We start from the raw sequence: 60,948 nt of genomic DNA, 5'->3' as shown, positions 1-60,948 counted from the left end.
ATTTGCCTAGTGGTTTACAGAATATTTTGAACTTTAGGGGACAATTGGGGAGAAAGGGGAGCAGTAGCAGCCAAAATCAGAGCAAGGAATGGTCATAGTTGAAACCATCTATTCCCCATTTCTAAGCCCCATCACTAGTGATACTACAGAAGATGTTGCCAAGGTCTGGATGCTGGTGATAGGGAAACTGGCAGTGTATGATGGGTAGGGAACCATAGTTTGTCCAAGGTTGATTTCTGACGCCTTCCACCTAGATTCCTCCTGCTAGAGGTGCTTAGTACCATGCAAGCAGAGACTGCAACATGTTCTTAATCTCATAAATGTAGACCAAAAAAGCCAAGTCACTATTTCATTAAGACTGTTTCAAACTGTATCCTCATGATTCATTTCAGTAGTGTTTGGAAGACTTTCAGGGCACAAAACATCTGTTCTGAATTAAATAGGACTTTTTGCTGATTGTTATTTCAAATGCTGGTACATGAAGTGCCTTTAAGAAGTACAGCTTTTAAAAAAGACCAGAATGAATGAAACAAGTTGTGAAATAGTCAAGTATCTTTATTCAGTTTATTTGTATGCAATAGCATCTTAGTCCCAATAAGATGACATTTTGGCTATGAATTCCCAGGTGTCACTGCTGTGATGCTTAGTAAGGCAAATGAAAATTATGCTGGCAGAATTCTGAAGACCTCTACATAATGTTTCATTCTATCCCATGCATCACCCCCCCCCTTTTTTTTTTTTTTTTTTTTTTACTAATGAGGAACAGGTTGCGAGAGGTTCTGAGGCCTGCTCTAAGGCAAGGTGATTCAGTCATCAGGTTTCCTCAATTTCAGCTGAGTCAAATTTTACCCGTGACTCAAACTGACTGTAAACCAAAATGATTTCAAATCTAATGTATATCTAGTTGATCAAATGGACTTCTTATCAAAATATATTTTAAAAAATAGCAACTAGCATATGGCAAAAATAGACTTAGAAAATCACACATTGCTTTAAAATACATTTGATTTTTAAAAAGAGAAGCTTGTTGTCCAAAGAATAAAAATTACCTGAGAATGAAATGGCCACCATAGCATTGGGTGGTTTTTCATGTAAAAAACATGATGCTTTTATTACCTCTTGACTCACTTGAATGTGTGTGTCAAAATCCCTGGGAGCAGTTTGCTGCTATTTAGTGTCCTTGTTTTACTGAGTGCTTTAATCAGCAAGGTAAGAAAAAGGATGAACCACCCCCCTGCCTCCCCCCCCCAGGCTGCATGGCTAAATGGATGTCACAAGAGGACAGAAACCATTGGAAAACTTTCTATTCCATAAAGCTGACTTCCCTAAGGACTTTTTTCTCAAGTGAGGTGGAAGGTCAAGAAATTTCACAGTGACTAACTAACTTTGGGTCCTCATGGCCAACTTAAAACTCAGGATTCATTCACTTAGGTTTTATGATATGTTGTAGTTCAGCACACGATGTCTTCTTTTTTTTCTTCATCTTTGCTCATCCCTATGTATTTCCAGGTTACATTAGTGGGATGGGATAAGATGCACAGTCAGCAAGACCACACATGTTCTTTCCTCGCTCAATAAGGAAGTACCTGGAGCAATCAAAAGAGAAATGAGGATTAGAGAAGAAGCCTCATATTACTGAGAGATCAAAAGACTAAGCAGCACTAAAAGCAATCATCTGATGTTCAAAAGGGAATGTATCCTAAAAAGCAGAACTCCATGGAAGAAGAGATAACGAAGAGCATAAAGCACATGTCTGGGACAAGCAATGATTCCTGTAGGTGTTAGGGGTAACTAATGAAAGGCAGAGAGGACGGTGGAGACTTGTACTGGGTCCCTGGGAGGTAGTCCTAGGTTAATGATTCTCAGTCTTGGTGGAAATGCCTACTTTTCTTAAAAGGTATCACAGAATTCTCAGAACAAAATATATTTTAATACACCTTCCTTCTGCCCACTACACCTAGTAAATCATATAATAGTTAAGAAGAAAAATGGGAGATGTACCAAAATTGAAGTATATAATGTCACAAGTCTATATATTTTCAGCCGCTATAATTTGTGTGTATGAAATTTGTTTTTAGTTTCCTATGTGTCTAAACTGTTGATCCCTAAGTCCTATTGTGGCCTGTCTACCAGGGGGCCTAGTTCAACTCCTGCTTTTTTAAATCAGGAACTCAGTGACTGCAGGTCACAGATCTTTTGTTTTAGGAAAATTCTTTAAAGAAATAACCTTCAACTAAAGTCACTTTTGTGGATGAATAACAGTCTCTGTAAGAGTCAGAACATTTACAGATAGGCTGAATACTCTTGCAGACAGGGGATGCAATTTGTAAGAGTTCATAAACACACAGAATTAACTTATATGCTACACGAGGGTAGGCTGTAGGGAGATGTGAAAACAGGGAAACTGTCCCCTTTTCTCTCTTCCTCTTACAAATTTCTCTTCACAGTTGTGAAACTTGTGACTTTCTACCAGTATCTATGGGTATTTAGTTGGATGGGAAGAGAAAGTAACATTTTGGTGTATTATTGACCTCCCAAGTTAAGTGCCACATTTTGCTATATTCCAAAAATCAGATATTTGCATCTTCCTTAAGGACTTTTGCCCTTCAATTTTATTAATTGAAAGTAGCTTTGAGTATTATAGTATCTAGTAGGAAATAGCCTGTGTAATTTACAGATGAGTCACTTAATATGTTCAAGTTCTTTTCCTTAACAAGGAAAGTGACTTTTCCTTCTGATGAATCTATTCATAATCCCTTTCCTTAAATGATACTTCTCCCAATAAGGAATTAGGAAGTTACTAAATCATTAAATAATCTGTTAATTTTTTTGGTATCATTTGTTCTGTGATTAAAACTAACTGACCAAAGATTGTAAAGAATAAAGGTGCCATTATCAGTATAAATAGCTTAATAAATTGGGTATGAGCTTCAAGCTATAATGGGACACTTTTACTCAGATGCAAAATCAGGTTTGCAATCCTTTATTAAACCAAGACCTTTTATACCAAACTGGCTTCTAAACACTAAATACAAACAATGTTGAAAATACTTAAATCTATTACTTAATTCAATAATAACTTTATTCGAAGTACAAGTCCTCTATGATTTTCTTCTTTAGAAGGATGGAACTATCTTTGGTGAGCAGTTATCTGAAAAGGGCTTTGAGTTCTTTGTAAAAATAAATTTAAAAGCAGTTCTGAAATGGAAAATTAATCAAGAGTCCTTCAGAAAGTTACACCTGACATTCAACATGATGCTTGACTAGGAAATGAAGTCACATACTTCCCCATGTATAATTGGGTTAATACCTCTAGAAATGATAGTAGTTTAATAAAAAGGAAAAAATGCTTTCTATTATGATCCTAATACACAATTTGCTACACTAGCAGTATTAAAGGAGACAAGTCCCAGTGAGAAAGGAATGTTTCCGAACTTCTTTTCCACATCTATAAAACAGCCACAATACTGTACGCCCTGTCTACCTCCCAAATGTTATTATAAGGAGATGACAGATGGGAAACCTCTGTGAAAAATTAAAGGCATTATATGCATATAACCTATCATTAATAAGCCCAATCTTTTTGTATGCTTGAGAAATGTAACTGAGAATCTTTATAATACACCTTTTTCCTTTTTTTTAAAATAGTATTTTATTTTTTTCCCAATATAATGCACTTTTAAAAACTGATACTTTCTTTCCTTGTTGATACAAAGATGATGGCATTTACTGGCCAATGGCAGGCTATATACTTGTCACTCACATTGAGGTAATGGATTTGCAACTCCCACCCCTACAGCCCCATGGCAAGTATTTGAGACTTTGGGTTCAAAATTATTTGTAGTGTTTGACAGCATAACAGGTAAAAGATAAATGGTTTATTTGGGGATCAAATTGGTGGTTAGCCCTTCTTGCCTTAAGTACTGAGCTAACTGTATGAAGGCACCAGGAACTGGCAGGAGCCTGAAGACTTTTAATCAGCTATAGATAATTTAGTTAAATGATAATCCAGAGTCCCTTACCCATTGTCTCCCCAGTGTGTACCCCAAGAGTTTTTCACAATCCAGTAAGGTACTCCATTTTCTTCTCCATACCCAACTGCAAGCACTGCATGATTCACTTTGTCTGGACTTTTAGAACACTTGGGGCTGAAAAATAAATCAAAGGCAAAAGCTTATAAAGTTTAGAGCTACATCATTGTTACTATTACTACCATAGTAAAAGTCTTCAAATATCTGGGACCTTGCTATTCAAAAGGATCCCTGGGTCAACATCCTTTGTTGAAGTGAGTTCAATGCAATAAACTTTCATTTGGTGCCTTCTATATATTATGCACTGTTCTAAGCATTGGGGACACGAAGGAAAAAAAAACCAGTGTCTGCCCTCAAGGTACATATATTCTGCCATCAAGAATCCTTTGGCTTGTGAAGGGATTCACACTTCCTTAATTACCCACTTTATAAATTCATATTTATTCTTAAAGACAGGTACAAGTATAGTGGAATTCCTAGAATTTAGAACTGTGTCACTGAACATATAACTAACTGGTAATGTGGTCACAGAATTCTCCTTGCTATTTTGTATTTTTGGAGTTCTAAGTTTCATTTTTGCACCAGATCCCACAATCTAAGTGGTATTTTTGGCCACAGAATTGGCTACTCTTAGGTATTCATAACAAAACTTAACAAGACTTAAATGATTACTGAAAACTACTATTCGGTAATGTTTTTCTTGTTCTTTTATGTAATGAAAAACTCACTTGGTATATATGCCTTTACGGTAGCTCATAAAGTCAGAAGTCACTTCAAAAGCAAAACTGACAGGGTTATGGTGGGCCACGGCTTCAGTCATAGCTTCTTCATCATACTGAGGAGGAAAAAAATAATACCTTGAATTATACATTTTATTTTGGCTTTCTCATTTCTTTTCCCTTTTATTATTAGATTTACATACCTGGCAAAAATATAACTCAAACTGAAAACTTACAAAGGAAAAGACTAGTCTTTCCCTCATTTTAAAAAAAGAGAAAATAAACACACCAGACACTAGAGGGCACGCTTATTTATTTGTTTGTATGTTTGTTTGTTTATTTGTTTATTTTTTGCTTTGGTCCCAAGGACTAGTACTTTAGTTATATCAGCTAAATATGTAGCTGATTTGTTAAATAAACCTATTTTTCCTATGATGAAAAAATGTTATGCAATGGAAGTGTGACTCTTATGCAAAATCTGTCTTTAAGAGATTAGTGGATGTCATAGCTTAATCCAAAGTGACAGAGTGACCATAAAAGATATGTTATTATACTAGACAGAGGTTGGAACAACAAGGAGATATGGAATTATACCCATGTTACAAACATGCTAATTGATATGTCATTATAAGAAGTATCACTATCAGAAAACTTTATTATAACAAAAATATGTGATGACTACTACATCTTCAATACAGCAAATTAATAATAATAACAATAGCTAGCGTTTATACAGCACTTTAAGATTCATAACATAGAAATATTTAAAATATAAATATTAGTGTGATATACAATATAAATCTAATTTGATTCTCATGACAACACTGGAAGGTAATTGTTATTACTCTCTCCATTGTACAGATGAGGAAACCAAGGCAGAGGTTAAGTGATTTGCCTGGGCTCACACAGGAAGTGTCTGAGGCTGTACCTGAACTCAGGTCTTCCTGACTCTAAGTTCAGTGCTATATCATTGCACCACCTACCTGCCTCCACTGTGAATTCCTATACAATAAAAGAATTGGCACAGCTGGTTTGTTGAAAGGGGATTTGGTCATAGAAATCTCTTTGTACATCACTCCCACAATACTGTTACCCAGGGACTTTTTGTACTTACAAGTGTTATGTTGACCACATCTTTGACAAAAGCAATGGCTTTGTTTGGTTGGAATTTGCAAGTGCCATCCTGTTCAAAACAGCAACGACATTGAGAATCAATTATATATAGTACAGCTATTCCAACAATATTGTTTTAGATTAGATATCAAGAATACCTTTCCTTCATAAGGATATGTGTCTTCTCCCATAATTCCTTTATTATACATTATATATTCAAAAGCTTGACTTGGGAGACCCCTGTAAAACAATTCAATGACAAGCTTATTATGACCACAAAACAATTCTTTGGATAATTGGTAATCACATATATAGGAATTCATACTACAATTGATTTTTCCCTGAACTACGTGAAAGTTACAGTATATTTATCTAACTTTTCCCATTTGCAGTACATCCAATAACAACATTTATTGATTATCTCAGAATGGAAAGTGTCAGGAAGCAGTCCCTTCCTTCCTAATTTTTAAGTTGAATGCTATGCTGCTGTATATTAATATAAACATGGGAATATTTGCCTTGATTTTCATGAAAGCTCAGTAAACTGAATGGAACCTACTTGAACTCAAAATTCAACCAAATTTGCTTTTGAGAAAACTAACATTCAAGCTCTAATTGAGAACTTTGTTCTAGATCTCCATTGTAATCACCTATTGACGGAGTTAAAGCTAGTTTTGTCTAAATTATGATGTAGGATTGTTATTGTTTTAAATCCGCAATTGATAATGAGATCTAGTTGTTAGGATTTGATCATTAATTCAACAAGTGGTGCTGGTCCATATCCAAGAACTTTATTATCTAATAAGACAAGATTATCAGTAACCATACTGCAAAGCAGAAAATACAAATGCTGTAAGAGAACTACAAGAGAAGTTCCATTTGGAGCAGAGAGAGAAGATAAGCTGATGGGAAATTGAGGGAAAACTTCATGAATGGGGCAGTATACGATAAGGTCTTGACCTTTCCAATCAAAATGGCCAAGTGAGTTCTCAAAGGGAGCCAGACTCCTTAAATAACCCTTAAAAAAAGAAACAAACCCAACAACATACCAAAGAAAAAAAGAATTAACCAGTATTTTAAAATGAACAAAACAGAATACTACACACACACACACACAAACCAAAAGAAACTAATAGGCCAACTGGACCAGCTAAGGGTACTAGAAGCAATGCAGTAGGAATAGGAAGCCCTGCAAAGAAGGAACACAAAGATATGAAGATGAGTATTTCTTGTATGATAGGCAAAGATGGATGTTGCATTAAGGGCAGAGACAGGAAAGACAGACAAAGAATGGAAGCTATTTCAGACAAGAAAACAGCAGGAACAAAAGCTGGAGGAAGAAAATTTAGGTATGTGGTAGTAGTTAAAGCTGGAACATTAGGTTGAGGCTAGAGCACGAAGGGACTTGAATACTTGGCTGAGGATTCTGTATCTGACTTGGTAATCAATGAGGACCCGATGAGAAATTTGAATAGCAGAGTGACCAAAGCTGTGCTTTATGAAGATTAACCTGGCAATGATTTGTAGAATAGATTGAAGGAAGAGACCAGGTAGAAGACAAATCCATGTGACAAGTAATAAAGTGTTGAAATGGAGTAGTGGTAGTGGGAATTGAAAAGAGGGGAGAGGTACAAGAGATATTTGAGATAGAATTAATTGGACTTTTCAATGGACTACATATGGAAGACGAAATAGAAGTGAAAAATTACTAGAGTTTTGAGTCTGGATGGGGTGGCACCATTAGCAGAAACAGGAAATTTAGAAGGAAAAAACTATTTCATGGAGGGACAGTAAGTTTGGTTTTAGATAATTGGAAAACCAACAATTGGTCTAGTTCCTTCAGATAGCAACTGAAATGAACCAATTCAACTGGCAGCTGGTGCTTGATTAATTGAGCTGATTTATAACAATCAAGATATACAGCCCAAATCCAAAACGAACAGTATCTTCAAAGAGAACCAGTAAATTCCTAGACTCTTCTTCAGTAACCAAATATTTGGCTGTTCTACAAAATAGTCTTTGCTTAGTTCAATTTAATTAATTTCAGCAAATATTTACATAGTGTTGTATGAATACTATGATGGATAATTATATCTACATCTATAACTATATATTTATATATCACCATGAAGGGATTATAATTTCCTTGGAACATAAATAAGTAAATCAGATAAATAACAAGGCTGAATTAAGTGCCCAAGTGATTGTTATAAATAATTTTCATGTAATGGCTGGAGTTCTGGATTTGGATATAAGATGCTATGATTTCAAATCCTGACTTGCTCATATACTAGCTATGTGACTCTGGGCAGGCAAGTCATTTAACTTCCTCAGCCTCAGTTTCTTCATCTGCAAAGTGGGGATAATAAAGTACATAAGTTACATGTTGGTTATGAGGTTCCAATGAAATAACATGTAAAGTACCTTGCAAACCTTAAAGCACTATATAAATACTACCTATATAAAGAGAGGAAGGAGATAGAATTGAATTTTGACTGCTGGCCAAGGAGTTTAGACAAAAATTCTGTAGGCAGCCAAGAGACACTGCTAATTTTTAAACTGAGGAGGGACAAGACAAAAGCAGTGTGTTTTTTAGGATTAAACCTCCGATGACATTGAAGATGCGATGTGAAGAAACAGGAAGCAGAAGTGAACAGACCAGTTACAAAGCTCTTGTTATTCAGTATTTCAACAAGTCAACAAACTAAATCGAACACCATGCAGAAACATCATGCAGAAAATGTGCAATTATGTAGGCTAGAGCCCGGACTCTGATGGCTGAGGGAATGGAAAGAAAGCAAGAGGTGAATTTTAAAAACTAACATTTTCCCCCAATTACATGTAAAAACAATTTTTAACGTTTCTAAAAAGTTTTGAGTTCCAAATTCTGTCCCTTTCCCCCTCCTCCTCTCTGATACGGTAAGCAATCTGATATAGGTTATACATGTGCAGTCGTGTAAAACATTTCCATATTAGTAATTTTGTGCAAGAAGACTAAAACAAGAAAAAAAGGAAAGGAAAGAAAGAAAGGAAGGAAGGAAGGAAGGAAGAAAAAGATTGTGCTTCAGTCTATATTAAGATGTCATTTCTTTCTCTGGAGGCATACAGTATTTTTTGTCATAAGTCCTTTGGGATTGTCTTGGATCGTTATATTGCTGAGAATAACTAAGTCATTCACAGTTATTGTATAATACTCCTGTTATTGTGTACAATGTCCTCCTGGTTCTGCTCGTTTCAATGTGTATCAGTTCGTGTAAGTGTATCCTGCTTGTCATTTCAATAAAATTCCAACTTGTTAAGCCATTCCTCAATTGACGGGCATCCCCTCAATTTCTAATTCTTAGCCACCACAAAAAAAGCTGCTATAAATATTTTTGTACAAATAGGTCTTTTTGCTGTTTAAAAAAATCTCTTTGGGATGCAAAACTATCAGTGGTATTGCTGGATCTATCTGGCCCCGGGGATTTTTTCTTAGAGAGTTCATTGATGGCTTATTCAATTTCTTTTTTCTAAGATTGGGTTATTTAAGTATTCTGTTTCCTCTTCTGTTGATCTGGGCAATTTATAGTTTTGTAAATACTCATTCATTTTATTTGGGTTGTCAGATTCATTGGCATATAATTGGGAAAAATAACTCCTAATAATTGTTTTAATTTCCTCTTCATTGGTGGTCAATACACCCTTTTTATTTTTGATACTGGTAATTTGGTTTTCTTCATTTTTTAAAAAATCAAATTAACCAGTGGTTTATGTATTTTCTTGTTTTTTTTTTTCATAAAACCAGCTTCTAGTTTTCTTTATTAGTTCAATGGTTTTCACACCTTCAGTTTTATTACTCTTTTAACTTCTCCTTTAAAAATTTAGATATTATACCATTTGGCACATATATGTTTAGTATTGATAATATTTCACTGTCTATGGTATCTTTTAGGAAGATACAGTTTCCTTTCTTATCTCTTTAAATTAGATCCATTTTTGCTTTTACTTTGTCTGAGATCATGATTGCTACCCTTTTTTTTTTTAGTTCAGCTGAAACATAATAGATTCTGCTCCAGCCCCTTACTTTTATTCTGTGTGTGTCTCTGTGTTTCAGATGTGTTTCTTGTGAACACCACATCATAGGATTCTGGTGTTTAATCTACTCTTCTATCCATTTCCATTTTATGGGTGAGTTCATCCCATTCTCATTTACAGTTATGATAACTAATTGTGTATTTCCCTTCATCCTATTTTCCCCTTCTTTATCTTTTTCTCTCTCTTACCTTTTACCCTGTCCCTCCCCACAAGTGTTTTACTTCTGATCACTACCTCCCCCAATCTGCTTGTCTGTTTATCAGTCTCCCCTGCTTTTTAATCTTTGTCCCTTTTTACTTCCCTATAGGGTAAGATAGACATCCATATCCAACTGAGTATATATATTATTACCTCTTTGAGTCAATTCTGATGAGATTAAGGTTCATGTTGCCTGCCACCCCTCCCCATCTTACCCTAAACTGTAATAGCTCTTTCACATACCTCTTTTATGTGAAATAATTTACCCCATTTTATCTCCCTCTTCCATCATCTTCCAGTGCAACCTTCTCTCTCGCTCTGTAATTTTGTTGGTTTTTTTTTTTTTTGGATACCATCCCATCATGGTTATCTCACATCTGTACCTTCTGTCTATGTATAATTCTTCTAATTGTCATTGTAGTAATAAAGTTATTAAGAGTTACAAATATCATTTTGCCATGTAGGAATATATGGAGAGATATTTTGAAAGAAGGATTGTGAGAACCTGGTAACTGATTGGATATGTATAGAAGTAAATTCCTCTTAAGAGAGGAATAAGTTAAAAAAAAATGACTACAAATTTTGGTGACTAGGAGAATGATGTTGCTACTGACAAAAATAGGCATCTTACAGAGGACAGACAGGTATATGTTTTTTTAGGGGAACTGGCTAAGTATTCTAGAAAGCAGTAGAACAATCAAAGTGGAAATTTCCTCCTATAGGCAGCTACAAATAATCTGGTGATCAGAGCTCAAGAGAGCTAGGGTTCTGATCAGAGCCAGCAACACACTGTGGAAACCTCTGTAAATTTTTTTTTGCATGTTTATTTAAAAAAATATCTAGGAGTTATGGATAGAGCATCATCTTTAGAATCAGGAAGACATATGTTCAGGTCCTGTTTCTTATACTTAATTGCTTATAAGCAAATCATTCAACCTCCTAAGTATCACTTAAGATTATAAATATCAGATGAGATGCCAAACTGCAACCCATAGGAGGAGTTTCTATACCAAGAGTTCTTATACCTTGTTCCTCCCTAAGCTGTACCTACTTCTTCTTTTTTTTATTAGTTAGTTTATTTATTTTTAGTTTTCAACATTTACTTCCATAAGTTTTAAATTTTCTCCCCCCCTTTCTTCCTCCTCCCTCCCCAAGACAGCCTGCAATCCAATATAGACTCTACATATACATTTCTATTAAACATATTTTCACATTAGTCACGTCATATAGAAGAATTATAATGAATGGCAGAAACCATGAGAAAAAAACCCCAAAACAAAAAAAAAGTTCATATAAATCTTTCCGGGTTTTTCTGAAATCTGCCTGTTCATCATTTCTTAAGGAACAATAGTATTCCATTACATTCATATACCACAACTTATTCAGCCATTCCCCAATTGATGGGCATCCCCTCAATTTCCAATTCTTGGCCACCACAAAGAGAACTGCTATAAGAGCTATTTTTGTACATGTGGGTCCTTTTCCCATTTTTATGATCTCTTTGGGATACAGCCCTAGAAGTGGTATTTCTGGGTCAAAGGGTATGCACATTTTTATAGCCCTTTAGGCATAGTTCCAAATTGCTCTCCAGAATAGTTGGATCAGCTCCATCAACAATGAATTAGTGTTCCATCTTTCCCAACATTAATCATTTTCCTATTTTGTCATGTTAGCCAATCTGGTAGGTGTGATGTAGTACCTCAGAGTTGTTTTAATTTGCATCTCTTTAATCTATAATGATTCAGAGCATTTTTTCATATGACTATAGATAGCTTTGATTTCTTCCTCTGAAAACTGCCTGTTTATATCCTTTGACATTTATCAACTGGGGAATGACTTGTATTCTTGTAAATTCGACTTAGTTCTCTATGTATTTTAGAAATGAGGCCTTTATTAGAGATACTAGTTGTAAAATTCTTTCCCAGTTTTCTGCTTCCATCTTAATCTTGGTTGCATTGGCTTTGTTTGTGCAAAACCTTTTCAATTTAATGTAATCAAAAATATCCATTTTGCATTTCATAATGTTCTCTATCTCTTGTTTGGTCATCAATTCCTCCATTCTACATAAATCTGACAGTTAAACTATTACTTGCTCCCCTGCTTTGTTTATAGTATCAGCCTTTATATCTGAATTGGGTACCCATTTGGAGTTTATTTTGGTATGTGGTGTCAGATGTTGGTCTGTGCCCAGTTTCTGCCATACTATTTTCCAGTTTTCCCAGAAGTTTTTGTCAAATAGTGAGTTCTTATCCCAGAAGCTGGGGTCTTTGGGTTTATCAAAACAGTAGATTGCTATAGTCATTGACTGCTGTGTCTTGTGTACCTAACCTAGCCTACTGATCTATCCCTCTATTTCTTAGCCAGTACCAAGTAGTTTTGATGATTGCTGCTTTATAATACAATTTAAGATCTGGTATGGCTAGGCCATCTTCCCTAGTATTTCTTTTCATTAATTCCCTTGATATTCTGGACCTTTTGTTCTTCCAGATGAATTTTGATATTTTTTTTATTATTTTATTATTTTTTCTAGCTCTATAAAATAATTTTTGGTAGTTTGGTATGGCACTGAATAAGTAAATTAATTTAGGTAGAATTGTGTCATTTTTATTATATTAGCTTGGCATTGGGCAGCTAGGTGGCGCAGTGAGTAGAGCATTGGCTCTGGAGTCAGGAGGACCTGGGTTCAAATCCAGCCTCAGACACTTGACATACTTACTAGCTGTGTGACCTTGGGCAAGTCACTTAACCCCAATTGCCCTGCCTTCCCCCTTCAAAAACAAAACAAAACAAAACAAAACAAAAATATTAGCTTGGCATACCCGTGAGCAACTAATGTTTTCCCAATTATTTAGATCTAACTTTATTTGTGTGAAAAGTGTTTCGTAATTGTGTTCATATGGTTCCTGGGTTTGTTTTGGCAGGTAGACTCCCAAATATTTTATAATATCTACAGTAATCTTAAATGGAATTTCTCTATCTTGTGCTGTTGGGCTTTGTTAGTAATATATAAGTGCAGATTATTTATGTGGGTTTATTTTCTGTTCTGCAACTTTGCTAAAGTTGTTTATTATTTCAAGGAGTTATTTTACTTGATTCTCTAGGATTTCCTAAGTATATCATCATATCATCTGCAAAGAGTGATAACTTAATTTCTTCTTTGCCTATTCTATTCGTACCTACTTCTTAAAGAGCTCAGGTGCTGGAATTCACAGGTTGGAAGCACCTCTGCCTCTGGGCCACTTCCTCTGAGTGAATGACTCCTCCCAGAAACTCTAAGAAGGGCGCCCAGGCCAGCCAGGTCTCATTCCTTTCTAGCACACCAGACTTCTCTACCATCCCTCTCCTTCTTCAACTTTCTTTTAGGCCTTATCTTGCCCTGTTAGAAAGACCCTCTAGGGTAGAGAGTCTGACTTTTTTCTACTTAAGTTGTATTCTCAGAATTCAGCATATTGCCTGGCACATTTGTTGTTGTTGTTCAGTTGTGTCCCACTCTCAGTGACTCCATGGACAACAGCACCCCAGGCCTTTCTATCCTCCACTAGCACCCCAGGCTTTTCTATCCTCCACTATCTTTCGAAGTCTGTCCAAGTTCATGTTTGTTGTTTCCATGACACTATATCTTCATCTTATCCTTTGCTGTCCCCTTTTCCTTTTGCCTTCAATTTTTCCCAACATCAGATTTTTTATTTTTTTCCCCCATTCTAGTTGACTGATCAATGAAATTACAAGTCAGTAACAAAAACAAAGAAACAAAACCCCAAACAAAACCCAAATCTCTTATCTTTGTATGCTCTGTAAAATGATTTTACATAACTTAATCTTATCAAATAGTCATATAACAACTCTGGGAGTTTGGTTACATATGAGTGTTATTGTCATTTTACTGAGGAGGCAACTAATATTCTACAATGTTAAGTGTTTTTCCCCAAGTCATGCACATGACCTTGACAGAGATGAGACTAGAAACAAGGCTTTCTCAGTTTTCAGTACAGTGCTTTTCCTTTTTCAAAATTAATAAGAGTCTATTTACTTTCCTTCCTTCCTCCCCAACTTAGAAAAAAGAAAAAGACTCTTGTAACAAATGTGCATTATCAAGCAAACAAATCCCCATATAGGCCATGCAAAAATGTATTTTCTATTCCTCCTAACCTGGGGGTAGCATATAAAGGAAGGCTCCCTTTTGTAATTTAATACGGGTTTGGATGAATGCTTTTAGGTTTATAAAAAAAATATTAGAAGACTTTAACTTGGTGCTGATAAAGTTAATGCTAGTATTTATCCTTGTAACAGAAAAAGGAAATTAACATACACTTGGAAGATAATTTATTATGGATTTCTTGGGCTTGGTGATGTTCCAGCTGCTGCTACAGATTGTTCTCCAGCAAAACAGCCATAACTTGGAGTTATGGAGGATAAGAGCAACTAAATCCAAAATGAGAAATGCTGAATTCAAAAATAGTTAAGATTAATGTGTAGCCCAGGCTTTTGAGCATACTCAGTTTGTCTAAGATAGAGCCCACTGCATTCCCTACCATATGGGTGGGAGCAGCAGAAGGCTTGAGGGAATTAGGACAGCAAGTGGTTAATTGTGGGAACTGAGTGAACTACATTGACTCATCTTGTGACTTGATTCTGGAGCTAACCCAGTTTCCTTTCTGTTCAATTATGGGTCTAGTCCAATTTCTGTCTTGTGAGAATACTTTATTCTGTGTTGGGAATTGGGAGAAAATCTTACTATATTGTTTTAACCTAGTCCTTCATGGCTGGGAAGCTGGACCACCTTTACCTGCTGTTTAGAGACCTTTAACTAAGAACCTAGGTTATGCTGATCAAAAATCTGGTTAGATCCTAAGATTGATGCAAGGAGTTTTCTCATAATTATATGTCTCAAGCAGCCCATGTATCTTATCTGAAAACTGGTCTAGTACTCATCAATCAGTTGTTGTTTCCCTGTTCCTTTGATTGTTTATAGACACTTGCAGGGAGTGGGGTACCTCTTTTTCTAAATTCAGGGAATTGCTCCTGTTTGCTCTTCCCCTCCCAACTTGGAAAGTCCCTAATCTTTCCCCTAATTAGAAATCAGATTATCTAATGCTGTATTGTTTCCTTTTAATTAATTGGTCTCATTTGATGAATTTTTAAAAAATGTATAAAAGTCTGTCTCCCATTGTATTTGGGGTCCAGGCCTAAGCTGAAGAGGTCTGGTCCTGGCTTGTTGGGCAATTCCTTAATCACTTAAACACTGCTTAATAAATTGATATGTGTAGAAGCTTGAACCTTTGTTTCCTCAGTCATTTCATGTTTCACCTGCCACAGGCTCCATGTTAGAAAAACCGGGCATGTTCATAAGCTTGGGCTACACTAGACTGAAAGTAATTTATAAAGTCTTGTCTATCTATTCAGGGGTGACTTACCCATTGCATCCATGATTGTTAAAATCTTGAGCACAGTCCACTAGTTGTTGTTCTGCCTAATGAAATATAAATGAATTCCAGTGAATTTGATTCAGAATCAAAATAATTTAGAATCAAATATATATATATATTACATATATATTACATATATTAGGTATGCTGATCAGATCTATGAAAATAATAATAATAAAAACACTTGTAGCTAGCATTTATAGAGCACTTTAAGGTTTGCAAAGTACCTTATATGTCATATCATTTAATCCTTACAATAGCTCTGGGAAGTAGATGCTATTTTCATCCCCATTTTAAAGATACATCTGAGAGGGGTTTATGTGAATTACCCAGGGTCTCACAGATAGTTAAATGTCTAGGGCATGATTTGAATTCAGATTTTTCTAATTCCACATCCAAAGTTCTATCTAGTATCCATAGGTATCAGACTCCTGGCAGGCAAAATAGGTGGGCCCAAGCCAGATTAATATGTAATTGTGAAATGTTTAACAAAATAAATAAAAATACAATATGACATAGATAATGTTAATTTGTGGTTTCCTAAGTCAACATGCAGCCACAGGAATCCAGTTCTATATGAATCCGACATTGCCATTAATTGTCTAATTGTCTACCTGTCAACTACATACCAGGATGAATATTAGGTAAACTGATGGAAATGTCTCAAATATTTACATTGCCTTAAGCATATAATTAAGTATGTTTCCTTCTTAGTACTTGTATGCCTTATACATTTGTAAACATGCTATATCTTACACATGGGTTTAGATAAGGGCAAAATAAGTTAGTAAATCCCTGGCTTCTATACATAAATGATGAAATACCTGACTCTTATTAAATGTAGGGTCTTTGAAATTGCAATCTTTAAAAAGGTAAATCATATCATGTTTAATTTCAATTAATCTTTTTATATCTTTTTTTTGAGATGAAATCTATTTATAACTTCCCACCATCTTGGTGTTAAATACAGAGTTTTTCTTTCTTTCTCTCTTCCTTTTTTTTTCTTTTGGCAGGCCCTTTCCAACCTAAATATAGGTTCAGTGGCCTCAAGCCTTAAGCATATGACTTACTATCCCTTTCTAAGTTGGGTTGAGTTTACTTCAGTTCTAGGTCAATATGACATTGTGTTTTTTTTTTTAAGCAAATTAAACCATCAGGAAGCAAAAATATAAAAATGCTCAGATAGCAATAAAATGATTGTACACAGAAATTTAAGCTTAACTTAAATTCCTTGCTTCCTTTAAAGCTCCACACAAACACCAATTCCCACAAGAGGCCTTTCCTAAGCCCCCACCTACCAATGCCTCTTCTTCCTCACCACAACATTATTTACTTTATATATTTTGAACTTATTTATATGTGTAAGTGATGTTTCCCCTGACAGAATGTTAGGTTCTTAAAGGGCCAGGACAGCTTGGTTGTTTTTGTTGTTGCATTGCCCAATGCCTAGCATTGTTCCTGGTACTAAGAGGTGCTTAACTGATCGATTGCTAGAGCTACTTATGTCAATTACTGATCTGTTTAAAGTATTAAGGTGGTGGTGATTGTTGTGGTCAAGATCTATAAGGTCTATAATTTCTTTGGTATGGGGAACTCCTAAGGTATAGAGAACTTCCTAATTTTGGAAACTCTTTTGGCCAATATTATTTACTAAGCACAGGGGGTACAAATACAAAAAAACAACAACAAAGAAAGTGCTTCTCAAGAAGCTTACATTTTATGGGTTTTTTTGGGAAGGGGGAGAAGGCAAGGCAATCGGGGTTAAGTGACTTGCTCATCACACAGCTAGTGAGTGTGCCAAGTGTCTGAGGCCAGATTTGAACTCAGGTCCTCCTGACTCCAGAGCTGGTGCTCTACTCACTGCACCACCTAGCTGCCCCAAGGAGCTTATATTTTAAAGAGAGAAACAATACTCGTGGGGGAGTGGTAGCCAGGCAGAGGCACTTTTGCCCAGAAGTTACAGGGCTGAGGACTGGGGCCAGAGTGAGCGTAGGTTGAGACACTTTATTTAGGAACACCAGCAGCAAGGCAAGCAAAGTTGATATGATCATGATTCATTATTCTAGAACTGCAGGGGAGGGAAGGGTTGAAGGGCATATCTATTGATTAGGTGGGGCTAGGCGGAGGATGAAGAGGGTCAGGGGTGGAGGGGAGATATGTAAGGAAGGAAGGAGTGAAACAAGCCTAGTGGGGACTGCCTGGAGAAGCAGTCATTAATCTGAAGAGTGAGGCCCCAGGGCAGATGGATAGCTATTGTGAAACTTCTAGTCTTAGAGAATTGTCTGGAATACCAAGCAGTTAAATGTCTTGCTCGGGATCAAAAAGACAGCATAATAATAATAATTAGCTAGCATTTATATAATACTTTAAGATTTGCAAAGTGTTTTTAAATATCTCATTTTATCCTCACAACAACCTTGGGAAACAGATGCTATCATTATCCTCATTTTATAGATGAGCAAATTGAGACAGACAGAGGAGAGGGTAAATGACTTTGCCTGGGGTCATATAGTTGCTGTCTAAGACCATACTTAAATTCAGATCTTGACTCCAGGTCTAGCACTTCATAATAAATGAATGAATGAATGGATAGATGAATAATAGTGACACCTAATATTTATATAGTACTTACTGTGTGCCAGGCATTATGTTAAGAAGATTATAATCATTATCTTCTTTGATCCTAACAACTCTGGGAGTAGGGTGCTATTATTATCCCCATTTTACAGATGAGGAAACTGAGGCAAACAGATTGTGAGAGATTAACAAAAGTTAGGTTTCCACAGAAAAACCGTCAAGTTACTCAGAAAACTTGAACAAACAAGGGAGTGAAAAATTAACCGGGGCAGGTGGGCCCAGCCAAGCAGAAAATAACTAATGGTTCTGAGAAAACCTCAGGTCCAGGATGTTAGCTGATCTGGCTCAAACCCGCCAGGGTTAACTCTGGGTCAATGACTGTTTAGCAACTGCGCATGCTTAATGAACTTCATGCATATAACCCAACCCACCCCGCATAAAATTAGAGCCTCATTAACTGAACATGGGATGTGTGATGAGGGAGGGGGGTCATGCGTGTACATATTTAGGAGGAAAATACAATGGGCATATCAGGAAGAGTGTAACCTGGAAGGCAGCAGACCACTGTTCTCTGAAGGGAGGGATTGCATTGGACTAACTGTATAAAGCTTTTTTCACTTCTGTACTCCTTGCTCTCCCTCTTCCCACTTCCTAAAGAGGGGTGGAGTCTGCTTCTGGCCAGAAATGTAAGCCCATCTTCTTTGGATTCCTCAATAGTAAATTATCCTTGATACCTAAATCTCAGTGCCAAGCGTATTTCTAACAAGATGTTAAGTAACTTGCCCAGGGTTACATAGCTAGTACATTTCTGAGGGTGGATGTGAACTCAGGACTTCCTGACTTGAGGCTCAACACTCTATCTGCTGTACCACCTAGCTGCCTAGATAGTATGTCTTGAAAGTAGGGCTTGAGCCCAGATTTTGACTATGAGTCTCCACTATGGCTTGTTTCTTCTTCCATATTTCCTGCACAGGGATACATTGTTATTTTTGTTTTGCTTTCTTGATTATGCATCATTTCATATATACCTCCCCACAGTTCATCATATTCTTCATGTTTGTTACTTCTTATGGTATGATATATTCATATACTATAATTTTGTATAGCTATTCCCCATTTTGCTGCAGTGATGGGTTGTTTCCAGTTTTTTTTTTGTTGTTGGTACAAATAATTTTGCTGGGAATACTTTACGGATGGTTTTTCCCTCCTTATCAATAACATTCTTTAATTATCCAGTTTGGAAAAGACATCAACCTTGGGACAAATTTTGAATGTTCACAGAGCTGGAAGATCATTTGTTTCTTCTTGTCTAAGAATGTAATAGGGCCAAGAAGATGAACAAGCTCTTTCTGCTGAAAGGGCATTTAGCAGCTGATTCACAATACAAATTTCAGGGAAGGATGATCATGATGTTTATACTTAAAGGCTTCCTTTAACTCTCAACTAAAATCCTACCTTCTAGGGGAAGCCTTCCTTAACCCCTCTTAACTTCAGTGCTTTCCCTTTTTAAATTATTTCCTATTTATTTTGTATAAGACTTGCTTTGTACATGTGTTTCCATGTTGTCTCCCCCATTTGCCTGTAAGCTCCTTGACAGCAGGGACTGTCTTTTGTTTCTTTTTGCATCCCCAGCACTTAGCAGAGTGTTTGGTACACAGTAGGCACTTAATAAATGTTTATTGAATTAGATTAATGACCTGAAAAAGTCATAGAGTTGGTATTTCCACCCAGTCATACAGTTTCATATAAATAAAATAGAAACAGACCAATTCAATTAACACTAAGTGCTTGCTATATTCTGGGTATTTCTGGGAAAAAACCAAACCACAAATCAGTCACTACCCACAACACCCTTACGTTCTATCTAAGGGATATAACAGTGCACTGTAATTTGAGAAAGGAGAAACCACTACTGATTTCATGAAGCCTTGGAGGATGATAAGGATTCTGAGAGGGGAAGATGAGGAGGGAGATCACTGAGGGGCCAGGCATGAGGGGTGGAGGATGATCATAGATTTAAAGCTGAGTGAACTTGTGGAGAGAGGAATTCAGGGAATAGCTAGTAGTTCACTTGGCTCGAATGCAGGGTGTGTAGAAGGGAATATGAAATAAACAAACTACATTGTATATTCCGGGAAATAAAAATGAGGTTAGCATATGGATGATTTCTCTTCCAGCATTCCTAAAGTCATATTTCTTACCAGAGAGGGTAGTTTTCCAGTTGCTATGGCAACAGCAGATTCCAGTCCCCCGGTAGTAGAAAAGGTCCAGCAACTTCCACATATACCCTAGAGAAGAAAAGAGAATAAAGTCTGTCAGCTTTTCTAAACCAACTTTTAGATAGAAATAAATACTCTCTCCCTCTCCCTCTCCCGCTTCTCTCTCCCTCTCTTTCTTCCCCCTAAACCCCCTCCAGTCTGGCTCCCAAACCTAACATACTGTTGACAGTAATAATAAGTTGTTTAAAAAAACACAAACCCCCCCAAAACCCATTTCTTAAGAGCTGACAATTTGCCAGGCACTGTGCTAAGCACTGAGGATACAAAAAGAAGCAAAAACAGTCCCTGCCTTTTTCATGGAGCTCACAGTCTAATGAAGAAGACAGTTAATGTAAATAACTAGGTACATATAAGATACAAACAGAGTAGCTGAAAAGTAGTCTCAGAGGGGAAGGCACTAGTAGCTGAGAGGACCAGGAAAAGCCTCTTGTAAAATGTGGGAGTTGAACTGTCTTGAAGGAAGCCAAGGAAACTAGGAGGCAGCAAATTCCAGGCATGGAAGACAAGACAGGCATAAAGATGAGAGGTAGAGAGGCATGTGATGGGAAAAGCCAAGCAGGCCAGTGAAGTTGGATCTTGCAGTGTGTGGAGGAGAGAGGTCAAGTATAAGAAAAGCCTAGAAAATAGGAGGGGCCAGGTTTTGAAGGGCTTTAAATACCAAGTTTTAAATACCAATATTTAATCATGGAGGTAACAAGGAACCCCTGGTTTACTGACAAGGTCAGACCTGTGCTTTAGGAAAATCACTTTGGAAGCTAGATAGAGGACACAATGGAATGGGGAAGATGAGGGTTGATCAGAAAGAAACTGAACTGGTTTGCTCACAATGGTATATTCAAAAGTCACTGGGGCCTTCTTACTCTCTTAATACAACTGTTAAAGGCTCCAGCTGCCTTTGCTAGGGCAGCAGTTATTACTAACTTTGTTAACTCTGTATGTATGATAAGAGTAATACTAACTGCAAATATTAAAGCACTATGTAAATAAAAGTCAAAGTGATTTATGTAAATTATTCCATTTGTTTGTCATGATATCCCTATGAGTTAGGTGCCACAGGCATTGTTATCCTTATTTTATAGCTGAGGAAATTTAAGTTCAAAGCAGTTACATTATTTGTTCATACGAACATAACTATAGTAAGTTTTAGAGGTGGGTCTGTTAGGCCAAAGTGACTCCTTTGTAACCAGCCCTCCATTTTGTAACTATGAGTTTCATTGATCTTTGAGTTTTGTGTCCTTTAAATGTTTTCTGTCAAACCCCCCACTCATGAGGCATCAGCTCATGCCCTGATCCAGTCACAACTTGGCTGATAATCCTATTCCCCTCTAGCACTATGTAAAAATCATATAAAAGCCAAAGAGCCAAGAGCTTTGGGGTCCTTGCACTGGGTGAGAACCTTGGACCCAATTTGTTTCAGCAACTACATGCCTTGCTCAATAAATTGTTGTCTGTATATAACCCAGTGTCTTTATCCTCTGGACCCCCCACTTCAGAACTCTTTCCAATATAAGCAAGCTGCTTCTCAAAGATAGTCATGTATTCATCCCTCAAGTTTTCCTTTTCTACCTAAGTCCTGTTTCCCATGGTAATGGGTATTTCTCAGCTCCTGAAGCCCTCTCCTAGAGAGAAGATGGGGCAGTCCCCTATATCTTAAGTTTCCCCCTGTCTTGGTCTCCCCTCCTTGAAGTTCTTTGCATTTTATCCTGTGCCAGATACAAGACAGGAAGGCACTATATTGCCAGTCTTCATCCAGTCCTATGATATGTAAAAATATCTTCCCTTAGGGGGACACTTGTGAGCTGTTTTAGCACTGGGTCAATGTTATGCACTTTTGATGAACAGGCCCTTAGCACAGTTCAGAGTACAGGAAGCTAGGACTAGGGACCACTTCAGAGATATTAGGAATGAATTTTGGGGCTGCTCATTTCCATCTGATCCTCTGTGTTCCTCAGTAAACTTCTCTAGTCTTGAAACTCACTCCTTCACCTAGTAATTTAAGCCCAAGCACTGTTAAGGCTAATATACTACACTATGGTGGCTCTCCTCCGGCAACTCTGGTTGCTACTTCTGTTTTTTCTGCTTCTACTTCCTCTTCCTACCCTTGAAAAGTGGAAATTCTTCAATGTCAGACCACATACTATCTCTGCTTCTCTCTTTAGCCACTCACCATCTCACCTATGATTGCTAGTGTTGGTGATTTCCAAATCTAACATTTTCAGCACTTTCTATGCTCCAGTCTTACACCTCTAGTGCCTGGCTAGAATTTTCTACTTGGAAGGCCCATCATCATTTTAAAAAAAAATGTCTAAAATGGAACTTCCTCATGAATTGATCCACTCCTCGCCCTCCACTCTTTTCTCTTCAGTTCAAAAATTTCTATCAATGTGTATCATTATCCTAGCTGCCCAATTCAATCATCAAGTCCTCAAGTCCAGTTGATTCCCTTCCTTCTTCTCTCCCTCCTCCACTTGGTACTTGTTATTGGTAGTAATATTTTCATATGCATATGTCTTATCTCCCTCACTAGACTCCACCTCCAATACTTAGCACCTACCACCCTCTTTGGCCCATAAAAGTTGCTCAATAAATACTTTTTGTTTGACTCACCCATATATCCCTATGTAAATGGCTTTATGTGTTCATGTTCCAGTATTTTCTTGCTGTTTCCTAAGGGGGAGTCAGTGTTTTTCTATACTGAGTAGGCAGACTGGAACAAATACCCAGAACAAGTACCTCCTTTGATTGGAATGCTCCCTTAATTTTAAGTTATGAGTAGGTGACCATGCTATATGAGCAAGAAATGACTCAACATGATGACTAAAAAATCTCTAAACAGAGTTTAGGCTCAAGGCTCAGGAGAAATCAACCATACTGACAGCCCAGTTCTTATCCTAGGAAGCTTTCAAGGAGGCAAAACTTGTGGGATTAGATTTATCTGAAAAGCCAACAGGTGACTCACTGAGCAATCCAGCAGAATAAAGAAGTAGTGGGGGAAGAGATAGAAAGGGAACTATTATAGTTGAGATTAGGAGAATACTTTGGGGTCAGTTTTGGGGAGGACAGGGGGAGTGGGTGGGGCTAAAAACCTTGAGATTCCTTTAGGCTAATCAGTTCCAGATGAAAATACCCTTAGGATTAAGCATGTATGGGTTGGATTTTAATCATTTACACTTCAGGGTGAAAAACTTCACAACCTCTTTCCTCCCAACTTTCCAAAGATATGGAAGGAGGAAAAGACAATCAGTCATGGGAGTTTTGATGTAGGTGGGGACCAGGGAAGTGAGCAACAGTTTTGGACATGAGTCAAGGATCAGATTCCAGTTGGCCACTATAGTGGGGGCATTGGGAAGTCAGCGAGTATCTGTGAGTAGAGAGAAAAGGGAGTGCTAAGAGGTAGAAGAGGCCATGGGGAGGAGGTATAGGGAAACTGTAGAAGGATGGACAGCTATCTTAGATGGCCTGTTTTTTTAATTGTCTGTGATTGGCTTCGTACCCAGAGTCGAAACCATATTAGGCCTAAGAAGGAATCAAAAGCATAGAATAAGACTCAGGAAATCTACCATTCATTAGCTATAATTTCTTAGACAAAACTTTTCTGAGCCTTAGTTTTGCTTTTAAAGTAGGGATAAAGAATATTCTGGCTTGCAGATAATAAGCATATTAAAAAATGTTGAATTTTTATATCACAGAAGTTCAGTCTATGAAATAGTGACTTCCCTTCAAATTAGCTTCTATATCTTTTATGTGTGTGTGTATTCACATACATATACATATACATATAAATGAACACATATATTTCTTTCCCAGCTAGATCGTAAGTTTCTTGAGGAGAGAGACTGTTTCATTTCTGTCTTTGAAAGCACTTAATAAATGCTTGTTGATTGACTGAAGAGATCAAGTGAAATAATGTATAGGAGAGAACTTTATAAATTGCAAAGTTATACAGACCTAAGGAATTATTAGCTTTCAAATTTACTAGACTCTAACCTATAAGTGGACAAGGCTGCACCAAACCTTGGATTTTATTAATGTTATATTATTCTCATAGTCATTGTTCAAAAAATGTTTTTTGAAATTATTTGGAAAGAGTTACTTAAAAGGAAAATTGGGTAGAGTGGGTGAGCACAAGGACTGGATAAGGACATGGAGGGCAGACCTCCCTTCTACTTGGTATTCTCCCTTACCGTGTCTCTACCTAACCTGAGAAGCTACCCTTCTCCCTATTTTTTCCATTTCTAATCTATTAAAAAACATGAGCCAGCCACCCAGTTTCCAGGAGCTTGCAGAGGTTTTCTACAGATAGGCCCAGAATGAACTATGTGCATGAGAGATATTTTTGGTCGTCTGAAGCCATGGATACCCAAGGCCTACAGGGAACATTGGTGGCAGACATTCATCTTATAAGTAGAATTGCCATCTAGCACCTTTGACTAGGTGACTTGGACACTGAATCATGGAATAGTAATGAAAAGTACATTAGGGACTATCTGATCCAGCTCTCATTTTACAGATGAGGAAAGTAAGGTCCAAGGAGAGGAAGTGATTTGTTGAAGGTCAGGTAGCTAGTTAGAGGCAGGACTAGAAACTTGAACTCAGGTCTCCTAACTTTTAGATGAGTGAGCTTGCCAGTCCTACTGATGTCTACTAATGGGTCCAAAAGGGCATAGCTAAAGCCTCATGGTAAGCAAGAGATGTCCAGATGCAGGAGAGGAAGAAGAGATTAAGATTCAGGGATTAGAAGGTGAGATCTTTGGCAAGGCAGATTTATAAAGAAATACAGACTTGCAGAGCATACCCCTAGAGGGTCAGATGTTTAGAGTTGGAAGGGGCCTTAGAGATGACATAGACCAACATTTTACAAGAGGAAACTGAGGCCCATAAAGTTTGAGCTATTAACTCAAGGTTACATAGGTAGGTAAAGTTTGGTAGCAGAGTTAGGGTTTGAAAAATCCAGGTTTTTCAGGAAAATGACAAATGCTGAAGAGGATGTCGGAAAATTGGAACACTGTTACACTGTTGGTGGAGTTGTGAACAGATCCAGTTATTCTGAAGAGCAATCTGGAACTGTGCCCAAAGGGCTATAAAAATGTGCATACCCTTTGACTCAGCAATACCATTTCTAGGTCTGTCTTCCAAAGAGATCACACAAGCGGGAAAGGGATCCGTATGTACAAAAATGTTTATGGCAGCTCTTTTTGTGGTAGCAAAGAATTGGAAATCAAGGGGATACCCATCAATTGGGGAATGGCTAAACAAGTTGTGGTATATGAATGTAATGGAATACTATTGTGATATAAGAAATGGGGAAGATATGGACTTCATAATAACCTGGAAAGAACTTCGTGATCTGATGCTGAGTGAGGGGAGCAGAACCAGGAGCACATTGTACACAACCACAGACATATTGCTTCTGTGATGACTAACTTTGATAGACTTGGCTGTTCTCAGCAATACAAGTTCAAAGACAGCTCCAAAGGAAAGAGCTATCTACATCCAGCTGACTATAGATTGAGGCAAACTATTTGCTCTCTTTTTTTTTCTCTCTTCTTTTTTTGTTTTGTTTCTTCTTTCTCATGATTCATTCCACTCGTCATAATTCTTCTTTACAACTTGACTACGTGTAAATAAGTTTAATGCGAAGGTATATGTAGAACATATATTGGATTCCGTATCATCTTGGAGGGGGAGGGGGAGGGGGGAAAGAGAGGGAGGGGAAGAAAATTTGGAACTGAAAAACTTGTGGAACTGAGTGTTGTAAACTAAAAATCTAATAAAAAAAAAAAAAAGAAAAATCCAGGTTTTCCAGACTCTGCCTCCTTCGTTTCAAATATGTTGTTTGAGCCATTAGGCTCCTATTTTTGATGTTATAAGAAATATTGAAAACAACTGATGCAAGACAATTAGAAACTATCTTATATTTGGTAAATACAGTTGCAATGCAGTTATGCCTAAGTTATTGGACAAACTTTGGATCATCAGGTCAATTTAGGTTAAGGCAGGTTTCCCTTCTTTGTCTAAAGCTTAAACTACCATTCATATGTTGATAACTTGGCCAGAACCTTGAAGTAGCTCCATCTCTGCCCATACATTATTTTATTAGATATGGGAATCTTGTACCAAAAGGTTAGGGAAGAGGGTATTTTTAATAAGTCATCCATGATATCCTTCAATAATCATAAATTTAGCATTGGTGAGACCTTAGAGGCTATGGAATCCACCCCTCTCATGATGAGGACCAGAAAGGTTAAGTGACAATACCATGCTGCTCCTTTTATCCTTATGGACAGGATGGAGAGATGTGGTTACACAGGCTTTCAGTAAGGAGGATTCAGAACTTGTTGATTGACTGAAACCAAAGAGCTCTATTATTTATGTTTTATTTTAACTTGGAGGGAAGTCTCTCACAGAGTAACCAGGAATCTAGGCTTGTTCTTATGATATTTAATATTTTTAACAATGACCTAGATAAAGAAATGGATGGAATGCTTTATCAAATTTGCAGATGATATGAAGAGGGACAGTTAATAGCTTGAATGAGAAGCAGGATCCAAAAAGACTTGATAGACTTGATTTGTAGGCCAATTCTAATAAGATGAAATTTAATTGGTATAAATGTAAAAATCTGACACTTGGGTTAAAAAAATAGGCTTCACAATTATAGCTAGGTCCTGATAAGTATGAATAATGAATTGCCTCTACATGGTCACATTATTAGAATTTACACAGCACATTTTCATTGGCCTGGAACCAATGACCATATTGAACATAATTATAACTTCAAATAGTGTGACCACTTAGGTGATTCATTATCTGCTTTAAAATTGGGACCTAGCTGTGAAAGATGTGAGTCATAGCTATCTAGATTATTTGTCTGAAAAAGCTCTAGAGGGTCAATATAAATTGCTAATGTGATTGGGCAGCCAAGATGCTAATGTGGCCCAGTCTCATTGTATTCTGCTCTGCTCAGACTCCACTGAGGTCTTGTGTTTAGTTCTGGGCCCCATATAGTTGGGATATTGACAAACTGGAGAGTGTTATTGATTGTCTATTGGAATTGAACCAAAGTCCCTTTGAACCCCAACTTCAGCACCCTTTATGCTGTTACCAAGCTGGCTCTACCATTTAATTCCCGTGTGACTTTGGGGCAGCTCACTTCATTTGCCTCCATAAGCCCAAGTTTCCTCTCCCCAAAATGACAGAGGTTGGCCTAGCTAATCTCTAAGGTCACCACCTCCAACTCTAAAATTTTAAGATTTTGTGAATTTTGTTACGGAGGAAAAGATAGTAATTGTGACTAGTGATTGTGAAGAATATGGAAGTGGGAGCTGGGGTGGAGGAAGAGAAGAAGACTTTCTGGATTTTCTTCCTGCAATAGTCTGTTCACTTGTTTTTCTGTTATGTAAGATTAGTAGACTGTTCATGGATGAAACTATTTCATAGGAATTATTGGGAAATTCATCGAAAGCTGTTCATACCTGGTTTTTCACTGGCGAGACATAATTTCCTTTCTTTCTCCAGTCCACAGATTTTGGGTATGGACCAACACGTTGAACATGGCTGCCTTTAGTAGCTGAGCAATTCTGAAATAACAAAATACCTTTGTTAGGAAAAAATGGCTAAAAAATTTAAAATTAAACTAGAATATATAGTACAGAGATTACATAAGTGGGAGATCTTTTCCCTCTGCCTCTGCAATGAAATTCAACATGAAAACAGACACTTCCAAGATGAAATTGGGATCAATTTATAGGACAGTGTACTGGTAGCTGAATCTTTGTCTTCTAGGCTTTAAGGCACTTCAGCTTTGTTCTTCCCCACCCCCACCCCTTTCCTTAGCAAACACATAGCTCTTTTTGAAGTATCTGAAGGGTTTTTACTGCTAGCAACCACAAGGAAATATGGGAAACGAAAATGAACAAATATGGAGAAGCAAGAAACAATCTTAAAAATCTCAAGTGTTATAGTTAACGAAGCATTCATTGGAATGTCAATACAGTTATTTAGGCCCGACTATCAGTAGAGTTAATAGACATTCTTTAACCATTTGGTTTTTCTTATATGGATAGTGGATAGGTAGGCCAAATTTTTATATGGGATTATGCTTATAATTCACGAGACTCTGTAATCTTCCAGGGCTTGCTGTGATTAGCACAATACCATTGAAAACAGAAATATTTCACCATTTACATCTCTTACTTGGACTCAGTGATGGACATCCTCATGTTGGTGGCAAAGCCCCATTTTGTGAGCTCATGTTTCTTTGTTTTCTTTCTTTGCTTGATATTAATATCAGGGTAACATTGAACAATGTTATCTCTGTTGTTCTTTTTCAAGAATCTTAGATAATTCTGACATATGAATGAGATGCTTTGTTGAACAAAAGCTTTAAGGGAGTGGTTTCCTCTGCTGAATCAAATATCTTTAAATTTTTTATGTTTTTGAATTTAACAAATACCACAGATTTAGCAAATATCACAGAGAGAACATTTCCACATGTAAATTGCAATAGAAAAAGAGGATTATATATGAAACTGTGACTATTTTGTATGACTTTTTTTTTTTTTTTACTAAATTCAATGTTATTTCAAAGCTGTCCTGCTTCTCTGCTTCCTTTGGAACTTCCTTCTGTTCTCTTTTGTACATTTTAAAATATGCCGATGACCTTCTTTGCTTTCCTTTTTTCCCTTTGCTTTTAAAATAATCAACAAATAAATACAATAGGATCTTATAATCTCTATACTTTTTAGTTATTTATCTGACTGTAAAAATGTCTCTGACTGTTAAAATATCATTTATAAAAGCTTGTTGTTTCCTTCTCATTTCATGGTCAAAGATACTCTTGATGCATGTGTAGACTATCCTCATAAAATTGGGGAGAGGTAGGAAATTCAGGATATGTCAATAGTTAATTGATATTCTCATACAAAACAGATACTTCGAAGAAATATCTCCTTTTTAAATCATATTGGGCATTTTATGGAAGTCCCCTTTTTTCTACAAAAAAAAATACAAAACAAGATTTTGAAAATTTTGTAAGAGGGTATCTGGGAAATTAGGGACAGAGCTGATGAAGAAATAACAGCTATTAAGGAAAAGAATCAGAAAGGGCAACGCTTTAATTCATTTTTTAATTATTGTTCAGTCATTTGAGACTCTTCATGACCCCATTTGAGGTTTTCTTGGCAAAGATACTGAAGCGTGTTACCGTTTTCTTCTCCAGCTCATTTTAGAGATGAGGAAACTGAGGCAATCACAGTTAAGTGACTTGCTCAGGGTCACATAGCTAGTTTAAGTGTCTGAGGATGAATTTGAACTCAGGATGATCTTCCTGGCTTGAGTCTGCCACTTTATGTACTTTGCCATCCATATATCTGTTAGAGGAGTGATAAATGAGCAATATCTGTCCTTTCTACCTCAGGGTTGTAGTAAGGATCAAATGTGATAATAAGGCAGACTGAAAGAGTAGAATCAACACCGGATTTTGAGTCAGAAGACTAAGTTCAAGCCTAGTTTTGCCATGTAATCTCAGATAAGTCACTTAACCTCTCTGGTCTCATTAATTGATTCTTTTTCTTTTTTTTTTTTTGGAGAGGGGAAGGCAAGGAAATTGGGGTTAAGTGACTTGCTCAAGATCACACAGCTAATAAGTGTGTCAAGTATCTGAGGTCAAATTTGAACTCAGGTCCTCCTGACTCCAGGGCTGGTACTTTACTTACTGAGCTGCCTAGCTGCCCCTCATTAATTGATTCCTAAGGTATAGTAAATCATTGCAGTATGGTAGCACTAGCTTTGGAGACGAAATACTTTGGCACCGATCCCAGCTCTGCCATTCACTAGCTGTGTGAACTCAGGCTAGTGACAGCACCTCTTGAGGTTTGTGTCCTCATCTTTAAAAGCAGGAGGTTGGACTACAGGATCTCCAAGGTCCCTTCCAGCTTGAGCTCTAGAGCTCATTTGACAAACACTTATTAAGCACCTACTGTGTGCAATGCGATGTGCTAGGTGCCAAGGCTACACAGTTCTTACTTTCAAGCAGCAAGGGAAGATAGAAATAACTATGATATTGAAGCAGAGTGGGTTTTGAGAAATTTGAGAACAGGAAGATTACTGCAACTTAAGGAGAGGCCACTGATTGATGCTGTGGGGGACGGGAAAGGGTAGGACAAAACCAGTGAATTCCAATTTGACTGCAATGAACAATGAAGGGGAGAGAGTGTGAGAAAAAGCTGGAAGAATCAGCTGAAGACAGTGGTCTCACCAACAGAAAGACAGAAGGAGGGGAGGGGCAGGTTTGGGCAAGTTAATGAGCTTGATTTGTATGGGATAAGAAACTCATCCCAGGTTGATATATGACAGGAGCCCAGAAACTGAGCAAGAATTGGAAATCCTTAGAAAAATCACAAAACTCAATTAGAAGAAAAAAGAGCTTGAAGGAAAATGAAGAGAGGCAGCCAGATGGTGTAGTGGATATAGTGTTGGGCCAGGAGTCAGGAAGACCCAAATTTAAATCTGGCCTCAGGAACTTACTAACTGTGTGAGCCTGGGCAAGTCACTTCACCTCTGTCTCAGTTTCCTCAGCTGTAAAATGGGGATAATTACAGCACCAACCTCTCAGGGTTGTGAGGATTAAATCAGAAAGCACTCACCACAGGGCTTAGAAGTATGGAGAATTTGTTATAGGATATTGTTGCTGACTTGTTCAGTCACACCCAACTCTCCATGTCCCCATTTGGGGTTTTCTGGATTGGTCTGCCATTTCCTTTTCCAACTCCTTTTATAGAGGAGGAACTAAGGCAAACAGGGTTAAATGACTTGCCATGTTTCTGAGGCCTCATTTGAACTCAGGAACATGAACCTTCCTGACTCCAGGTCTAGAGCTCTATTCAATGAGCCCCTGAGCTGCCCTGTTTAAATGTTAGTTATTATTATTATTATTAATGGTTACAATCAGATGACTCTGACATTCCTTCCAAACTCTTAGCTTCTATGCTTCTAGGAAACTTCTCTTCTTCATAAGCAGGTAAGCTATCTGACTAGGAAGTCTGGACCAGGGAAAAGGCTCTCAAGGCAGTTATTTATATCCAGGGCCTGTCTTGTCAGATCCTGAAAAAGATTTCTTTTGCCCAGTGGAACTTTACACTTAGCCCTGCTCTCTGGCAGTAAAGTTCAGGTCATCCTCATGCTGCTCTGCTCTGGTACTCCAATAAAAATATCCTAGGGGAACAGTAATAGCACTCAGCATTTTATGGTTTCTAAAGCTCTTTCATAGACATCCCCCTTATTTGATATCTACACCACTGTGAAGCAGGCAGACTATGTTTACTCCCATTTTACAGGTGAGCAAACTGAGATTCATGGAGATGAAATGACTTACCCAAAGTCACACAACTTATAAGTGTCAGGACTCGAATCCAGGACTTCTGACAGCTACTCCAGTATTATCCCCAGAGCTACTTCATTTTGGGGACCTTATAGGTAAGAATCCAATGTAAGTACATCACTGAGGCCATATGAGTGGAAACGGGTAGGAGTGGTCATATGGCTAGATTGCTTCATTATTAATTACTAAATGTAAAAAGACCTAAAGGAAAGTTTCAGGCATGTTGGTTGGAAGCATCCATGGAAGTACATGGGGAAGAAACACAAAGAATGAGAGGGCACAGGTGGGTTATAATCCGCACCAATGGAAGCATTCCCTACAGCAGTAAGGCCACAGACCCACGGAAACTGAATAAATGCATTCTATGTTGGGTGATGTATGAATGCACCTCAGGAACCTCTTCTCCAAACTAATAAGTGTAGTGCTTTTAAGGCTCTCTCACTGCTCCTGTGGCTGCTCTGGAGATATTCTCCCAACCTTCACTTATACTGTCAGGTCAGGTCCCCAGAGGGATGCTGCTCCATCTCTCCTCAGGGATCTAGAGGTAGTTTTGAGGGGTTGAGAGTTATCCTCTAATATTGTACATAGCTCATGAGCCCCCATCTATGTGATTACTAGTTGATAACAATTAGTCAGCCAGACCTAATTAGCTTTTGGAAGGGGATATTTACTGGTTGGTTGTTGGCCTTCTATCTCAAAGAGGACCAAAATAACATCACTATGTTAGAGTCAAGTTAGGTATAACTGTGGCTGACTAGACCAAATGAGCTTGGAATGCTCTATGACAGGTCAGGCACAAATAGGACATGTGAACATTTGGGATGGATTCTCTAAATTTGTGTATCGGGATGGATTCTCTAAATTTGTGTATCTCCTGTTTCTTTTGAGCTACTTCAATTCTGTTGGAGCACCTGTGTTTTCTTAGTGTTGTTAGGCCAAAATTAGCACAAACAGCAGAGAATCGATCCATACATTCTTGCATGTCAGCTGCACAATCATCTGTGAACAAAAATTCATGCACCAACTCTCCCTTCACTTTATTCTTGGCTTGTAGCCTCTTCAAATTAAATAATTCACCATCAGTGAGATAGCTGATCTTGATGCCGTGTTTGTCCTCATTGAAAATGTCTGGCAAAATTGCTGAAAACATCATGCTAAAAAGCATGGGAGCAAGCACACAGCTTTGTTTCACTCTGTTGGTGACTGGGAAAGTGTGAGACCATCATCCATTATCCAGAACACAGGCAAGCATGCCATCATGAAATTGATGTACAATGCTGATGAACTTCTCCAGGCAACCAAATGTTGACATAATTTTCCATAAGCCCTCACAACTGACAGCATCAAAGGCCTTGGTCAAGTTGACAAACATTGTATTCGGACCTCTGTTCTGCTTTTGGCATTTCTCCTGGAGTTGTCAGGCAGCAAACACCATATCAACCATTCCTTGGCCCTTTCTGAAGCCACACTGACTCTCAGGTAGATGACCATCTTCCAGGTGAAGGATCAGTCTATTAAGGAGGACTCTGTCAAGATCTTGCCAGCAGTGACAAAGACAGAGACCTCCCCCCTGTGATTGATGCAGGACAATCTATTTCATTTACCTTGATAGAGATGGACAATAGAGGCACCCTTGAACCTCTGTGAGTTAACTTCCTCTAGCCATATAACATGGAAAAATTTCAGTCAGCATTTGTATGAGCAATGGGCCTCCCCCCTACCTTGTAAATCTCAACTGGAATAGAATCAGCAACAGGTGCTTTCCCCCAGGAGAGGAGCCTAATGGCATTCAAAACCTCTTCTTCAGTTGGAAATTTGGCTAGAGAGGGACTGACTTCAGCATTGATTGATGACAGTCTGTTGAGAACACTATGGAAGTCTTCAGCCAATCTCTCCAGGATTGTGTCTTTATTACTAATCAATGTGGCTCTATCAGTGCTTAGTAGTTGAGATGTATCATAGGTCTTCGCCCCATAAATAGCCTTCAGGACATCACAAAAACACTTCAGATTGTTACCATTTCTGTAAAACTGAATTTCACCTGCCCTCTTACTGAGCCAAGAATCCTGCATCTCTGTAAGCTTTGCTTGCAGTTTACTTTTGATGGAGTTAAATGCTGCTTTCTTAGAGATGGATGAACCATCCTGCTGGTAATCTCTGTGGAATTATCATTTTTTATTTTAGCAGTTTCTGAATTTTCCAAACATTTTCACCAAAATAGTTTTGATGTTGGCGAATGTTCTGACCCAGATGAGTAAATGCAGTGCTATACACCAAATCTCTGAAAGCTGCCCACTCCTTTTCTACTCCACTGTTGCCAACTGTGTGTTGGCTCAACTTTCCCTCCAAGTTAGCTATGAACTGTTCCAGCTCAGAGAAGCACTCTATTCTGTTGACATTAAGTCTTCTGGTAGTCACCTAGACTTCTGGCCGCCATTTTTGTTGAATGTGAATACTTAGCTTGGAGACAGTGTCAGTTTTAACTTTAGCACTCTGCACCACACATTGCCTTTGTGACTCTCACATCCTGTCTTTTCTCTTTACAATGACATAGTCTAGATAGGTTATTAAATACCAATGTTTACTGGGAGGGTGCATCCATGAAGTTTTATTGTAATTAAGTAAATGGAAGATGGTGATGAGAAGGTCATGAGATGCAAAAGTCTGTTGTTGCTGTTTCTGATTCCACTCATCTCAAGGACTCCCTGCTATGTCTGGTAGTCTGTGCCCACTCAGCATTAAAGTCACCCAGAATCATAAGCTTGTCTCCTTCTTGGCATATTGATGATGAGGATCTCCAGGTCTTCATAAAAATTTTTCTTTATCCTATCAGGGTTCATCATGGTGGCAGCAAAAGCACTAATGATGGTGATGTGCTGCTTTCTTGCAAGTGACAATCACATTGTCATGAGCCTGTAATTCACTCATTTTGGTAGGCAAATAAGCTTGTTGATTAGTTTTGATTGTAAAACTGATGCCAGCTTCATGGCACTACCCTTCACTGTGAAAAATGCATGTCTAGCTTCAACTTCAGCAAGCCTTGTTTCACTCTGGGCTGCTATTTGGATGTGATACCTACTGACTTCTCTCACAACAACAGTTGTTTGTTTTTCAGATGTACTGGATTTTGTGTTGTCCATAACTGTGTGCACATTCCATGTACTGATGATGAGGGGAATCATCTTGGCCTAAGATTTTGTGCATTTTTTTGTTTTGACCACAGGTTGGGTTCCCTGCCTGCTATGGTAAACAGACCAGGGTTTAATAAGTAGACAATATTTAGGGCATTTTTTCTAGACCCTTCCTGACACCAGGAGGTGAGCAGTGTGGTCCTTAAAAGGCTGCTCAGATACCCAGGAGGCAGCTGAATTCCACTGCTGCTTCTAGTGAGAAGACAATCTATGGCCTCAGCCACCTGTGTGCAGGGTTGTGACTACAGCTCCCAGTGTATCCATACCTGCTGCTTTGTCACTTGTCTGTCATCACAGGATTTTGAGATAGGTAAAAACAGTAAAATGGTATGCATTATGTCTTTTGATTCATGCATAAATTGGGTTTAAATGAGGCAGAGTTGAATGAACTTGTTGGCCTCTCTCTCTTAGAGTCTTCACAGTCCAGTGGTAGGATGGAGTCAAGATGGCTGGGATCTCTTGAGACACAGTGGATGACTTTGGCATCTTTGATGTCTAACCAAGTTCTGAGTTCCACAGTGCCTGCTTCAGCTGCCTTCATGGCTATTGGGACAAATTGTTTTCATCCACTCATTCCACCAGGGGAAGACTTCACATGCTTGGGATAGACACCCCACTCCCTCCCTGCCAGCTCACCAAAGGGTTTGAGACTCCTCAATTATCCTCAACCTGGTTTAGCCAATCTGCCAAAATGGTTTACTGGGGTGTGACCACTGCCCATGCTACAGTTTCTTGAATCCACAAGTGAGAGGTAGATCAGGTAGACCCCAAAAGTGGAAAGCACCCCTCGCATTAGAGGTGCTAGTCTTCCCTGAACACACCTTACACCCCACTATACTGCACTGAAATATAATAAGAACAACTGATACAAAATATCCCCCCAAAGTTTGTGACACACTCTCCTACTAGAGCACATGTATTCCAAAGGAAAGTGGGCTCCAGCTTAAAGACTGCATGTTGCAAAGGAGTAACACAGCTTTCCTGCAGTTCTCACAATATTCTCCTTGAGTCCAGCACGGCTTCTCTGTGATGTTCCTTTTACAGGCTTTTCTTCAGTTCCTGATGCCAACACTGTGTCAACTGTTCCAGGGATAATGCTAGGAAGAGGGAGCTGATGGGAAATCGGAAATCTGCTGTCCCTTACAAGGTCCTCCTCTGATCAAAGGGAGCAGGGAGAAGCCAAGGTGCTCTCCTATCTTCAGAGTAATTCTTCCTCAGAGGTTTGGCCAGAGGCTTCCACCACTGAACTGCCAGATGCTTGACTGCCCAAGTTCCAAATTTGCTTACTATTATATAGATGACTCACTGGATGTGAACAAGTTTCTCTGCCAATACCAATACATTTCCTGGGCAACACTGTACTCTTTCATTCCACAGCTTTCAAGGACTTCTAAACTGACATTGAACTTGTTGAATTTAGTCTAAAGCTTATTATGGATTCAACAGAGATATCTTAGCCTTGATCCAACCTACTTTATTGATTATTCTCACCTGACAAAAGCATTAGGGCATATTTTCTTCTTATTTTAAGTGACGTGGGAAGAGTTGATCTAATCCACCCCCATTCTCACATGCCTATTTCCCAACTGTCAACTTTGGTGCCTCTCTTCTCCTCCTTCTTTCATTCTAACATTTCTCTTAAGCTATGATGTAACAAAAAGTCCTTGATGCCATGTGAAGTACAGTTTAAAGCACAAGGTTCTGAATTTCCAGTCATTAGCCAAGTTCCCTTTACATAAGGATAGGTTCCAACTTTTCTGGCTCCTAGGAATGATTCTGAATCGAAGTTCATTTGAAGAGAGAGAAAAGCGAAGGCAGATGAGAGACAGACCACATTGTAAAATAATTCAAATGTTTTACATTTTTAAAATCCCACTTTTGTTCGAATGAATAGCACTTACTTGAGGTGTTCTCATAAGATAAGTCTTTTTGAATTCATCAAAGGACATATCTGAAAACTGGTTCAGTCCCACTGAAAGTTTAAAAAAAAAATCAATAAACAAGTAGCAGAGAAGGAACAATAAAATGCTTTATCCACATGACCTTTGTTTATTTTTCTCATACTTTTTAGTCTTTTTTTGAACTTTTGAACTCTTTCAATTTTCTCTGTTACTCATGTACTAAATTTCTTTAATTTGCGTAAGAGTAACCTGGATTTACATAGGAGTAATTTGGTTGCAGGTCTTGCTAGCATCCACTTATACAGTTGGGATCTCTTCCTCCTCCATCCCTGGCCCACCTTTCCAAGCCCTAGTGACTCAGGCATATAGCCTCTGGTACCCCTTTGGGTTTGCAGTTATAACAGTCTGAGCCTCAAGAGAATTTTGGCCCTCACCCTATGGAGCTCAGTCCAACGGCCTGAACAAGAACTTGGACTGACTGTTACAGATGACCAAATAGGGTAAGGACTTTTGGGGACATCTTCAATTTGAGCAGAGTAGAAGTTCCAGTCTCAGATATCCCAAAACAATTTTACTAAAACTCCTCTAGGCTGACTACACCAGGATCCTGTATCTGGCTATCTGATCACTCAAGTTCCTCCCCCCCTTTTTTACATCAATCCTCCAATGCTTCAACAATGAATTTAATTTTAAAAAATCATTGCCAAATACTTCCTCTCCCCCAACTAATACCAAATATTTGGGGCCAGGTCTAGTTTAGGCCAGTCCAATGATCTAAGTTTGAGATGAGAATGCAATAATATATTTGTGGACCATAAAATAATAATAAAAAAGCTTTAATAGATTAAATATAATAAAAAGAATGCAATTCTTAATTAAATTCAAATAAAATGTCCTACTTCCACATTCACCGCAGCAATTAGCAACACTTAGTCAGAAAGTGGTAATGGGAATTTTGCTATAAACCCCAAGGCACCAGTTTCCCATAGGCTGGGTCTTTTTTGCTTGAGGGGACAAGGAAGGCAAACCAGTAATTCAAAAACCACCTGGCCAACTAAATCCCAAGGATGACCACTCTGCTTTTAGAGGGAAATCAGTTAGATGATACATAGCAATATATACACTGTTTCTCCTTGTAGTAGGAACTGGAGCAGTAGTAGAACTTTATTAGTTCCTACTGCAAGGAGAAACAATGTATATGCATATAAATAGATGCCACATATAGATATAATGCAGATACAAGATAGTTATTACACTATTATATATAAAGTGACATTCTCTCAAGCTCCTAGTTCATTAACTCCTGTGACCTACACTTTCATTCCTTCTCAGCCACATATGGTTATGATCATACATACACTTGATTTCACCATCACCCTTTTATGTTTTCAGCCTCCATTACCCAGAATTCTGAATTTCCTCTTCTTTGACCACAAGCTCCTAACATATCTTTCCTTCTACTTCATTCCTCCTAAACCCATTTTTATTCCTCATCCCAATCTTTGGTCTTTCAAGTTCTACTTGTTTTGGCTTCCAACCTTTTGCAGTCTTAACCATAGAGCAAATCAGTCAGCAAGCATTTATTAAGCACATTACTATGTGCCAGGTACAATGCAAAGAAGTGGGGACACAAAGGGCTGGTCAACTCTGCACTGCCCTCTGTCTCGATTCCCTTGTTTCTTTCTCCTATCATTTCTCATGCTTTGCCAAGTCCCTTCCCTGGGTTTTTGCCATCACCTGCTTTCTCTTCTTTTCATCATATACTGCTAAGAAATACGGGAAGAAGTCATATAATTCTACTGAGAAGATCCACTACAAGTATATGTTAATTTACACTTGACTGGGTCCTCACCACTGCTGGGTAAACCTTATTCTTCTGATTGACCCAGTAACATTCCCCAGAGGTCATTACAAATCTTCTCTTCTTAACCCCCCTATCTCATCTTCTCCAATCCCTTTCATCACAGGACCTCCTGTTCCCACTTTACTTAGAAAATAAATGCCTCTGACCAGAAGTTCCCTCTTCTCCCCTATTCTACATCTCAGAAAGGCTCTCTATGTCATCCATCATTCTTCCTTTGCTCCAGCCTCTAAGGAAGAGGTGACTTTTCTCTTTGCTAAGGTCAAATCCTCTAATCGTTCTCCTGATGTCCTTTCTCTCCTCTTCAATCCCTCCTTACCTGCTGGCTCTTTCCCTGCAACCTAGAGGCACATTGACATCTCCCTGTAGGAATATAACCTGCACATGACTAGCCACTCTCTTATACTATATATAGTCCCATGTCAGTCTGTCATTTTACAGCCCAGCTCCCAGAAAAAGCTGCCCATACCTGCTGCCTCCACTTCTTAACCTTTCATCCCCTTCTTTTAAGTTGCCTTTAGGAGCCACCACTGGGAAATTGCTCTGTCCAAGGCTGTCTATGATCTCAGTGACTAAGTTGAATTGCCTGTTCCCATTCCTTGTCATTCTGGATCTCTTGGCAGTTTTTGTTGACCCCCCTCTCCTCATCTCCTCACTTAGCTGTCCTGATATTGCTCTCCCATGATTCTTCTTTTCAGTCTCCTTTGCTGGACTCACCACCCATGCCCTACTTCCTTGACTCTGTGTTTCCCACAAGGCTTTGTATGGATCCTCTCATCAGTTTCTCTCACCTCAGTTATCATTTCTATCTAATTATTCCCTCATCTTTATGTTCAGTACTAGTATCTCTTGAGCTCTAGTTCTCTCCATTTTTCTCCACCTGGATGTCCCTCTATAACTAAAAATGTCTGGACTGGAATTCATTGTTGGCCCCACCTAAACATGACCTTCCTCCAAATTTCTCTATAGACAACAAGTTTTCTAATCTCAGAACCACCTTTGACTCTTTACTCTCCCTTCTATCTAATCAGTCACTAAGTTTTGTCATGAATAATAACAGCTAACATTTATATAGTTAGCTCACTCTGTGCCAGGCACTGTCCTAAGTGCTTTTTAATCATTAAGCAATTAGGATTATCTCAATTGATCCTCACAACAACCCTGGGAGATAGGTGTGATTATTATTCCCACTTTAAAGATGAGGAAACTTCGGTTAAGAGACTTGCTCAGGATCACACTGCTAGTAAGTATCCGAGGACAAATCTGAACTCAGTTCTTCCTGCCCCAAGGCCCAGGGCCCTATCCACTGCACCAACCAGCTGCCAATTTGACCTCTACAACATTTCTCACATTTGTTTCCTCTCCACATCCAGGGTCCTCATCCCTTCTTTCCTGGGCTTTTCCAATAGCCTCCTCATTGGATTTCTGGCTTCAGGTTTTCTCCTGTCCAGGCCAACCTCCACACAGATTCCAAAATAAGCTTCCTAAAGCACAGGTGTGACCATGTCACTCACTGGCTCAGGACTTTTCAGGGCCATCCTGTTATTTCTAGGATGAAATAGAAAATCTTCCCCTTGACATCTCAGGCCCTTCAGCCCATCAGCTTACTCTTCCAGATATTGGTGGGGTCCCTGTCACTCAGTCAATATTCCAGTCATTCCTACCACCAGCCCAATGGTCCTACTTCCTGTTTTCTGAGCTCAGCATTCCACCTCTTCCCTCTCTACCTTTTCATAGCTTACTACTCATGCCTGAAATGTACCCAGTCTTTTCTTAGAATCTTTAGCTTACTACAAGACCCAAATCAAATTAGTTCCTCCTGAAGCCTTACTATGCTTTCCCCACCCTTCACCCATGCCTGCTGACCCCATACTCTACTCTCACCTCCTAGCCTGTGGCCCATTGGGCTGCCATATGCAGCAACTGCCCACAAGCCAGCATCCCTCTTGCCTCTAAGGGGCCTCTCATTGTGATATCTTCTTCTAGGACTTATCTTCCTCCCATTCATGCTCTCTAGGGGATAGTCCAGTTGGTCTCTTGGAGGCATCAAGCTACTTTAACTGGTTCAGCTAACTCTGCAAACCTCTAAAAAGTGAATTTGCTTCATGCATAAAAATTCCTAGTTATGTCTCAGTTTAATTCTGTGGTAACACACCATCATTTCACACACTCAAGACTTACTCCTTACCCCCTCCCCCACATTGTATTACATCCCCTGTGTATGGCACATAGTAGGTTCTTAGTAAAATACTTGTTGACTGATTGTTTGATGATTCACATAAAGGCACAAGAAATCATTTCCTGGTTAATTGATTAATATCCTTGGCTTATACTCTCTTGCTATTTACTAACATTATTTTACCATCCCCAGGTCCCAGAGAAGTATTAAGAATAATTTTGCTGCATTACTTTTGTATGAGTGGTTCCCAGCATTGTGTTTATCAATTATCCTCTTATTTTCGAGAAAATTGTGCAGTCTGTGATGATACTCCGACAAATCATATTTCTTGTTGTGCTTAAAAAAAAAGCAGCAAAAGAAAACTATTAAGAAAGCAGCAATAGGTTAACAAAATACTTTATTTTTTGTAGGATAAAAAGGGAAGACATTTCCTACTAATTTATTTATTGGACTAACAACTTTAGGCCATCTCAATGCTGTTTTTTTTAATGAATATACAATGCTTTAAATAGAGATGTTCATATAGGAATGTGGGGGATGAGTCTAGAGCCACGCTCTAAATGTAAAATAAGTGAAAATTAAGATTTTTTTTTTTGCCACATTGAAACACATTTTTATTTGCTTATGGGCACTAATTGGCAGGCCTGAAAGGTAGAATATTTTATTTAGAGCCAGTAAGTAAGAAGCCCAAAAGGACCTTAACGAACATGTTAAATTTTCATTTCTTCTGTAGATGCCAGCTATTACTAAGTAGTGCCTTGCCCTGTGTGATGAATGTCCAGATGGTTGATCAGAAAAGCCTGGTCAACTTAGTGTGGTAAAAGGATAAGAATACTATTTGGGACTTTTGTTTATGTCACCCCTCCTGTAGTTCACATGGAACTTTGATCACAAATCTGAGACTGATAACATGTGGACCCTGATAAGAGTTGGAAGGTGACTTATTTATAGCTCTTTGAAGAGGAGTATTTAATTCTCAACACTGATGGATTTCATTAATCAATTTGATTTGATTGCTAGAATCAGGCTACTATGGACTTAGCCTACAGGATGGGCCAAACAGATTTGCCACAGTTTATTCCAAGTCAAAGAGATCAACAGTGGATCAAAAAATGATCTTAAAAAAATAAAGCAAAGTGAAATGTACTGTGTACAAAGTAACAGTAATATTGTAAGATGATCAGCTGTGAATAACTTAGCTATTATCAAGCAATACAGTGATCTGAGACAACTCTGAAGGACTTACGATGAAAAATGTTATTCATACCCAGACAAAGAACTGATGGTGTCTGAATATAGAATGAAGCATACCTTTTCAACTTTATTTTTCTTGACGTTCTCTATGTTTTCTTTCACAATATGATTAATATGGAGATATGTTTTGCATGACTGCATGTATACATACATGTGTATATATATTTATTGTATATTATATATATGTAGTACATTGTATATATATGTAGCCTATATATACACAACCTATACAGAATTACTTGCCTTCTAATAAGGGGTGTGGGGAGGGAGGAAGGTAGAGAATTTGGAACTCAAAGTTTTAAAAACTAATGCTAAAAAGTGTTTTTTTCATGTAATTAGGGAAAAATAAAATACCAGAAGATTTCTTTCTTTAAAAAAAAGCTGGCTGAATTTACAGAAACTAGTGATAAATTTAAAACAGTTTTAAAATGGTTTTATGACTTTGTTCTATTTGTATACACTTTGAATATTAAAAATAGCCAGAATATTCACTAGTATATAATAGAGAATCTCTTAAAGAGAAAGAGTGACTACATTGGTCATTAACATAATAGAGTGATAATAGTTTGAGGAGTCAAAGCAGCAGATCCTAGGCCCATATTCACTACTCTTGGAAATTATAATCAGTTGCTTAGTTTTCATTAATTGACATTCTATTTGACAAATATTATTTTAGAAAGACTGTGGTGATGAGTTGGAAAATCCCTTCTCTGTACATCTGTTACCACAACTGACATGACTTCTTAGCAGGAAACTTGTGAAATTTAAAAAAGCTCAGAAAAGAAGAAGTAATCACTGACCTGTTTCATCCATGACTTAAATAGAAACTTCTCTGTGAAGACAAAAGCACATTTTAGAATTTGGTATAAACCAGACACGTTTGGTCTACATTCAACTAAACTAGTTAATAAATTAATTTTTATTTTTAAGGACCAGTCACTGGAGATTTCTAAGAACTAGAATTTCTGATACTCTCTAATGCAAATTTCCAGGCTAACTCCAGAAGTAGGAGTAGCTGAATTTAGTGCTATGACTTGCAATAAGATCAGTGGAAAGCTGTTACTTATATATTAATTAGGCAGCTAGATGGCTCAGTGGATAGAGAACTGGGTATGGAGTTAGGAAGAACTAAGTTCAAATCTGGCCTCAGATACTTACTAGCTATGTGATCCTGGGCAAGTCACTTAACCTCTGTTTACCTAACTCCACTGGACAAGCAAATGGCAAACCACTCCAGTATCTTTGCCAAGAAAACCACATGGACAGTATTGGCATGCTATGGTCCTTGGGTCACCACCATGGGTCACTGCATTCATTTGATGGGCTGGGGACAAAGTCTAGAAAAAGAAATGTTCCCAATTAAAGGGAGAGCAGTGTGGCAACATGAATTAATTCTTAGTGAGATAGAAGGAATTAAGAAAAAAACAATAACATCAAACCCACTCTACACCTTCAAAATGTAGGACAAGGTTTTACAGGATGTCACTTACAAGTAGGATACAGGTATTTAGATCAGATTTGCCTCATAGAGAAAATATATTAGTATTTGACCACAAAGCCAAACTTCCTTTAGTCATAATTGATTTTTTAAGGTCCTAAAAGCACTGCAAATTGCTTGGAAATTCTGGCATGGTATAAAAGAGTACTGGTTGGGAAGCCTGAGGACTTGGGTTTAAATCGTTTTTGGATAAGTCAGTGATTTATCCTCTCTGGCCTCAATTTTTGCATTTGTATATGAGGGGTTGGATCCACTAACCAGAGGTCCCTTTGAATTATAGATCTCAGATTCCATGTTTCTATCTGCAGGAAGACAGACTTGAGGTCTAGGCCTGCCTGGCTCTGGCTGCCACAGACTGGTTCTGTGACCATGGCCAAGGCCTTTCACCTTTCTTGGCCTCAATTGCCTCCCATTCTGTAAAAAGAAGAGGTGGAACTAAATCTCTAGGGATCTCTTCCAGCTCCCCAAATCAAGGGTCTATGGTTTTAATGTTTGTCTAATTTTGTTTTATTCAATTCATGCACACAAAAGGGCTGGTTAATTTTAGAGCCAGGAACTCAAATTCCGGACAGTACAGGTGTCTGCACGGGCTTAGTTTCAGCCCCTAGCCTAGGGTTTCCACAGCTCCCTTCCAACAGCTAGTGGACTGCTCAGCAGCAGTGCTGAGCTCTGTATTTGCAAAGTCCTTGCTTGGTGATTCGTTCTGGATGGAGTGGCGTGCGACGGGACTTGAGGTGGCCGGTCATTTAACAGATGTCAAGAGAAAACACCGTTAGTATTAAAGGGAAGATATAAAACACCCTTAGCATTTAGGGGTGGGAGGAGGGAAAAGGGCGCCTACCACATCGCAAGGAGATGTCTCGATCTTCAGAACAATCCCTGGGTCACAAGGCGCTCTCTTTTAGTTACTTCGGGTTTTTTTTTCTTGCCAAGTTTCTTCTGTGGTTTTGTTTCATGATCAACTTTCATTTTCCATACTTTTCCCAGAAAGGAACTAGGATGGGGTGTGTGTGTGTGTGTGTGTGTACGCGCGCGCGCGCGTGTTTGGGTGTGTTATGTGATATGGTTGTAGGCTCTGTGGAGATTGCGCCCCTAGATCATCTGGGACCCTACTTGGGGGGACCGTCAAGTTCTCCTTCTTCTTTGGCCCTTTGACCCCGCTCCGTCCGCCCCGGCTCTGCTTGGCTGCCGCTCCTTCACTAAATTAAGCAGGAGTAGCCCGGAATCGGACTTTGGTTTCCAACAACTTCCCATCCCATCTGCCTTACCTTCTGCAGAAACAGTGGGCAAGCTGGAGACTCCGGGGGCTAGAAAGAAAGCCCCGCCCGCGACGAGCAGCAGCAGCAGCAGCACACAGCGCATGTTGACGGATACCGGGGCCCCGGAAACTGGGCACTGTCCTAGCCTTTGCCCTGGCAATGGCCACAAAGCGGCAGCAGCTGCTTCTGCTGCTCAGGCTGTTTGGCCAGCTGCTTTAAGTATCTGGGGCAGCAAGCTGCTGGGAGGAGGGGCAGCTGACTGGTGCGGAGCTTCGGGAGATTTCACAACTCCACCTTTGGTGGGTCCTGAAGGCCAGCCTCTCTGGCAGTGATTTCTGGGTGAATGAGGAAGTTGCACCAGATAAAAGCTGGCCTGGGATAGGTGGGGGACCTGGCTAGGAAGAAACATTTACCCGCAGGCTACTTTCTCTTGGCCCTCAAATTGGGAATGAAATGAAAGGATGGCTCTGTGGGTTGAAGGATCGCAAAAATATTTATTAAGCTCTAAGTGCAAAGCACTGGGCACTTGGATTTGGGTGGATGGGAAAAGAAAAGGCCAAATTCTGGAATTGAGTCAGAAGGCATGTGATTAACATCAGGCTATGGCACTACACACCATACAGGCTGTCCCAAAAATCTAATTGAAATTTAAAGCGTAAAACTTAAGTAGCTTAAAACTGCATGCACAACTATTTTGGGGACACAAGGAGATACTAAAGTTTCAATCTTGTGGGACACAGAGGTCCTAAAGCTTTAAGGTACTATTAGCTTAAAACCACACTAAGGCTTTTGGGACACAAAAACTTGAGTGACTTAAAACTGCACTAAGCCTTTTCGGACACAAAAACTTGAGTGATTTAGAACTTCAGTTAGGCTTTTGGTATGGTCTGTATATAACCTTCCCCCCCCCCAACCCCCCTTACTAGAGTGAGAGCCAGAACTTTCTCTGAATTTTCCTTAGGAAAATGAATCATCACTTTGTCTTGGTTCTGATGAGGGCACAGTCTCTGGGAACCCCCTTGAATCTGGAACCTATCTCTGGGAACCCCTTTGAATCTGGAATACAGTCTCTGGGAGCCCCCTTGAACTCTGCTTGAATCTTACAACTAGATGTGGCCTTCCCCTAAGGCCATAAGCTTTATATTATCATTAGGCCCAAATCTCAACCTAGCCTTGCCCTTTATTGTCCAGCTACTTCCCACCCTTGATACTATTAATATCCATGCCTTCAGCTACTTCCCACCCTTAATCCCATTCTCTTGGTTCCTGGAGTCTTACTTCATTTGCCCTCTTTAGACTCCTCTTCAAGATGCTCCCTAAAGCCCTCCTCTAGTCACCCCAGACCACCCCTCAATCTCTCCTACAATCTTTGTGTATATAATCTCCATCTTGCCTCCATGAAAGCGCTCAGATTCAATCTAACCCAGTAGATTGAATCTGGCCCGCTTGTGAAAACAGGGTCACAAAGGGTAGGATTTCTTAAGACAACCCATTATGGTGAATCCCTAATAAACTTTGTCTTTTCCCTTGGCTGAGAAGGCTTGAGTCAAATTCTTTTGGCAGGACCGCCGTGTCGGTATTTTGGGGTCATGAGCACCCCTAGAAATGTATGGTTCACTACCATCATCATTTTTCCTTAAACCTCTTCAGTTCCACTGTAACATTGTTTCTAGAATTTCAGCTATGTGACTTAATGTTGACCTGGAGTCAGCTTATGAAGGAGAGCTGATCATCACATTTTCAGCATGAGTATTTCCACCTCCAAAATTGTCAAACACAAGTCAGGGTTTGATTTACTGTTTTGTTGATTGTCTACACCCAAGAACCCCAATCTGTGTAATGCAGTATGTTAGGCTAGCTAAAGGAGTCTCCTCTTTCTAGGCAGACAATAATGGGAAGAGCAGGGCTAGGTTTGGAAGCAGACATTCCTGCTTTGAGCTCCTTCCTACCCTGCAACCCAATCCTTGGCTGTGTAAGTGTGGACATGTTAAATCTTTCTAAACTCCCTTTTTCTAATCTGTAAAATAGCAAGTATTATTAATACTTACACTTGGGAGGAAAGTATGTCATATAGTTTTCAAAGCCATACTTTCTCAAATCTATTCTCTCCTCTTAGGAGGTGTTCTCTTCGTTTCACTAGGTGGAATGGAGTGGTCCAACCCTCAGATTTGGGTTGGCAGCAGGATATCCTACTATGTTTTTTTTTATGAAGGAATTTTCCTCTATTCTATTTTAGGGAGAGGAAGAAAATCAAGAAAACTATTTCCTTATCTGAAAGTCAGGGGTTCATCCTTTCCATGGCTAACTTCTACAAATTAAGGATATTCCTAAATCCTGTCTCTTTGTTCTTATTAACTGTGGGGCTATGAGAAAAAAGAAAGTATGTATGTGTGCAAATATATGTATATCTGTATGTATATGTGTGTATATGTATGTATGTATATCTATATATCACATACATACACACCCCTTAGCCTCTCTGTGCCTCAGTTTCCTCATCTGGCAAAATGGGCATACCTACAGTCCCTACCTCACAAAGTTCTTGTGAGGGTCAAAGGAGGGAATGTATAGAAACTGTTATATAAATGCCAGGTATCGTTAAGGACTTACTTCCAAAAACAAGTAAAAGTTCTACAATTCCTTTGCTACTGCTGCCATCCTCCTTCCCCAACAGGGGAGTAAACAGAGAAGCAGCCTACAGTGTTTTGCATATTTACAGAGGGCCGGAGTATACCAGGAGTCAGCCATGTACAAAATAAATAGGAGGCAGAATGTGAGGTGATCGGAGAGATATTAATCAGAGATTTTGGTACAAGGAAACCCTGAAGGTCTTAGCAAGTAGTCAGGGGCCAGGAATTTAAGAGTTGAAGGATTAGGCAATAGTACTATTTAAGCTTCTTGCAGATAGGCACTGTTTTGTTTTTGTGTTTTTATGAGGGTTTTGAGAAATATCAATTGGATTGGATTGGATTAGCAAGCAGGAGTAGGAGCCAGTATTGAAGATCATTGTGTTTGGAGATGAAGACAAGCTTTAAAGCTACCTGGTCCAGTCTTCTAATTTTACAGGTAGAGGATATAACTAAGTAAATCTGATTAACAGCTTGAGGTTTTGACTATATCACCCTATGGAAGGTAAGGCCACACTCATTAAAGCCTAACAGGTTTTAATGGGAACTTTTTCTACAGTGGCCTAAGCCAACATATCATGGGTAAGAAACTCCACTTACCAAAGCAAGTTGGCACCTTCTCTGAAAATTAGAGGCTTCCAGAGTTGCCTAGAACACTGACAGGTTAAGTGACTTGCCTGGTGTAGGAGGCAGAATTTAAATTCAGGTGTTCCTGGTTTCCAGGCCAGGTTTTTACTCATCATGATCGTGGTTCCCAATGATTTTTTGTATCATGAAACCCCTTTCTGCAAGAAAAAAGTGTTGTGAACTCCCAGGATAATTTAACATGCTACTTATATTATTCTTTACAATTATTTACTGCCTAAGGTACCATTAAGGAATTTTTAGCATGAACCCTTTGGACTATTGTTGAGAAGCCAGAAGGGGTTCTTGAACCATAAAATGAGAACCATTAAATGGGAACCATTGTACTCTGCTACACCACCTTTAAAATCAGTCATCCTCAATGTGGGGCTAATGGATACACAAGTGCCAAGGCCAGCTATTCCTCTTGTACAAACTCTATATACAGATGAGGACCTTGAAGCACAGAGAGGTTCAGTGATTTAAAGAGGGATGCACTGGTATCTTGTGATAGACCTTGAAGTGGAATCCAAAATTTCTGACTTCCATACTGGAGCTTGATCTACTACATATACTGATGAGGTCAGAGTTGGGACAGCTGGTTCAGCAAATGTGAAAGAATTCACTTAGACCTTCTCTGTAGCCATTGGGAGCTTTATTGACATAAAAGCAATGGGCCTGAGATTTAGCAAGGAGCTAAACAAAGGCACTGATGTAGGGAAGGGGCCAGACTTATATAGACAAAAAGCTATACAGTCTATAGGATGATTTTAGGGTTTCTTATGGGGGTTGGAGATTTAGGGATAGGATAAGTCTTACGGGATAATGACAGCAATTGACACAAGATAAGGGAGACTGGAAATTTTAGGACCCAGGGTGGTACAGGAGACAAGGAATTCCATGGTCCAGGATAAGGGGGAAGTTATATGGTAACTCAAGATAAGGGGAGGAGGCTTTAGGGAGCCAGAGAGAGAAACTCATCCCTTAGGGCACCTTTGTTATCAAAATACATTGTCTCCAAGTTAGAGGACAAAGTGGGGAGAGAAACTCATCCCTTAGGCCACTGTTTGCATCCACATCAATACCACATGAATCACTGGAACCATATTCTGTTTCTGCTTCTGAGCTTTTCTGTTGTTCTATGGTACCTGTCCCATAGGAGCTTGTTCCTACATATAGGAACAGGTCATTGAAGATGGTTGTCTTGGGTGAAGAGGGCAGAAGTAAGAGGATATGTACTAACTCCATTCTCCAATTCCCTTACCACATATCACTAACATTTCTTATGCTACTAATAGTATGGTTGAGAACCTAGAACACTCCTAAGAACATGGGAGGCAGTGTGGTATATGGAGAAAGATACCTGGATTTGAAATCTTGGAATCTTGTGTTTGAATCCTAACTCTATCATTGCTTCAACACATAGGTATATAATCCCTATAACACATAAATCCCTGAAAGCTTACATCAAGTTGACAGACAAGGTCAAAATCTCAAGTGATTCAAAGTGACTCAGCCCTCGTAATTCCCTTTCTTCTGTTAGAAGGTTGGAGTATAGCTCTTTCTAACGAGGCAGCCTCAAGGCTGACACTGCCCAGAAAATCTCTCCCAGAAATCTGGGGTTCAGGAACTTGTACTCCTTGGTCATGAAAATTCCCTTTTCACAGCTGTCATCTCTCAGACTGAGTGATCTTGCCACTGCCTGTTCAAGGCTGAGATCAAGAAATTTCTTTTCTAAATCTGAGAACATGCAAATTCCATCAACCTTAGGCAGTCAGCCATTAGCAGCTCCTGAGTGGAGGAAGCCCTACCCATGATTCAGGCCTGCTTTTAGTTAACCTGATTTCTAGATTTCTAGTGAAAAGACCAGAGCTGAATAGAAAATTTGACTTCCAAACACAAGAATCAAGAGAAGCATGAAAAGGTAATCAAGAAAAAGAAATCGCAAGGGACTTACTAAAGTTGAACTGATTTGTTTACATTCCTACATGGAAAGATGATGTGTATGATTCATGAGACCTCAGTATTAGGGTAGCTGAAGGTAATATGCATATATATATATATATATATATATATATACACATGTTTATGTATATATATGTATATGTGAGTATGTATGTATGTATATATGTATGTGTCTATATACATATATATATATATATATATATATATATATATATAGAGAGAGAGAGAGAGAGAGAGAGAGAGAGAGAGAGAGAGAGAGAGAGAGAGGGCGCAGGGTGAGTTGAAGGTGAAGGGAAGATATCTAAAAGAAATAAAATAAAATTAAGGGATGAGAGAGGAATATATTGAGAGAGGGAGATAGGGAGAGATAGAATGGGGTAAATTAACTCGCATAAAAGTGGCAAGAAAAAGCAGTTCTGTAGGAAGGGAAGAGAAGTCAGGTGAGGGGGAATGAGTGAATCTTGCTCTCATCAGATTTGACCTGAGGAGGGAATACCATACATACTCAATTGGGTAACTTACCCCACAGGAAAAAAAAGGAGGAAGAAGAAGATAAAAAAAGGAGGGGATGATAGAAGGGAGTGCAGGTGGGGGTGGAGGTAATCAAAAACAAACACTTTCAAAAGGGGACAGGGTCAAGGGAGAAAATTCAATAAAGGGGGACAGGTTAGGAAGGAGCAAAATATAGTGAGTCTTTCACAACATGAGTATTATGGAAGGGTTATACATAATGATACACATGTGGCCTATGTTGAATTTCTTGCCTTCTTAGGGAGGGTGGGTGGGAAGGGAAGAGGCGAGAGAATTTGGAACTCAAAGTTTTAAAAACAGATGTTCAAAAACAAAAAAAAAAAGTTTTTGCATGCAACTAGAAAATAAGATACACAGGCAATGGGGCATAGAAATTTATCTTGCCCTACAAGAAAGAAAGGGAAAAGGGAAAAGGGGAGTGGGGTGACAGAAGGGAGGGCTGACTGGGGAACAGGGCAACCAGAATTTACGCCATCTTGGAGTGGGGGTTGAGGGTAGAAATGGGGAGAAAATTTGTAATTCAAACTCATGAAAATCAATGCTGAAAACTAAATATATTAAAAAAAATGAGAAAAAAAATCCTTCAAAAAGGGGAAAAAAAAGATGAAAGGGTCATGACTTTGAAACTTGGGCCCCTTAGTCCTTAGCCTAATGTGGGGGTGATTCCTCTAACAACTGTCTAAGCCAGCAAATTCGTATCTACTTGGTGAGAAACAAAGTCTCAAACAAAGACTCACTGCCCTATAAGCTCACCAAGTTGATCAGAAAATAAACTATTACCCCTCTCTTCTTTCTCTTCCTCCCTCCCCTATCAACCTTCCATATATAATAGGCAAGGTAGGAACAGAGGAAAGACCACTGATTCTGACATCAAAGGATGTGTTCAAATCTTCCCTCTGACAGTTAACTATGTGACCTTGGTCAAGTTGTTTAACATTCATGGGCCTCAGTTTCCTCAGCTAAAACAGGTAGGACCAGGTGGCTGTAGATTATCAGAAGTTCTTGAACTTTTTTTGGGTCCTGGACCCCTTTGGTAGTCAGGTGAAGTGTATAGACCCCTTCTCAGAATAGTGTTTTTAAATACATTAAGTAAAATACATAGGATACATTAAGTAAAATACATAGGATGACAAAGGAAACCATTACATTAAAATAGTTTTCTTCAAAATATTTTTTGAAAAGCAAGTTTGATTACCTCTGGTTAAGAACTCATGCTCTAGATCTATGATTATATGGTGAGATAAATTATTATTTTACTTATATTGATAACCAATTATTAAATTGAGATCCAGGCTTTTCTCTTCTATTTGCTCATTGAGGCCCAGCTTTTGTCTCTGAAGAACATGACTGATTGAGGAGATTACCTCTCAAGGAACATGCTCGTCAATTTTGGGCAAGAACCCACCTAACTAGGAGACCTAACTTTTGTTTAGAGTGTAAACAGAATCCAGTCTGAGTGACTTGTTACCTTGGAGAAAGGAGCCCCTGTCCTTTTACCCCTCCATTATAGTTTAGGGTGACCCAGCTCATGAAGGAGAAAACCAATCAGAGTGATCTGGATGGAGATGGATTCCTCTGTCCAGATTGCTGAAGATGGCTGACTCTCATGATCAAGCTACTTTCTCAACAAGAAGAGCTGAAGACTTCTAGCCCATCACCTCATTAACCATCAATCAGGGTCAATTTTCACTTGTCAAGGACATTGTCTTTGTAAAAGTATTTAAAGCTTTCAGGCTCTCCATGGGTCATCTCTGGTTACCTAGCGAAGCCACTGACCATCAATTTATTGATTGCTGGCCAGTTTAATTAATCAATTGATTATTACTTACCCAGAAACTCCTTCTCTTGGGGTTTTTCATTTATTTCAATGGCCTACAAGTGAAAATCTGAACTCTACCTAGGGAAATGAGACGTTTCCAATTGGAAAAATGTCCCAGTTTCAAATAATTATTTCTACAAAAGACTCCAGACACCAGAAATGAAGCCAAGAGTTAAATCCTAATTGGAGCTGGAAAAATATTGTTTGATTTTCCAAACACAGGAGAATGCAGCGTGTGCAATGGAAGGAGTCCTGAATTTGACATTTGAAGTTCTATATTCAAGTCCTGACTTTTCTACTTGTTAGCTTTGGTGACTTTGGGCAGATCAGTCCAACTCTGTGAGATCTGTTTTCTCATCTGTAAAGCGAGGAAGCCTGGACTAGATGATCTCTAAGTTTCTTCCAGCTTCAAGTACTATGATTCTAAAGTTCTTCTTGGGCATTCCTATACCACTTATTCTTTGGAATTAAGGAGGAAGGCTGTGGTGTTTTCAGCAGGGAAGCTGCCATTTTGGTGACTGTGTTGATGCCTACCTAGAGAAGGAAGCATTGACTCCTGAGCAACTTAGCTAGATCAGCTGGAGGGGGCACTGCCCACAAAACTATTCACTTGCTTGACCTGACCCAGTCACTTGTCAAACAGATAAGTACAAACTATATAATTATGACTCCAACCTATAATTAAGATCAGTTCAGGGCCTACGTGTAGACATGTCCTTTGACAAGCATCTTGTTGCATCATGGTAGAAAGGAAGCTCATCACCAGAGCTGGAAAGTGAAGCAATAAGGTTGTCTTCAGAAGCTTTATGTGGCAAATCTGTACATCCCTGTCCAGCAAGGAGCTCTTTGAGCACTCTGAGCATGAGGACAAGTTAAGCTGGTTTTCTGTGATCTAGGGCATCCCTCTCTCTCTGTCTTTTTCTCATGATCCACACACATGTGTACTTAGTACATGTTTATGTATACATACATGTAAACACATGTATACATACGTGTGTATATATGTATGTATACATATGTGTGTGTGTGTATATATATATATGCTATCTTCAATGAAAGATTTCTGGAATAAAATGAGAACATCAGGGCATGAGATGTAAACATTGACTCTTTTTCTCTCACCTGGAAACATTTGCAGTTATTGTTCATCAGGACTGTGGGTGAACAGTGGACAATGCAGTTCTTTTGAGGTGATGTACAAGTTTAAGCACTTGACAAAGGACAGTTGAGCAGGCCGTGGTGATACTTGCTTTCTGGACAGATGTTGCTTTAGAGAAAAGTTAACATCATAAGGAAATCTATGGATATAGAAGTAGTCAAAGTAGAAAAATCCTATCCTAACTTCTCTAGCCAGTGTATAATAATTGGTCTCATGAGTTTGGAAAAGCCCATGATTTTAATATTATCTGCATACTATAGTGTTTTAAAGCATTAATACATTTCAAATGTACCATCAACTTTCAATTTGTGGTTCATTATTGAGCTGATGTAGTCTATAGGTCTCTCACTTGGAATGATAGAATTGTAACATAGGCTTGTGTCATAGGGTTTAAAAAGATTTAAAAGAATCAGAGATACTGGTGCCCTCATTGCAAGGATACATTTAAATAGTCAAGATCTGGGACCTAGAAAAACCCATTCCACATCTCTGAGGGAGACTGTGATTTCCACCTTTGGGCAGAGTAGGAGGACTGCCGTAACACTGAGAGATCACTCTTTTGTACCTTTTTTTGGGAGTCAGAATAAGATCTACTCTTTCCATGGTTACTCTCAATGGAAATAATCCCACCCCAGATGAGGAGGGTAATAGTAAGTTTACTTTTTGCCAGTTTACCTCTCTATCCCCAAAAGCTTGTTACATAAAAGATAATGATGGATAGGTAGCAAATGTAAAATAGAATGCAAGCAATAAAATAGAAATCATGAAAATTATACAAACTAGGGTAGATAATAATACTTAGCATTTATGTATACATATGTATGTGTGTATTTTTCTATCTATATATGTGTATATATGTGTGTATATACACACCAGACACACACAGACACACACACACATAGCCTGTCAATAAGCATTTATTAAGTGTTAGGCACTGTTAAGCTCTGGGGATGCAAAAACAGGCAAATGACAGTCCTTGTCCTCAACGAGCTCACTGTTTAATGGAGGAGCCATCAAGCAAACAAATGTGTACAAACAAGCCATATCCAGTATAAATATGAAATAAGGAACAGAGGGAAGGCCCAAGAATTTAGAGGGGTTGGGAAAGGCTTCCTGTATTTTAGTAAGAATTTTAGTTAGGACTGGAAAGAAGCAAGGGAAACCAGCAGGTAGAGGTGAGGAGGGATAGAATTTCAGGCATTGGAGGACACTTCAAGCAAAGGCTTCCATTTAAGAGATGGAGTGTCTTGTTTGAAGAACAGCAAGGAGGCCAGTGTCACTTGATCAGCAAGGTGTATGGCAGGGAGTACTCATAGGGCTGGTGAGACTGGAAGAGCAATCAAAGCCCTTAGAGAAGTCTCACCAACAATTGGAACTGGCAGCGGCACGGTCTAGTGCCATAAAGAAAGAGTAAAGTAGCCAAATGATCATCAGGGAAGCAGCCCAGGCAAGCAGCCAGAAGCAGTGTTGGTGGGGGCTCTATGAAAGGAGAAAGTCTCAATTTACCTCTTGGCCCCAAGCCTTCCTTCTATGTGTGCCTCACTATCTTTATATGTTAAGTTTGAGTTCACACTTCCCAGGGACTTGGTGTGTGTGTGTGTATAATGGGAAAGTACATCTTCCCCTCTTCCCCTTCCAGCTTTAAGGGTTGTTTTTATTTTTTTTTAACTTCCATTCTAGTTATGCCTTTTCAATAAATATGTACCCTGTTAAGATTGTTTAAATTTTTTCACTTCCTTTCACTTCCTACTCTTCATTGAAAAAGAAAATAAATTAGAATCCCTTGTAACAAATATGCACAGGCAAGCAATACCCATTTCTTCATTGACTGTCAAAAAATGGTTTCAGTATGCATTCTCAGACTATCAGCTGTCAGGTAGAAAGTGGGTAACATATTTCATTGAATTCTTTGGAATCATGGTTGTTCATTGTATTTAATAGTTCTTGAGTCTTTCAAAATTGTTTTTCAATGCTGTTGTTTAAATTCTCTGTTGTAAAAGCTATTTGATGCCGATTTATTGATTGATATCAGTGAGCACAGATTCAGGATCCTGTGCTAAAGTACCTGATCTTTTCAGGGTTATCTCTTGAATCCTGAGGAGAGACGTAATCAACCGCTGTCTCGGGACCCAACTTACTGGGGCTAGTGAGAGTTGGGGAAGTGGCCTTAGTAGAAGTGTTACTCTCTTCAAAGTAGCCACAGAGGAAGCTTGATGGGCTCTATAGCTGCAGTTTTCTGGCTTGTAGGTTTTTACAAAAGAAAATAATTGTAGAGTTCAGATTGGGATTCATGCAATCTAAAGGTTATGTAACTATCAGATTCACTGTCTCTTTGACTTGTTCCAGTCTCTCATTTGTAACGAGGGAAAATCTCCTCAACTCTTTAAACAAATAGGAGCCTTCTAGCTCAACTCAACAACCAGTGCAAGTAGTTCAGTGTACCAATGTGTGTGTGTGCGTGTGTGTGTGTGTGTGTGTGTGTGTGTGTGTGTGTACATTTTAAAATAACAACTGGCGAAATAGAAGAAGCAGCAAAATCAAAATTTTCACTGCTGGCTAGAACAGTAGGGAAGAGGTAACGGCAAAACAGAAAGTGAAGGGACTGAATGAAACAGGAAACTTGACATCTCTCTGGAGGGAGCAAAGGAGGCTAAGAATGCTACTGTCTGTTTTACTTTGTACCCATTGTTCTCCACCCTCAGCTCTGACTCTCTTTCAGCTCAGTGTGGACTCCTGTCATGTTTTTACTTCTTCCAGAAAATCTGCCCAAGTTTAGGTCAAGCCCACAGGAAATTCTGGCATGCTGCCATCAGCTTGGATCCCTCAAGACTTCTATGTTAATGCCCCTGTGAGTGAGGCTACACGTGAGCTTGGGCTACATGTGAACAGCATGAAGCTACAGGGATCCAAATAGTTAGGCTTTACAGCCATAATGAGGAATGTTTTCATCTGAGGCAAAAATAATTGAGGGAATCCCTAATCTCACCTCAATCCTCACCCCACCTGGAGCCAGAGAGAATAGTAGAGTTAGGGAAGATGGTTGTAGAAGATGATATAGGAGTAATTTCATAGTCCTAGACAATCTTTGAACAAGAGCCTGCTACTGGGGGGTAGGCCTGGTGGAGGGCTGTTGGGCTTTTATAGGCCAGGAGCTCCTTCAGAGACACTACACTTTAGGGTTCAGCCTTCAGGGAATAGAGGCTGGGATTCTTTGGGGCTGAGTATGCTACTGTTGACTTTATCCTTACTGAGAAGAGAGGTTCCTAAAAGATTACCAGACAATTCTAGTGTCAGAGGTCACACTTCTCTGGGGAGGAGCAATTACTTCTCTTTTTGACCAAGAATACTATTCTTTAGGCACCTGAGAACTCCAGGAATGAGGTACTGTAAGATTAATGGGGAATAAGATCTTCCCTCTCCCAGTAATAGGCCTCATGTGGAGCCCATTAAGGGAACGTTGCTTAGGGCATGCTTATAGGAAGGCTTCCACATCTTTTGGTACTAAGCTAATTAGGCACTGAGTCACAAGGGTTATGACACCTTCTGGCTCTGAGCCTATTAGCCAAAGGAGTATATATTCTGAGAGGTGAGCTTTTTCTTTGGGGGCTCACTTATGAGAAGGACCTTGTGATTCCCTGGTTGAAACTCTGAGTAGCCATATGTTCAAAGCTCCCTGACTCCTCAGAGGTAAAGCCTCTCTTGATCCAGTGGTGTATATAAGAAGTATTTAGCAAATATTGCTTTGATTCAGGCAGTTAAGAGCCCTGTTTGTTGGTCGTTATTTCTCTGCTCTGTATTTTCTGTTTGTATTTTATGTAATTAAAGAAGATCGTTGACCCCTGAAACAGCTGTCTTTCCTAGTAAAGCAGATCTAAGAACCTGTGCTAGTAGCCATCCTGGGTATGCCAGTGTGGTTGCTGCTACAGGCACTCATTGATCCTGGGAAGCCAAGGAAACTTCAGCTGACCAGGAGGAATAGAATTCCAAGCAACCGTGTCATCATTTGCTTCATGTCTCCTAGGGACAATTGTTCTAGGAGAGGAGGAAGCCTGCCTCCACCATAACTTTCCCTCTTTTCCAAGGTTTGCCTTCACCTGTATAACTTAAAAGGATATAGCCATTAGAGGACCATGAAGTTCAAGGCATGCAGACCCCATCTATGTAATCCTGAGGGGCTAGAGTGCCTGCTCAAAGCATGCCCCTCCTTGTTGGAACCCAGAGTAAAGACTCAGCTATACTACTCTGAGACTCCCCCTCCCCATTTCTAACTTCAAAGACCAGATCAAGCTCTGCCAACCCTGCCCCTAGCTCTGTCCATGATAGTATCAAGTGGGACAGGATTCAAAGTTCTGAGGGTCAACCATACTTCTCAATGAAAACATACAAGGCAAGTTCTCTTTTTATAGCAAAGACTGAAAAATATAATATGTTGGAGGCAGAGCAAAGCAACTTGTTTCCAACATTTGAAATGTTTTGTTTGAAAGTAAATGCTTTAAATTCTCTTCAGATAATAGCTTTGATCATTAAACTCTAAAAAACTACTGTTAGCACATGGGTTTAAGAACCTTGGAGAAGCTGTAGGAAGTAAATGTCATTTCGTTACTTATACTGTTGTAAAAAATTCATCGTGTATACTATCTTCTTTTGGAAAATAATGTTGAATTGAAAGAGGTCTAATTGCCATTAATTATGTCCAATCAATTAAGCATTAGTTAAATATTTACTATACGCCAGATAGGGCATCGAGGTGGCACAGTGGATCAAGTGCTGGGTCTGGGGTCAGCACTCTGAGTTCAAATTTGGCCTCAGACACTTACTAGCTATGTGATGCTGGGCAAGTCACCTAACTCTGTCTCAGTTTCCTCATCTGTAAAATGAGCTGGAGAAGAAAATGGCAAACCGCTCCAATGTCTTTGTCAAGTAAACCTCAAATGGGGTCACAAAGGGTTGGACCTGACTGAAACAATTCAACAACACGCCAGGCATTCTACTGAGCTCTGGGGAGACATAAAAGCAAAAATAGTCCCTGCCCTCAAGGAGCTTACGGTCCAGTGGACAAACGTGATTCAAACAAATATGTATATATAGGATATATTCAGCATAAAGGGAAGGTAATTTCAGAGCAAAGAGGCTAGCAGGGAGGTGGAAGGGAGGGAGAAGCACTATTTGGGAAAGGCCTCCTTGCAGAAGATGTCATTTGAGCTCAGTTTTGAAGGAAGCCAGAGTTAGAAGCACATTGGAAGCAAATGCTCAACCTTGTGTTAGGAATTTAACACTATGTTGGAGTTATCATCACCTAGCAATCTAGAATTAACAAAAAGGTGTTTATTATAGTCCAGAACAGTCTCAGTGGTCACTTTCCAGAAGAGGATTCAGAAGAGAGAAGGAAAGACATTTGCCTGAGCACACAGCAATTGTAACAGCTGACATTTAGATATAGCTTTGAGGTTTGCCAGTCCCTTTATATTCCTTATCTCATTTGAACATCCCAGCCATCCTGTAAGGTGGGTATTTCAGGTATTAACCCCATTTGGCACATGAGGAAGCTAGTTTCTAACTAAAGGCAAGCATCTCATAGTTGGTCTTCCTGCATCCAACTTTTCCCTTCTCCAGATCATCTTCTACATAGTTGCCAAATCAATATTCCTAAAGCACAGCTCTGACCGTGTCACTCCTCTTGACAAATCCTCTGTGGATTTGTCCAATTCTAAACTTTCTTTGTTGTTGAGCCATTTAAGTTATGTCTGACTCTAAACATTCCTTGTTGTTGTTAAGTTACATCTGACCCTTTGTGACCCCGTTTGGGGTTTTCTTGGAGTGGTTTGCCATTTCCTTCTCTAGCTCTTTTTACAGATGAGGAAACTGAGGCAGAGTTACACAATTAGTAAGTATCTGAGGCTGGATTTGAACTCAGAGAGATGAGTCTTTCTGACTCCAGGCCCTGTGCTCTATTCGCTGTGCCACCTAGCTGCTTTAAACTTCCCTATTTGGTATTTAAAGTGCTTTTCAGTATAACTCCAACTTATCTCTCCAAGTGGATGAAACATTGCTCCCTTTCGTGCACTTTATCTTCCAGCTAAGTTAGAATCCCTATGCCATGTATGCAGGTTCCATCTCTCATCTCTTTGCCTGTACACAGCTTCTGCCCCTTTCCTGGAATGCTGTCTCTTCTCACCTCTGACTCTTAGAAGCCTTAGCTCCTCTTAATGCTCAGCTTGAGTAACATTTCCTATAAGAATCCTTCCCAGATTTTCTTAGTTGCTCCCTGCCTTCCAGAGATTACTTTGTATTTATTTTCTGTACACAGTGTGTCCCTAAAGTCTTAGGGAAGTTTTAAGCTTTTGATAGCAGAAAACTACATGAAGACTTTTGGGAAATTCTGCATTTTGCATACACTTAATCTGGACATGTTGATTTCTCCCATTAGGATGTTCTGTAGAACATATAGTAGACAGAATACTCCTGAAGACAAGGAATGTTCACCTTTGTCTTTGCATTTGGCAGAGTGCCAAGTTTCTTATTTATCAGCCTGCGCCACCACTTTTGATAGCATCATGCACATGCATTGGTGATGCCACATGTGGGCTCCAATGACCTTTTGGCTCAGAAATCCTAGCATGTTTGGTGACATGCCGTTGAAATACTCAGGCTGTGTATCTCTCTAAGGGGGGTAAGGTGTAGTTCCAAACTTTTTGATTTACTCTGAAGCCAACACCTTTTTAAGGAGTTTACACTCCAATACTTTACCTTGGTCATAGTGAATCTTGGCAGAGAAGCCACAGAGAAATGTATCTCCCTCAATAACACAGCAGTTCTAAAAACTTTCTGGTTCCTGGTTGAGCATACTTGTATATATCAAGTGAAATGGTTGGTTACAACCAGAATATTGTATATATTATTCTTATATCTCTTGGAGATGATTAAAAGTTTATTTATACAAACTGAAAAGTCTAGCTCAATCAATCCATAAACATTCATTAAGCACCTATTATGTGCCAGGCACTGTGCTAAATGCTTGCTAGTACTTATACTCCTATTATGCAAGTGAGGTGAGATCAGTTTCCTTTGATCACACCAAGCAGCGGTCTTACAGCCATTTGGGGTTAGTAAAACATTTTTTCTGACTAGTTCACGTTTTCTCTTGACCCAAGTGTTCAAAAGCATCATATGATGCTTTCATGGCTGTGGAGACAAATACAAGAACCAACTGCATCTTAGTACAACATGTAGAATCAGTTACATTTGGGTATAGCCTTCCATCACATAGGTCAAACATCTTACAT

General features: G+C 39.0%; 1 protein-coding gene across 1 annotated transcript; it reads right to left on the bottom strand.

Annotated features, from left to right (window-relative positions):
• Positions 1–534: 534 nt before the first annotated feature.
• On the bottom strand, positions 535–45,162 carry LOC118829249 (pro-cathepsin H-like). Its single transcript, XM_036736240.1, has 12 exons — positions 44,950–45,162; positions 42,984–43,015; positions 41,160–41,265; positions 36,890–36,960; positions 27,893–27,997; positions 20,340–20,426; positions 15,550–15,605; positions 6,022–6,103; positions 5,865–5,933; positions 4,760–4,866; positions 4,023–4,148; positions 535–1,586 (listed from the first exon to the last, which is right to left on the bottom strand). The coding sequence occupies exons 1-12, from the start codon at positions 45,041–45,043 to the stop codon at positions 1,511–1,513; spliced, it is 1,011 nt and encodes a 336-aa protein (XP_036592135.1). The 5' UTR covers positions 45,044–45,162; the 3' UTR covers positions 535–1,510.
• Positions 45,163–60,948: the final 15,786 nt, after the last annotated feature.

Source organism: Trichosurus vulpecula, chromosome 8, assembly GCF_011100635.1.
Source record: "Trichosurus vulpecula isolate mTriVul1 chromosome 8, mTriVul1.pri, whole genome shotgun sequence".
In the NCBI taxonomy this organism is placed as follows: Eukaryota; Metazoa; Chordata; class Mammalia; order Diprotodontia; family Phalangeridae; genus Trichosurus; species Trichosurus vulpecula.
Note: the sequence above shows the minus strand (reverse complement) of the source record. Positions and strands in the feature narration are given on the sequence as shown.

Excerpts from the sequence above, each read along its gene's own strand:
- LOC118829249 (XM_036736240.1), bottom strand. The coding sequence starts at position 45,043 with ATGCGCTGTGTGCTGCTGCTGCTGCTGCTCGTCGCGGGCGGGGCTTTC. Across the intron at positions 43,016-44,949 it reads GCCCACTGTTTCTGCAGAAG|AGAAGTTTCTATTTAAGTCA; the intron begins GTAAGGCAGATG and ends TTGTCTTCACAG. Across the intron at positions 20,427-27,892 it reads TCTCGCCAGTGAAAAACCAG|GGTATATGTGGAAGTTGCTG; the intron begins GTATGAACAGCT and ends TTTCTTCTCTAG.